Genomic DNA, 64,791 nt, shown 5'->3' with positions numbered 1-64,791 from the left:
AACCGAAAGGGTCTATTTTGGGGAGCTCAAGCGACGCAGCTGTGTGCCATTAATGCAAAGAAATGCTATCAAACCTTAGAAATAAGTTGCTACAAACAGCGCTTTGACATATTCGCCGATCAAACTGTCAGAATGAGTAGTGTCGTCTTCATTGAAGATTCAATATGCTACGCATGTCAATTAAATTGTGGGTTGTATTTTGCCGGTGTGACGTCACGAACCGATCTGCCTGTCGAGTCGTGAAATTTTATTTATAATTTCACTGAAAACTGCCCCCAAATCGTTTCAATAAACTACAACGCTTAACCTGCTCATCCCCGATCTCTCTCTCTCTCCCCCCCCCCCCCCCCTCTGGTCCACAATCACCACTAGTAACAATAGAGAAATTGAGATAGCGTACACGTGACTGAACGTGAACGGATACGTCATCACATTCTGCGCACTCATATCATGCTTTGAACATGTCACGGGTTCTCATATGTCGCTTTGTCAGCTTTGTAAACTTCGTTTTCGTGAAACGGCCACTCTTTTCACGTACATTCGGCATCTTTTCTGCTATGCTGATAAGATTCATCGTCCTTTGTCTTACCACCATGGCTTTGTGCCGTTGTTCAGACACAAATTGAAATTTCAGTATTTCAAGTTTTTACGCACTGTGCAATATACTCTATTAACCAGACATCACTGAAAAATTCTTTTGACAATGCGACTGTGGGAGTCGGCACGTCTTAATATTGACTTACTTCTAGTCTATGGGCATATAAATATCAAAACTGAGTAAATTGAAGGAATAAACTTCGGCAGATTGTCGCGTTAGTGATAGGCTGTGATACGTTGATCGTGGGGTGAACGCGATAACCCACATACTCTCATGCACATTGGTTGGCAGAGCCGAGCGACGGGGCCAGTCTAGTCTCAATCCGAATCTGTGAACAACGTATAGGCGTACGAAACGCGTAAAACCACTCGGCGTTGCGTTCTCGCTACGCTTAACCTCTCTGTGGGTTTGGACAGAACCATGGTGACGATAAGTGTTACACACTGATTCAGATCTGTCTCTCACGTTCAGCATCTTGGCTTTGTAAAGACCCGACATCGCCTTCTCATAATCAGTACATCTACTGTTACCAAGATAAAGGTAACCAAGAAAATTGCGGCGCAGATGCCACTTTTGTGGACGGAGGTCGTACGACGATTAGGATCGACCTTCTCAGAGATCCACAAAAAGGATTGGCCTAGGGTCATCAAGTTGCATCTTTGAAACCGGTCACGGATGCTCATTTCTGCATTGAGAAAACGCTTGGAGGAGTAATTAGTTTCCGATGCGCTTTACTTCCGTTTCGGAATTCGAAATTGCTGAAATCTCATGAATTGCGAAAAATTATATCCCTTGAAGGTTTTTTCACAAAATTGTAGCTGCGCAGCAGGGCGATGCGTCTAACAATCGGTAAGAAAAAAGCTTGTTTTTTCGCGTTTACTTCATCGGGGCACGGTGTGTGGAGCCTCAAGCGCAACGTTAAAACCAAAACTGAAGAAGCAAAGTTAAGGGAAAAAACCCGCAGAACAAAATGACAACAACAACAACAACAACATCTGATTCAACAAAACGACAACAAAACAACGACACCAAAAAACAAAATCAACCAAATCGCGATTACGTGGGGGCGCTTTCAATTGTGTCACGTACAGGTTGAGTAGTGTGTGAGATAGTCATGTTTCTAGTTATCAATCAAGAAATCACGAGGAGGCTGATAATGATAGAGTCATCATTCAATGATACAACGGGTATACTAGTACGTAAATCGTGCATGTACACACTCACTCACACTTCAAGAAAAGTTCCAGAAAGCCTGATGTTCAATTTTGATTTAGTTAGGGTGAAATTCAAACTTTGAAACTCGTGCCCTAAGTCACCTAGCATTCAAGTTCACTTTTCCCGATCCATTTCTGAAAGCATAGAGGAGGCACGTTCAGAATAAAAAAAACCGCATACCTTTGCATACACAAGAACAGATATGTTTATCGGTTGTGCCTTGACAGCTCTGTTCTGTTCACAATATTTTCTTTCAACTTCCCGACTGCCCCTGTGGTTACAAATCTCAAATATTTATCTCCATGTAGCCTCGCTCATCTTCAGGTGTTACACCTATAGGGCTTTGGTTAAACCATAGACCCGGCAACAAGCCGCAAATAAGATATCACGGATGAGTCATGACGTCTGGAACGCCACATCTCAGTGCCTATCGGCCACGCACGTCCCTGGCTCTGTAGTATTTAGCACGTTCAGCTTTTCTTTCTCGATCTCCATGCAATTTGCATCGAATCTGATCGAGAGAATGGAGTTCGTGAATTAGACTTGACGTTGGCATGATATTTGCTTGGACATCCAAACATTACTGAAGCTAGATCATTTTAACATAAAGTGTCTTCACGCAACTCTCCCATCAATTGCACCAGCGGTATTGGGACAAAACATGATCAGGACTAAGCACATTCCTTTGTATTGAAAAACAAAATTTGAACATATGTTGAGATATGAGCCAAATCACGTGACAAGGTGGGGGTTTTCCAAAGACAAAATCAAATATTGAAAATAATTGCCTATCTTAAGACGTAAAAACAAAATCATTTAAAGTAAAATGGATAGTAAAGTTAAATAGACCACAAGCTTGTGTGATGACCGTTGACTGGTACAAAATTGTTCAATTTTTACCTTTTTATTCAAAAAACCCCCCAAACCCCTTCATTTTTCACATTTCATTTTCACGTATGAAATATTATCAAGGAATCTCAAATGATATTTTTTGAGGGTCAGGCATTTGTTAAGATGACAAGTTTTATGACTAGCGGCTGGAATATTGGGGTTCATAAATATTTTTATAAAAATATGAATTTTTGGCGACAAAAATATCAGTTTTTTGGTCACCTGTCCCTAGATCTACACATTGTTTTGTACTTAATTTGTTATAATTTAATGAAATCAACAAGTTGGCCAAGACAAATTTCAATTAACTCTGACGATGTACATTAAAAAGCTATCGATTACTTGTAAGGGATTCTCAAGCGGATTCCACTGTATATCATTAGAATAGAGTGTTATGTCTACAGGTATATTTTCCTGGATACGGAATACTTTCCACTTTCTTTTACTTTTTTAGAGTTATGTCGATTCAAATATTACCAGAACTCACCGCTCTCAATCGAACTCTCAGGATTATCACAGAGCCCTCGATAATTGGTGGTGATCTGACCGTTATAGGCCATTACCGAACGTGGAAAGGCATGCGCCAATTTCAATTATTCAGAATTGCTTATTGGTCGATTCTTGGCGGGATACTATAGTACATAGTATGAGGTATTCTCACAATACTTGTATGGCTGTCCTTATAAAACACAATAAAAAACGAACAAAAAAATACTTAAAACCCAAACCCAAATGAACAAAACACAGCAATCCTGACAGGAAACCGAAATAAAAGAGCGGATAATTTTCCAGAAAATAGTAAGGCCAGAGTACATGGAATCAAATTCTTGGCTTCGTGACCACTAAAATTTTGAACGGTAAGCGCGCGGGTAAGTTGTTCAAGAAAACACCCACAAGCAAGTTTCATATTTGCTTGATTATTTCCATGTAATATTAATATACGATCAAGAATCAAAGAAGAAGTCTCCTTTTCATCTCAAAATTTTACACGACAATATGACATTCTGCGGACATGCAATCGGTTTACTACTACTGAATAAAGCGAAGTAGTAAACCCGGTAGTCAAAAGGACCACGGTACAGACAAACCCACGTGTGCAGACGCGCATAGAAATACGTGTACACGTGTGGATTTGTTTGTACTGTCATTAGGTGATGCGCCTTGGAATTTAGTGAAAGACTTTTGCTTTATCTTTCTCCAAACAATCTTTCAGTCATTCTCTTTCAAAATCAAGAGTAAAAGTCAGGGGTCACCGCGCAAATTTTGGTACTAGGGACACAAATTGCCCAAGATTTACCGATATTTGAAAACCAAAATGGCCACCATCCCTGTGTCAACTGTAAGGAGAAAAATAAAATTTTCTATTTTCGAAACACTAAGACTCTGGAAGTTTTTTTTTACACAAAGAGCTTTAAAATGAACCCCCACAAGTAGTAGATCAGAAAGAATTGTAAAATGTTGAGAGTCAAATATCTGTCCCCGGGGCGCATTCTACCTTTAGGGCGTAAGCTTACTGAATCTGCAGAACAAACTTTACATCTAGTCCTTATTATTCCGGAGTAGAACCACAAAATGATTTTTCAAAATGAAATGTTTAAAAGAAACAAAATAAAAAAAAACAACAACTGCAACAACAACGTACGCGCATGTTGACAAAACAAAGAAGATAATTAACCTACTTATATTAAATCGATCACATACATCACAATGCAGACTATTTTCTTTTGTTTTGTAAAGGCTCCATCGTTTTTGTAATATTTCAGTAACACATATTTACGGAGAGAAAGCTCGGTGTAGTACTTTGATTTCATACTTTTGAATCGAAAAGATGAAGTTGTCCTCGCCATGTGCCCTACAGCTCAGCAGAAGTCAACTGTTCAATATTCACTTTCACTTTACCCCTTTTTCTTTATCGCGTAGCAACACACTTCGGAGTGTACAGTATAGCATAAGCAAGAACAAAACTGAACATATTATAAAACATTGTCAATGTCGCCAATATTATCAGTACTTGCGGGAGAAATTTTCGGAAAGGCCACAAACTACTTCATTTTGTTCAAACCCATGACAAACCATGAAATAGTCACCCTTCCTAGTAGTATGCCGTGGAGTACAGTCCCTCCCTGTGCACGGACATATCAATTAAATTTCCCGCGGTTGTGGAAAAGCGGGCAATTATTGTTTTTGGCATGACGTAATTTTCAGCCGGCCAATGGCTGCATGGTTGACCAGGTGTTCGGTAATGCATCTTGTGTAATTCATTAATGGGGGTTGGCAGTTTTGTCGTTAGTCTTGTACGAGTGCCACTCACTCAGTGCAACTCCATTTTTGTGTGAGCGTTATTTGTCCAATTCACTTAAGCATTTGTTTTGTATTCAATTTAATTTCTTTAAATTTTTGTTTCAAAATCGCGATCTATTGGCAATCGGGTTCAGGTTTCCGGAGTTTTTTTCCTATTTTTCAGTGAAGGTTTACGTTTTTATCTCTGGTTTTTCCTGGGCGGATATGTGCATTTAGATTATTTCAAGCTTTCTGTCTTCGAGTTTATGCTTTCAAGTTTTTTTTCGCCCTTTTCAGTGGTCAGGAGTGTTTTTCGAACTCTAGTTGAATTTTCTCTCTGTATTTGTTTCCAACAGTCTTTGGCTGTTGCTGTCTCCTCGACTCCTTATAAACTTTCGGTCCTGTGCAGCTAGTGTACGGTCTCCGCAATCCCATATATTGCGTCATATGATTTTCAGTAGCCGTCAAATGGGCTCTGTAGATTATTTGACAGCCTAGGGGGTACTTTGTTGATTCCATGCACTTCCGGTTTGTTCGGCAAAAGCCGTGGATAAACTTTTGCGAGATGATGAGGCCGTCTACGAAGCTGATTTAGTTCTTGTCTTGCATATTGCAGAAGATATTGTTTTTGGTTCACATTTGAGTTTTCCAGCGGCTAGTTTAAGTTTTCACCAGCGAAAAATCCTTCGGCAGTCTCCGCACGTTGCACAACAAGATGGCGGCGGACAGTAGGGTAAGCATGTCTCGTGTTCAGCTACAGTATTATGGTCAATTGCTGTTTTCTCGGGAAATAAATGAACCAATTGATATGGCATCTGATTTACTCCTGCAGATTCTCGAAGTCCTGAAAGAATTTTCGGCGAAAGTGACGACTTCAAGCACCAATGAAAGACGAAGATTACTCGCGGAGCTGGTTCCATGTGTTAGCAAAGCTGGTAAGTCTGCTTGATGATCATGGACCTTAAAAAGATGCCTTGATGTGTACATCTCTTGAACTGGAAATTATGTTCATCTGACTTGACAAACCGTTTCCACCAGCACACCAAAATAACACGTAAACTCACACTTTTACTTTTAAAACTTGCGCGCTTTACCTCAATCTAATCCGAAAGCATAGTTGTCCCGGTCTTCAGGAATCAGAGCACCGATCAGAGCATGGACTCCATACGTGGCTCAAGAAGCCGATCGGATTGCTTCAGTATGTGAGAAACACTTGTCACTACGCCCTGAGGAAAGTCCTCCCGTACACCCTAAAGCGGAAATACCTGTTCACACATTAATATGCTGGCATGGTGGTAGAAGTTAGTCTCGCTTCTACCCAAATCCCCACCCCCAAACGAGGCAAGACTTCCTTTGCCCCCTTTAATGACATCACTGTAAAACCTTGACTTTCCTCAGAGGAAGCACACAAACTTCCTTGGACGGGTTAAGATTAGGGTTAATAGGGTTTGTCGTAGGTTAGCATTTATTAAATATATCCTACACAAAAAGGGAGAAGGTTGATTGGGCCCTTAGTCCTTCCCTCCGAGATATATGTAACTCTGCATGCTAAACTGCGGATGCTCCTAGCAGTACAGGAGCACTGGCAACGCCCAGTGGATTCTGAAGAAAGCTGAGCTGTCTGTACATATCTGTAATATCAGTGCAAATGTAGAAATTTAGGAATTTGTGTGACAAACTTGCCAGTCTTAGACTTGACTGAGATTGTCTTGTTCACATTTAGGGTTCTCACCAATGGCCACAGTTTTTTTAGCTGTCTATGTGTCTGTTCATAATCATGCAAAAGAACACATTTTCACAACTAAAGAATATATAAAATATGCATTGTTATAAATGTTAATTGACCACCCCTGTATTTTTCTAAGCTGTGGAGAACATATCTTTTCATAACTGGACAATGTTGGTCCATATGGTCCATATCCAAGAAAGGATAGCAAGCTGTTATGGTGAGAGTACATGTAAATAGTGATGGCTGATTGATCTTCATGGACACCAATGAAACACCTTTTTATTTTGCAGACTTGCCTGAGAAAGCTATCAAGGGTCTCTGTAAAGTATTGACATACACCATTCCGAGATACCATGATGGCTCCTCGAGGTGTGAAGTGGAGAAAGTCTTACAAGTGATGACAAATGTCCACGGGAGTGTGGCTGTGAAGGCCATCCTGACGGTTTTGGCTGATCAAGCCATGGCTCAGAGAAATGCCAGTCCAACGTAAGTGAAGTCAAGTGTGTCTCCATCGTTAGCAGGATACTTGAAACTCTCGCACTTCACAACATTTGACAATATGCCACCCAAGTGAGAAGATTTCTTTCACACTATCAGGTGTGAGGTGTCATATTCAATCAGCTACATGTAGATAGGCAAAAAGACTTGAATTTCAATTTGTTTACAAATTGAACTCCCCCCACCATTTCCCAGACGTATGACAATATGCCATCTATGTGACAAAATTTTTTAACTCTCTCAATTGTTATTTTACATTGGTTTCATTTATTTCTCTTTGTCAGTGAAATTTTCAATTTACTCTACATGTAACCACTTACCTATTGTAGAAGTGGTCAATTCATATTCAGTTGGTAGATTTTTGTAGTGATGGGTCACCCTGCAAAGTGTGGTACTAGAGAAACAAATTACCTAACACGTACTAATATTTGAAATTATAAATGACTGCCATCCTTGTGTTAACTACAAAATTTCTGAATGTTGAAAAACCTGAATGTAAAATTTTTTCGTATTCCAAGAACTTAAAAATAAGCCCCTAAAAGTGGTAGCCTAGAAAAGCATTGAAAAATATGAGAGTTTGTCCCAAAGGTACATTCTACCTGAAATGAGATACACTGTCTCTTAATTAGATATTACCCAGCACTTTTCAGACTGTGCTTGAATTCCATCATTCCCGGTTGGCTGATTGAGCGGAAGTCCCTGTATTGGGAACAGTGGTGAAAGGCGGGAACAGTATGGAAAAATGAATGACAAATTAAAGGTGGACATCCAGGCTGGTGTTGTTTGTCTTTGCCCGTTTTTCTGTGTTTCTTTGGATATGTCACCATGCGTCTTTGGATATGTCACCGTGCGTCTTTGGATATGTCACCATGCGTCTTTGTGTGAATAATGACCCATGCATCATCTCAATTTCCCTCACAGGCCAGGAACAGCCAGTTCAGCAATGGTGGCTCTGAGTTGGACGACCATACTGTCCAGCTATTGCTTCACAGCGAAAGAAGATGTTGATGAAAACGTAGTTAAAAAATTAGTGAGTTTTATTTTCAATTTTGCTGTCAAACACTAGAATCTTGTTATATATGGCAGAAAAAATGTCATGGTCTTTGTACCATGCAGTTTGTAGGGATTACATCCTCTATTCTCCCCGATGTTGCGATGTGTTTCTCCAGTTGGTAGGAATGACTCTAATCAAACGTCTTCCAAATTATGACGACATTTTTGTCATATAATTTTCAGGATGTTACATTTCTCATAGTGACAAACTAAGCTCTATTGTCTGCCAAAACATTTCCATGATGGCTGTCTTAATTGCCCATTTACTTGATTTCAGAGCCGTGAGAGGAACCAATTTGTCAAAGCATTGATGACATTCAAAAATTAAACTCAGTAGGCAAATTCTGATCATTCTTGATTGAACAAGAGTGAAATTAGATAATGATTATTTTGTTTGAAATATCATGTTTGCAGGATGGCAATGTCAGCCACCAGGTCCTGTCATTTGCATTGTGATTGCACCATGTCTTGTAATGATTCCAACATATAGGGTGGAGCCCTTATTGCATGAATACACATGTACAGCAACAAACCCTCAACACAATGGGAACCAGCTTTTGAAATGGTTCTGTCATCACAGCTTCAGTACATAGGGCTGTGTGAACATACTTGTTAAAACCGAAAACATCTGACCCCCACCCCCAGGTCCCATAATTTGCCTCTTTTCTATGCATATGGTCCCATTTCATGTTCAAAATATATACATTTTGCAATATTACTCGCTGACACTTTATTATATATTAGTTTCTTCTCAAAATTTGGAGCAGGGGAAAGTATTACATTGCAGGGATCAAGGAAAAACTTTTTTGTGTTGCATATACATCACAAGTGTGAGTCAGATTTTTCCTTACATCATTTATCTGTATTACGCATGCAGGTTGAAATTCAAAGTCTTCTTGCATATGGTGCCCTCAGTTGCGCTAGGAAGTCAATCACCGATTCATCTTACAGAAAACTGAAGAAAATTTGGAGAGAGGTAGGTTTAAGATGGGCAGTCTGGGACGCATAGATTGTCGAGAATCCAGCCATATGTGCCAGATTCTCTGAACCCAAACTGTTCTTTTTTATTCTCTCTTTGATTTTGAGCAGAAGTGTTATGTTTTCCACACATTTGTTGCCATGGTGACAAACAAAGGTGTAGATCCCACAAGAAATCATTCAATAGAGTAAATGGAGAGTGATTGGCTGTAAATTTACAAAGACTTCTTTGGTGAGATTCAGTATTCCCCATAATGGGGCAATATAAGTGATTATGACTCCATGCATCATGATGCCATCACTATATGCAGCAAATTAATTATTTTTGCTCGAATTTCAACTTCAACTACTGTACTCGATTTAATAATTGAACTGCTCCATTATTAGATCAATTGACCATCGATGGTTTCCTGATATGCATTTGAATTTTGTTTTCACATCCACTGATTAAATAGTCGTATAGTATTCCTGTCTTGGTACATACTGCTTGTAATAGCAAGTGAGAGGACAGTACATGTAACTTTGTAAAGGAATACAGTCCCCAATAATTTATATTGTACTATAAATGTATTTACATGTGTAATAGCAGATCACATTTTGGATTCACAGACTCATATACCCTTGGTAGAATTATTAAACATCTACAAGTTTTTTCCATGAATATTTTGGACGATATCTTGTCTATCATGTACTACCTTTAGCAGAAATCTACTGTATATATATGTTTCACATTTCAAGGTGTGCCAAATTACTCAGAAAATTTATGTGTTTTCTCAGAGATATGACACCTAGAAACTACGAGAAACTATTAAAAAATTTGTTTTGCAAAACCTGCCATGACCTTCTACCTCACCAAAAGTGACCTGTGACCTTTGCTACATGTACAGTGACATTTTTTTTATTTTGCTACAATTAGAATCCAGAATCTGTGGAGAAATACATCACAACATTGGGAAGCATTGACAACTCTTTCTACCAGATGTGTTTGATTGGTCAGCTTGTCAGGTACTCTGCTGGGGTCAAGGCCATCGAGAGAATCAACAAACACAAGAAAGTCCTTCTTGACATCTATCTGAAAAACGTCATCGGCAGTAAAGTCAAACCTTCGGAAGAAGCTCTGGTGAGTCCCTAACAGGGGCTTTTTACATTCCTATTTATTATACCTCACGTTCTGTTGGACCACATATCCTTTAACAATTGCTCAGAAAGGTGTCAAATTTCTACTGCAGTGTTAGGCTCACTCACATCGCTTCCTTTTGGTAGATCGCTCTGTGATTTACTGATGTGCCGTTGTGGCCTTGGTGAAGGAAGCCAGACATTGCATATCAAATCTTCACCATAATATGTAATATATTATTAAGTCATAGAGAAAGTACTTGAGGTGGTGGTGCGTCAGGTTGGCATAGATGGCTCACTGACACCATTTTGTGTAGAGTATCCGTTGATCTGAGTTAATGTAGCATAAAGCTTACTCATTCATTGTTGACTTTGCCCAGTTTTCATGATTTACTGCTTTTACACTGCATGGTTTTTGAAGTAAAACATTCTTGCATTGTCTGCATCTAACAGGAACACAGCAAGCATTTTCTGAGGCACATCACTCACGGTGAATTCAAAGACTCAATTCTGCCTGCCGTACAGAAAGCCATGCTGAGAAATCCAGAAAATGTTCTCAGAGGTATGACAGACATGAAAAAGCAACTCATGCATTTACTTTCTTTGCTCCTTTCGTTTTATTAATGTGTTGATTTTGACATAAAGGCTTTTCCTTTCATAGACTATCCTTGTTTAGCTACTGCATGCAGATCTACCGTTGTTTTTTGTTTTTGAAATTTTTTATCTGTTGTGTGCTCTGTGAACTCTTGTGACTTCATATTTCTCATGGTACACAGTGCTGTTATTAATGTCACCCTGTCAACAAACAATAGATAACTGTAAATTGTTCAAGGAAGGTCTTATGTGATAGTTACTCACTGTACTGATGTTGTTCAAGTTTGTGATTAAAAAAAACCAAAATGAAAATCTGAGACAAATATTAACAATTTTACTAGATTGTACAGTGATTTGTTCATACAACTGACCATTGTGCAGTTTGTTATGATACAAGGTGTGCATGTAATCATACCAGTCTTGAAGATTGAATTTTCTCTTCACCCTGTTTTCAGCACTTGGTGAGTTGCTGGCTGGAGTATCCCTTGATCTGAGTCAATACACCAAAGAACTCGGAAAATTACTGGGAAGTAAGTCCTTTCATAATGATCTCTGCTAATTTTTGTGAGATCCTGCCTCTTAAAGGGAGCGGGTCGTCCTTGTCTGTGGCTGCATGTATGGGACCAATAAGTGGGTCTGTTGCTACGCACAACATATCCCAGCATCCGTTGTGCATATCAAGAATTTTTAATTTGCGGCTGTACTGAAACTGGTAACCGTGGCCCAAGCAGCTTCATATAGACAGTGGGATGCAATCAAAGTTTATTTGGCAAAGTCTCCGATGATTGGAAAGCTAAAAAATTGGCTAATTATGAACATGCATCAAAAACTGAATTTGCTTTCAGCAGAAGAGATGACCCCTTTAAAACAATTTTAGGCAACAACATGCACCTATGTACAGATACAACTGCAACCTGGGTCCTGGCATCTGCCCATTTTGACTGATGACTTAAGTTCAGCATGTTGCGTTTATGTTTATTAAAATTGGTTAGGTCTACTTTCAATCACACAGTGTCTATGTATGTGTGTCCAAAGTTTACAAATTGAGAAACGGAAGTTGCCTGTTGGTATTATCAAATCAGTTATATCATTCAAAGTGATTTTTACCCCACAGTCTGGCACAAAAACTACTAAAAGGAAACAATGACACAACAAAGCATTTACGGTTGAATGCACCTTAGGGACAGATATTTCAAACTCTCAAACTTCTGCAATACGTTTTTGTTCTACCACTTGTTGAGGCTCATTTTGAAGCTCATTGCGGAAGTAAACTTTTCACTGGCTTAGTTTTGTGAAAGTGGAAAATTTAATTTTTCCCTGTAGTGTTAACACAGAGATGGCGGCCATTTTAAATTGAAGTGTCTGCAAAACATTGGGTAATTTGTTTCTAGAGAACCAAAAATTTCACTGTTACCCTAGATTTTAAATTATGTTCTTTATTTGAAAGGGAATGGTTCAAGTTGACCTACGGAAATTTTAAGCAAATGTTTAGGTCTTTCATTTCATGGAGCATAGAATCATAAAGGAAGATGCTTTACAGTTTGCAGTGTGAGAACAAAGGATTGCGATTCATCTTTTAGGTCTTCTCAACTCTGTTGTTCCAGTGTGTCCCGGCATTTTCTGTGGACTGATTTGACCTGTAACATAATTTAGGAATACAGTTCACTGAGTCGAAATGATAAGATGCTCTGCATTTGTCAAATGTCTTTCCATCTGTTTATTCCATACCTTTTCTTCTTTTCTCCTTGCAGCACACTTGATTTCCAAGGAGGATCTGAGCAGAGAGGAGGCAGCCAAGGCATGTGAGAACCTGGCCAGACAGTGTAGTGACCCAGGGGCTCTGGAGGACCTGGCTCAACACTTTTTCAGTGTCCTCAATGGTAACAGCAGTGCATCTTTCATTTCAGTTCCACAATATATAAATATTTTTTACCACTCCTGATGAGAGATGCAGTGATTGCATCGATATGTACACTAAGACAAACCATAGAAAGGAGAGTAACCGGATTAAATAGAGTTAAATACAGTGTTTCTTTGTAAATGAAATTTCAAAGTTAAAGTGTGGAAAGGTGTACCCCTCCTAAAAAAACAACAACAAACAAACAAACAAAAAAACTCCAATAAAATGACAGAACAAAAATGAAATCCAAACAAACAAACAAACAAACAAAAAAACTCCAATAAAATGACAGAACAAAAATGAAATCCTTAAAAAATTAGGAAATGATGATACTTATCAAAATAGAAATCATGTTGGCTGAATGATAGATTCAGTGTTATGAAATATTTTAGTCTTTAGTGAGGTTTAAAAAGGAGACCCAGAACTTTGATAATATTTTAAATTTTCAAAGATAATTAAAAGATTGTCTTTGAGCATTTAAAATTTTCTTCATCTTCTCCCATAGATATGTTGAAATTCAAATTATTAATCTGGCAGATACAACAAAGTCTACAGTATGTGTTATTATTGTTAACAAACTGATTTCAGGTTTCGATGAAAATTTATTTATCAATAAAAAAATTGGACATAACTCATATACAGGCTATGTTGACAAAGTGAACACTTGGTAAGTGATTTTGGAATAGATTTTTTTTCACAAACACAACAAAAATACTGGAAAATGCATCAAAAGTTAAAGTAAATGAGTGTTGTTCAATATACTAGTGTAAACAGGAGCACAGCTGAAGAAATTGCTGTCAATGTACAGTAGACAGTGCCCTCATACTTAGTGTGTTCAAAAACAAGCATTTCACAACCACAGTTGGAATTCATTCTGTGTTTGCCAAACAGTCACCCCCTCCCCCCACAACTAACACTTTTCAATGTTCCACAGGCTCTGAAGGCAAACTGACAGTGGTAACCCAAAGAACTGGCGTTCTCTCCGGCATTGGAAATCTAACCTACAACACTGTGAGTGGCACTAGTGTGCAGGGCTTGGCAGCCACTGTCTGTGAAAAATTCATACCATACCTGCAACAGGAAGGTAAGGGATACTGTCAAAAGATGGATATTGGATAGAGAAAACAGTGTGTTTTGAATTTAAAGTTTTTGATCAGCAAAAAAGTGTGAAAATGATTTCATTTTTAGCAGTTTCAAAATTTCCAGAAGTAAATCCTTGATGAATGTTAAGGTAGAATGCGCCTCAGGGACAGATTTTCAGACTCAAAATTTTCACAGTTCTTTTCTGATCTACAAATTGTTGAGGGTCATTTTATAGCTCCTGGAGTAAGAAAAAGTTTTTACTGTTTTATTTGTTTTGAAAATCAAAAATTTTAGTTTCCCTTATAGAGTTAACACAAAAATGGCAGCCATTTTGAATTTCAAATATTTGTAGATGTTCGATAATTTGTTTTTGTAGTACCAAACCTTGCACTGTGACCCCTGATTTTTATTCTTGCTTCGGTGAGAGAATGGTTGAAAGTTTCACTGAGGAAAGTTTAAGTAAAAGTTTAAGTCTTTCACTTTCGAGGCATGAACTTTCTTATGATGTTCGCATTTGTCAATTGTGTAAGCATTTTCTGATTGACTACTCAGTTAAGAAAGCTGCATAACAACTAATTGTGGTGTTACTATGACTTTAAGGGGGAGACTTTGAAATACTGTGACAGAAGTATTCCACTTCAGAAACAATTATGTCAAAAGAGATATCTCAGATTAAGTGCAGCCAATTTTATAAGTTCGAAATTCCACCCATATTTTCTTGTAATTCTGTATAGTGAATGTCGATATTCAGTTTTAGGGCCTCAGCCAATGTTTTTGATAATTTTTGTGTTGTGAATGTAGGTATTCAGTTTTGGGGCCCAGTTAGGTGACCAATCACCAAATTCCATATTATCCAAGGAAATTGTAATCATTTGACGTGATGAACTGACACATCTTGTCTTCCATATCGGCAGTTCATGAAGGCACTCTGGTTCATGCACTGTCCATGCTTTCCCTATGGTGTGCCAAGTTTTCCACACAAGTGCCGGCCAAGTTGGTGGAATGGTTCAAGAAGGGCATCACTCTGAAGACTTCTACCTCAGCTGTCAGGAATGGATATCTACAGTGCATGCTAGCTGCATTCCATGGTAAGTGAATGTACACTTGACGAAGTGCCACATTTCAAGATTCCATTGTGTGTTCAGGTTTAGCCTGACACAGGACAAATGGAATAGATACTCGCAAACTCCATATTCGAGAAGGAGAGTGTGACTTTGTCTCTTGCCATGGCCAAAATAATCAATGACAGTATCTCACTCATTTGAGAAAGTTTGAACACCACAAGCAAAAAATTTTATGAGTAATAATGGGCAAGGCTACACATTTAGCAAATTGTTGATCAGTATGCCCACTTAAAGTACCACGTATGCAATTGCTGAGTTCAATGTGGTATTCATTCTTTCATTGGTACACTGTGAGAGAGGCACAGAGTCCACCATGTATTGGCCAGACAATTGTCACAGTTTGTGATGATATTGCTAGACCTGTAATACTTATAAATCAGGATCTAAAAGCTTAATAAAATTCCTCTGTTCATTTATGTTCTGTCCCATTTTTACATCTCTGTTCTGTCAATTCAAATTAAAATAGTTGCAATCATTTACCAGTGAACAATATACTTGATATCACTGTACCTTGGTGTGCATGTTTTATGTCATACCATTTTGGGTTTCAATTTTAGTTTAGTAAGAATCATTTTGTTGTAGAATCTTTTTAACTTCCATGGAAACTTACCTTGCAGGTGATACCCTGATGCAGGGAATGGAGGTCCTACCAATTTTACTGAAAACTGTGGAAAAGGCCAATGCACAAGCAACTCAGGCCAGCCTTGTCAGTGAAGGGCTCACTGCTGCTTGCTTGCTTGTCAAAATGTCATTGGCCGATATTCAGGCTGGTGAGTGAGTCATTCACCAATCAGATTTAAGCTTTGTTAAAATGTGCACAATTTTTATAACTGGATAGATCAATGGATATTACTGGTTGAGGGTTTTGATACAGTCACTCATATTGGTTGATGAACACATAATCAAACACTGGACTTTCTTGGAACAGCTAAGAATGAATTTTCCTTTTCAGCATTATGTTAAGCTGTAGTTTAAACCTTACTTTTTACCACAAGAGGATGAACATAGATCTGGTTGGCACAAGTGTTTAGTTGCAGCGTTTATTATGCAAGAAAGACTCCAAATTATTTAAATAAAGTTATATTTTCATGACATTGATTTGATTCTATCCCCTATCTATTTTCTTTCATTCCATGTTCAAATGTGAATAAAAAATCATGTTCCATGTAGGAACAGTGCTTGAAAAGGTAAATACGACTTAATTTGTCATCGCTAATGTTGTTAGCTTTTTGTTCCTTCAGAATCCAAGCTTGGACAATTTTGGACCATAATTTTGAATCCCAATAAGCAAATTTTTGTATCAGAGAAGTTCCTTGCATCCTCCTCTGTTGATGGTAAGTAAAAATGTGGTTTTCTCATCTAAACTTATTCCTAGAAAAGTGGTTTGACTCCTAAATTTTGACCAATGATACTGTAAACCTCCCAGACCAACAGATCTTTTTTTTTTAACAACATGGCTGTTATTTGTACCGATGATCTGCCGATTTTGTTCTGGAAAGTTTCATTACAGGGTTTTAACCCTTTCACCCCCAGTTCCCTGTGTACAGGTCCAACTTTACCATAGAAAACAATGGATTTGGGACAAACCATGGTGGTGAAAGGGTTAAATTAAAATAGAATTTGCATCAAGGCAAGTTTTTCGACAGTCAACGATTTTTTCATTACCTTCTGGTCAGCTGCTTGTATTGACTCATCTTCAAGCCTGTCAAGTAAATAAAGTTATCACCATCCTGTTGTTGTGAAAATCAAAAATGTAATTTTCCCCCGTACACCGGGTATAGTGATCATATTGGATTCCAGATATTTGGAAATTTTAAGAAACTATTTTGCTAATGGTAAATTTGCATGATAACTCCTGACATTTATTCTTGATTGCTGAAGTTTCCTCAAGGGAAGATTTAGCAGAAATTTCAAAAATGCTTAGTTTCGAGGCATACATTACCATAATTGTTATAATGTGGTCTCAGTCTTGCAGAGTGTGTTGCTTCTAATTGAGAGACTCCTGATGGACCATTCACAGAGACTGTCAGATGATGTAATCAGGTAAGGTGTCTGCTTTTTTACCCAACCCGCATTACATTACTCCCATGTTCATACAAACAAGAAAAAGGAGGGCTATGATGGGAGTAATAATCTGTTAGAGAGACCCATGCATGACGAAATGCAATATGCCAAGATGTCTGAGAAGATGTGTTTGAGTCAGTGGTGCATTAGATTGTCATAGAGGTCCTACTGCAAGTACAACTGGAACATCTGTCTGACTTAAGTTTTGGACGTCCATGCTTTGACCTGTTTGGTCAAACACTCGGACAAGGAAATAGTGTAAACTGTATGAAAAGTGCATGATCAAACCATAGTATTCTTACTCCCAGTTTAATGGTTCGTTTGTTGAAATCCTCCCCGCAGACAGTATCAGCGCGCCCTTGTGATGCTCCTTGTTCAGCCGACATGGAATCTACGTCACAGCGCCCATCAGTGTTGCAGTAAGCTACTCAAACAACCAGGTGCAATAGAGCTTGCACACGGGTTGCTGAAGGAATTCAGAACATTACTGGCCACCCAGAAGGTGAGTTTGTTTTTTCTGAGTGGCATTCCCAGGCTGTGAATTCCAGGGAAATCTAGCATTCACATATTTTCTCAGTTAGCAGTGTCTGGCAGATATCAGCCCAGAAAAATATTTAACTTCAAGAAATTTAGAAGACTACAGCCATATGCGTTACGGATAAGCAAATCCACTAGCTTTAGGTGTAAAGCCACCAAATGTTTTGCTTGAATCATTAAAATACTCTCAGAACCACTGGTCTCAAATTGACACATTGGCCTTAGGACCACCAAATATTTAGTGAATTTGGTCACCACCGGGCATGTATGGCAGTATGGTGTATTGGGATCAATCACAATGCATGGGGCCAGGGGAACTACTGGTATGCCCACCTATCTACCACAAGAACTTTAGAACGGCTGCATTTGGTGTGCAGAATTGATTTAAGATGGCATTTTATTCAGTAGTAGGGGTAGCATTTTAGTCCACAGAATATACGTGGAAGCTAAGAGACATAAAATGGCGTTGATTGTGATTTAACGATTTTTACTAAATATAGCTGCACATGTATGACATCGGACAACGCTGCCTAAAATTCAGACAAATTTTGTCGTTGCAAGCACGGCTGTTGTTGCAGCTTGTAGTCTGAGCCACAAAGTCATACGAACAAGTGTGACTTTTAGTAGCCATTGTAACACTAGCACATTTTATTTTCATCATTTATGCATATTAATGAGAGAAAAAATGACGTCATTTGTGATCAGCGCTATCGTGAAAAATTGGAAACTCTGAAAGCACATCGAAGTTGTTACATGTAAGTTGTGAAATCTATGCAATTCATTCCAAGGTTGACCACCAATGTATAGAAAGGGATGCATCCAGCTCGTCTGTGAACCAAAGATATGAACCATTTTGTAATTGTCTGCACCTTCGCACCTTCAAATCTAACCACAATGACCTTTTTCATACAAAGGTCATCGACTGGGAGACCGTCTCCCAGGAGACGGATGAAGGCGGTTCGGAGACATCAAAGATGATCTATCCAAAGATACTGACCACAGCTCTGCAGACTATAGTGCTGGGCACAGAACTTGCAAATAATCCTCAAGAAGGTTACAAGATGGCCATGGAAATCCTACTGGATGTCCATCACCCATGCCTAGGTCAGTAGTATGTCTGCAAGATGGGGAATAAAATGACTTGTTAGCGTGTGTTTATTCTGTACCGTATAGTACCATATGAATTGGCAAGATTTTTTAGAATCGTGCATCCTCCATTGAGTGAGAAATTTCTGGCTGTAGGACTGTTCAAAGAAGGGTATAGAAGAAAAAGTTGTCTGTCATTCCAAAGGATCTGCCAAATATGAAAGATTATCAATATTGACATGAAGTCATAGATAATGAATCATTGTTTGTTCGATTTTGAATTTTTGTTTTCGTACAATTCTTTTCTGATCTACCACTTGAAAGACTGTTACCATCATTGATTTTCAAATATGTTAAATTTTATTTGTCCCCATAGATGTAACACGGGTGGCAACCATTTCGAATGTCAAATATTGGAAAATGTTGGCAATTCGCTTCTCTAAGACCAAACTTTGCAGGGTGACTGTTGATTTTTGTTCTTGATTTTGTAAGATAATGGTTGAAAGTTTCATTGAGGAAAGTTTGAGCAAACGTTTTAAGTCTTTTCACTTTCTCAGCTCCTTTTACATGTACCGGTAACTTGTGCCAATATCTTGTGTTCTGTTTCAGTTTGTGCCAATGCTAATCTATGGACGGACTTGTTAATGAAGCTGAAGATCGACCCACTTCTCTTCATCCAAGAAAATGTCGATGAGATAATGACTCTATTAACCAAAGAGCAAGCAATTACAGAGGTACTGTTATCTTCCTAAATATTTACCTTATGGTGTGAAAGTCTGGACTGGAGTCTTAGTATGGTTGCATGCATTTTATGAGAAAGTTTTAACTGAGGAAAATGGATGAGGTGTGGTACCAAGAAGAAATTTACTGGCCATATTCTGGAAAGAGCTTACATTAGTTTTCAGCAGGCCTTGAGGGTCACCCCAAACAGTCTGTTTCCCTTGGCCTACATCCATGTGAAACATGTTATAGAAAAATGTATGCTGTTACCCCATGGCCAGTCAATTTATGTATATTATGAACTGTTGGAAGATGGAAAGAGTTGCTTAAATTCACTGCTGTTGAACTCATAACTCCATTCCAGGTCATTATAAACATACCTGCTATGATGTCTAACTGAAAAGTGATAAAAATGGCAACCTTGAAACAAAAATTCTCATTTACCACAAAGAAGCCATTCTAAGAGTAAATTCACCCAACAGTTCTTGCATTTTTGTCCTCCAACACACAGCCAACTCTAAACGCCACGAAGACTGTAGTGTTCATTTCACCAAAGGAAATCCTACCTCGTGTCATCGCTCACACCACCAGTTGTCTGGACAAACCAGGAACCTATGCCATACAGAGAGAAGAATATGCCATCATGCTAACTCCAGAGGGAGTGGTGTATGACAAATCGGTCATAGAAAGGTGAGTTTTGTAAGCCCTCTCAGCCTTTATCGTTGGTAGAGCCCTGCATCTGTTTGCTTACCTGTTGGACAATTATTTTGGATTTAGGGGTAATAGGCTATGGCTGATAAATTCAACAGAGATATGTCCTTTTGAAATCATAAGATATTTCAGGCAGCATGGGACAAAAAGTCTCAATTTTATTCAAGTTGCACAGATGCCAAGCACTATATCCTTGACGTATCCAAATGCTGGCAGTGTTGTCAGACAGACTTGCACCAAATATCTCTTGTATGAGCACTTGCTTGAAGTGCTTTACATCAAGTTGTCTGCCATGAGAAATGATTCCTGACTGAATATGACCATACGTTTTTGTTTCACAGTGCTGGCAAGGCTGAGGCTGTCAATACAGGATCCATGAGACGTGAAAACAAAGCGTACTCCTTCAAGGATCAGCTTATGGAGATAGAACTCAGAAAGGTAATTCCTTATACTATGAATGAAAGCAAATCTTGGACTAATGTGCAGCATCTCCGAAGCTGTTATCCAATTTGTTGGCTGAATCTTACCTGGTCCATTGAAATTGAATAATACAAATAGACTCCCTAAGTTGCTGTGAATAGTGACAATCGACCAATCAGATATAACCTTTCGAACACGCTGTACATTAACAGGAAATCTTTGTTCTAGCCTTTATGACAATCAGAGAAGCAAATAAAACTAGCACATGGTGTATGTATGCCAGGCCCTCATCGCCAAAAATTAAAAAAAACCCATCATTTCATGCCATGATAGCCACTTTCATATCCTTACAGTAAAGTTAGCTAGCAGTAAACTAATTACATTGTTGTACAGGAACTTGAAGCAAAGAAAGCTGCCAAAGCCGGAAAGCAGGCGCCAAAACTTACCAAGAAACAGCAGGAAGCGATGCAGGCACAGCTGGAAAAGGAATCTATCATCAGGAAAAAGTTCCAAGATGTAAGTATGCCTCGTGAAGAGGAGGTTTGGGCAAGGATCAGATTTCATTGCTTTTTCAGAAGCATCATAATTCAAGCATTTGTACATTATGAGGTTATTACGAAAATACCGCAAAGGATGCACGAGGACATTGGCGTAGCGTATCGCCCGACGCGAAGCGGAGGACGATGCGCGGCGCCAATGTCCGAGTGCATCCTTTGCGGTATTTTCGTAATAACCTTATTATTATACATCTTACATTCCTGATAGGGGCATCAAAATGTCGGAGTAGTGACCGTTTTTGTGCAATAACAATTTTTCTTCCGATTTTATCGCGCCAGTGTGGAACGCTACCTTGGACGCGCTTCTGCAAGTTTTGGAGTGTTTGCACTACACACATACGTACGTACGTACAGAGCGCGCACGAGACTTGTTCTGGCACTCGTCCAAGGGGTCCGTTGAAACCGTTCTACAGTGAACGCCCAGATACAGCCGCAGGGAATGGGGTGCCTTGAAACTGTACGTGTTACGGAACGGGTGCGAGTTCTGTACGGCTTTTTTAGCGCACGCTAAATTCTATTGTTCTCGATGGTAGATGTATAATAATATGTTGTATGTCCAAACTCTCTCCAGTGATTCATTAATTTACGGTCTCATGGTATGCATCATTTTGAAATGCAAATAAATGTACATCTCAACATAAAATAATAATGATTTCATCTCCTTTACAGCTCAATGTAGACTTATCCAACACAACTAAAATGTTAGAGTCCTGTATCCATGGCAACATGAAGGCTATGAGGGAGCACATTCCCAGGGTGCTGAGGAGTCTGCTACCCTTAACGTCATCGTTGTTAGCAGCCCCCCATGTCACCAGAGTGTTCCTATGCTTGAAGAAGTGTGCATTTGAATCAGAATTGGAGGATCTTGGTAAGTTTGGCTATGTATCTGAAATGTGACTGGTGGCTGCTTTTGTGAAACAGTCATACAGAGACAGGTTGCCCATGCTTATAAACTAGAAGACGGAATTACTTTTGTTACCTTTCTGGTAATGGATAAACATTGGGTTCTAGAATATCATGGCTCTGTAGGTTTTGCGACACTGAATGCATTGTAGTGATATTGTTGTAGGAATATTTCTTTGCAAGTCATTAGATCCATAGTAATCAGACACCATGTCTTCATCTGCGTACTCACATAAATAAGCTCTTTTTCAGTGCCTGTATTTTCTTGATGTTTGGATGCATAGATTGATTGATGTGTTGTACATTGGCTTGAGTGGTGGGATTTGGGCAGGAAAGGTAGGAATGGTGGGCCAGTGAGTATGTGTATTTGTGTTTGTGCATTTTTTGTTTGTGTTTGTGTATATGTGTGTGTATGTGTATGTACTGTATGTGAGTACCGTACATGTATATATATGCTGGTTGGCATCCACATATGCTCATGTTCTTTGACTCAGTATATGTGCAATCTCTATACATGGCGATACTAACTTTCTAGTCCATTTTCTATGTATAAATCAGTGAAAGGATAGAGGTGAGTGTCGCATGACACATCCTTTATGTAACATTTCAAAACTACCAGTGTGAAAAATAGAAATGGAGTTGGTATCTTCTGGGTGTGATCCAAAATTTTATGCCACTGTATTATTTGCCATTTGTGTATGATGCATTCTGTTGGCAAGGTACAGTGAGGCCGAATGAGGGATGAGTTTGGAGATGAGTATGTGGACACATGTCTGTTTTTTTTGGATGGGTATATGTACCTATGTATTTATGTATGACTTAGTGTGTGTGTGTTAATATGAATTTTTTCATCCTTGCAATGTTCTGTCCCAGGTACTGTTGTGGCATATACAACGCTACGGCTGCTTGACCCTCAGTGTGACATTGACCCCGAGTGGTGTCAAGAGGAACTGATCACCCAGGCAACCAGAGTCGTCAACCTGCTGCACAGCAGCACTGTCCCCGCCAAGAAGAAGACCCAGAGCTACGGCCTGGTGGAGAAGAAGGTGCACCCACTCCCCGCGGCCAGCTTTGCGTACTGCTTCCCTTTCCTGAAGTGCATCCTACAGAGCGGGGGGAAAGTTATCCAGGGCGACGACGATGTGATGGAGAGAGCTGTGGAAATCATCATGGAGCACGCCAAGCTTAGATCTCAGGGTGAATCGGGGGGCAATGAGATAGATGAGGTAAGGTGATTTTTGACAAACTGTTTGGTGAGATGACTTGCTTTATGAAGCTACACAATCCGTATAGTAAGATGATTGAAAAAATTTACCCCGTGTATTTTCTGTACTGCCATTCCTCACACGCTTTGATGATAGGGCCCAGACACAAGATTTTGTGAAGTTTCAAACATTTTATTCACTCTGTATGCCAAGATTTATTAGGTGGTTTTGCTACTAACTTTTTTTACGGGCGTCATTTATTTCTTCCCTATACAGTACAATAGAATAGCCTTTACGGATTGGTGAAGACAGATTGCATTTCAGGATTGACAACAAGAAATTAATACAGCTATTTTGGGGGATTTTCATAATCTTGTCCAATCTTTGATGTCGCTTTTCTGTTTCTTCCCATCTCAGTCTGGTCCTGATCTGCTTCCGAGAAGAGACATGTTACAGTTACTGGCCAACCTGATAGGGACTGGCACACCCACAGTTCAGCACATGAGTGCCAAGGCACTGGTTGATGTCTGTCAGTGTGCCAGTGGAGCTGCGGGCTGTACCCTCGCTGGGCAGGAAGAAATCGATGTGCTGACTGAGACATTGCTGTCTCCCTGTAGTTCAGTTAGACAGGCGTCGCTCCAGGTGAGTAGCAATTTTGTAACCTTTTTTTGCCACCTTGGTTTGGCCATAATCACATTGTGTCCAGGGTCAGTGTGGACTTTGCACAGGGGAAATGACAGAAAAGAGTTCAGCCAGGATTGAGGGAGAGAGAGTTGAGCTGGATTAGAATGTTACTACAGACAACCCTACTTGCATGAGATGTGTACTTGTATCAACAATTGGTGGCTAATGTAGGTTTCAGTGCATCAGTTGCTTAAAGGTCTGGTGAAATGCCCATGTTGCAAATCACAGAAATGCAGTTGGTGGTCTATAAAACAGTTACATTCATTTCGTTTTTCGTTAAGCGCGCGTGATTATGAAATATTGCAAAAGAAAAATGCAATGTGGGCGTGTTCCCCGAGCCTCTCCAGTCGACTTTTTTCGGCTTTCCGAAGTTTGCCCGACGTCGTATCTCATAACGGGAAGTAAAGTATTTCACACCTCCGTAAGCTCCCCACGGGGTAACTTCTAGGGTTTCCGCTTACATGATCAGGACAGTGTCCTCCTTCACTATGGGAAGACATTGTTCTTTTGGTGGCTGTGACAGCGGCAAGAACGTGAACGGCTCAACTGTAAACTTTTTCAAATTCCCGTCAAGTGTTGAGTGTTTGAACCATAATGTGCTTGTCTCTTCTGGTTCGTACGATCGGCCACGGTCCCTTGGCTGAGCCTGCCTCGCTACTCCCTACACAGAAGGTTGGGACCGCGATGCAAATCAACTGCATGAACACCAACACTGAAATGCACTTATCTACAACACGGAACGTTGGGACCGCAATGCAAATCGACAGTAACTTAAAACGTAAATGGGACCGTGATTAAAATGCACTAAAACTACAACACCAAAGGTTGGGACCGCGATGCAAATCAGCTGCATGAACAGCAACACTGAATGTTGAGACTACCATTAAAACGAACAACAACACGGAACGTAGAGATCGCGATACAAATCATGGAGGTAGAGTCCTCCATGATACAAATCGACAGTAACACGGAACGCGTCGTTGGGACGGCAATTAAATGAAGAACAACAGCGGATACCGGACCACGAGGACCGCGATGCAAATCGACCGCAACATGGAATGTTTAATACCGTGATTAAAATGCACAACACTTCTAACATCTAGACCGCAATGTAAATCAACTGCAACACCGAACCTTGTGCCTCGATTAAATGCGTATGTCTGCTATGTATAGCAAAAGTTTCAATTCTCGCGAGCGAGCGTTCCTATGCCCGCTGTACACTAGACAAAATGACGTCAAATTTATCGAAAGGGCTCGATTGCGTGTCTGTAAGTTTCAATTCTCGTGAGAGCCATTTATGCAGGCTGTACACTAGACTAAATGACGTCAAATCTCTCGCGAGACTTGGCTCGATTGCAAATACGTACGATGGAAAGAACGCAATAATACGGAAGTAGACAATTTTTGCGAATCGCCGAGAGAGAAGCGCAGATCAAACAAAAGACTAAAAACCTACGTTTTTTCTTTATTTTACCATATTTTTAAACAAAATCAGATTCGCCGCTGTGACAAATTAGGACGAATTTTTTTTCGCCACTTCGGATTTCGATTCGAATTGACAAACGTGGCAAATGGGCAGCGCGAACAGTGTTTTGTTAGCGGATACCGGGCAGAGATAAGGCGGCGTTGGACCGCTATTCGATGTAAATGAACACACCTGTGACGTCACAGATGGCCAACCATTATCCCCGCTATGGGCGTGACCTGAGTGTCGCAAAATGACCCCATGAAAGCCGCGCATAGAAATATAAAAAAAATTAACACTTGCGCGTACTTTTAGGTTGCAATTCTGTTGCGAGTGTAATAGTATTGACCCCCTGGAAGATATTCAGTCACACGAACGGGACCATTTCACCAGACCTTTAATAATCATATGTACCGAGGGACTGGCAGGGTTGCAGCAGATTTTGTTCAACTACAAGCCATAACATTCAATCAAAAATGAAAGATTTTTCCACTTGTTATCTTGGCCACATTTGAAAATCTGACAAAAATTATAGACTGTAATTGGATTAGAGTAGGTAGCTTGTGCCTCGAAAGAGAAAGACTTAAACTTTTGTCCAGACATTCTTCAAGGAAACTTCAAATCATTCCCGTTCAAAATCAAGAATGAAGTTAGGGGTCACCGTGCAAAATTGTGCATGTAGAGAAACAAATTACACAATATTTACCAGCATTTGAAATTCAAAATGGGCGCTGTTTTGAGTCTAGAGGGAAAAATAAAAATGTTTTATTGTCACAAAAATAAGCTAGTGAAAACCTTTATTTACTCCATCAGCTTCAAAATGAGCCCCCACAAGTGTTTGACTAAAAAAAGATTTTTTTTAAGAGGTACATGTAGATTGTATAAATATGAAGTCTCCCATCCAATTATGATGTTTTCAAGGCAAGTGTGTAGATTGTTACAAACTGAATCAGTTATTTCACTTTCTGACATCCTCAAAAATTTCACTTTTTCTTTACTGTAGGGTTTGTTGGCCTTGCTTCTTGTATTACCAACTCCTGATGAAAATTATGAAAATTCCATGAACCTAATGCAGCGAATCTGGGTTGCCAAGTATGATGTGGAAGAAGATAACATCAAACTAGCTGATAAGTAAGTTTTGAAAACCCTGTCAACAGATCGTGTAACACCTTGACAATAACAACCCCCAAAAAATTTAAAAAAAAGGAAAATTGGTTTATGTTGCTGCTTTTCAACACCAGTGTACAAAAATCTATTTTTGCACAGAGTGGAATATTTTGTGGAATTTCTACTGAACAGCTGGTTTTGAAAGGATGTTATTGAGAAAGTCTGTCAATATCATGTATTTTACTTCTGTTCCAATTGTAAGACACTCTAGTGATTTCCGATGAAAATGTCATCATAATCTATGATTGGATTTCTCCTGGGAGTAACCCTTAAAATTTGTATGGGAGTTCAAATTGATTGTCATTGATATTGGCTGCAGTTGTTATGTGAAATGCAGTCCAATTCAGGGCTTGTTACTTAAAAGCTATTAATCTTGAATCGAGTACTTCTACTGGTAATCTTCAGCCCACTGTCTTGCATCTCGGTCTGAAATTTCTTCAATATCGGTGGAATAATAATTTAAAGGCCTGAACTTTTTGGTGATCATAAAATTTGGAAAGTCCGCCGCAGTTTTGTCATGCATAAAGTATTTTCTGATTTCAATTCACAACCCTGGACCATACCTGTGTATTTTCCCATTTCAACTTACAGACTTTGGGACCAGTATGGCCTTGACTTGGACAGAGAGCTGTGCAAACGTTTGATCCAGGATGTCATACACAATGAGGAAGTGGTCCGTGAAGCGGCGTCTGCAGCGCTAGCCAGCACCGTGGAGAAATTTTCAGATCAGGGACCTGAAGTGCTGGAGGAGTTATTCAGCATCTATGAGAAGAAACTAGTGGTACGTGGTGTGACAGTCAACTCAGATCTCTTATTTCTCAGTTTATTCAGTGAGTTGCCAGGTCCTATGCTTGAACAGGCCCTAGTTAGGGTCAGAGGACAGTGAGTCAGGTTGTTTGGGGATGTATATACATGTATTGTGTATAGCTGTAGTGTACTCTGTGACCTAATTTTGCTCAGTGGCCTCTCAGATCAAACGAAATAGTGAAATAGCAACATTAGCCTGCCTGCCACAGGAGAGTATATGGAGTTTTTCTTACCTGTTTACGTGAAACATAATCTCCATGATACAGATACCTGATCTTATGGTTTCTGTCATCTGTTACTGTAAATCTCGCTGTATGACAAAGTGCTATACCATGGTACCAACTGAAATTGTAATGAATTTATATGTTATAACAGGCAAGGCAATCACTATGACCACGACGACATGTGAAACATTAAAAAAAATTGTTCAGTCAAATTATCTTAATTAACAATTTAAACAATAAACTACAATACCCATAAGGTCTCTCACAGTTTTCATGAGATGAACAATTATTACATCTTGGAATTACTTTCAGAAATGAACTTTTAATGTAATTTCACACTTAGGTCACACCTCCAGTATTGGATACCTTAGGCAGAGTGATATCCGAGTCTCCCCCAGATGAGTTCTATGCAAGATGCGGTATTGCCCTTGCGATCAAGAAGATGTCGCCGCACCTTGGGCAGGACCAAATCAAGCCGCTCTTCAACTTCTTCGTCCCCAAGGCACTGGGAGACAGGAGCGAAGAGGTGCGGCGGAAGATGCTGGATGCGTCCCTTGCCGCCATCAATGAGCACGGGAAAGTAAGTTTGCCATCATTTCAAATGGTGGTTGCCCCCCACTGGGATTTGTTATGTATGTTTCAACGGAACATGAGTGAATCCAGAAAAATGTCATGTGCGATTTCAAGTTATTATTTGGTTGAATTGTATGGCCTACGATGAGGCGTGATGAGCTCAGCACAGTTTAAATGATCTTGTGTATGGATTCTCATAACAAACATCAATCTCTCATTGAAGCTGGTTTTTTTCCCACCATAGGCTAATGTCAGTAATCTCCTCACGGTGTTTGAAGACTGCCTGGACAAGGTTCCCGACTCGCATAGCTATGACGCAGTCAGACAGAGTGTGGTCATTCTGATGGGATCTCTTGCAAGGCATCTGGATAAGGATGACCCCAAGGTCAGACCTATTGTTGGTAAATTGATCACAGCTCTGTCAACGCCGTCACAACAGGTAGGTTGTTCAGATTTTTGAGTTCAGAGAACCTCACCAGCCACAACAAAGACAAAAGAGAAACGATGATACACTTCACGCAATATTGACATATTTTTTAGATCATATTTGTTTTATATATAAATACCAAAAAGAGCTTATATTTTAGAAGAAAGTGTGAAATGTCCATTAATTTATTAAATCATCTTGCCTAAGGGCATGAGAGGCAATTGAAGCTCAAAATTTAAGTACATACTTAATATATTAAAAGCTAGCAACAGTAAAATTTAGTAGTATACTGTCACTACAAGGTCACCTGTGGTAAATGTGCAAGACTTTTCCTGTAAAGTGGGTATGAGATTTGACAATATGTGGAAGAGAATTTTTTTCTGTATAAACCAGAGATAAAAAGAAAGGGAGGAAGTGTTGTGCAGTGTGGCCTCTTGAGGGCGTACATCTTATATATTTGAACACTGTGAATGCTTGGAAAGTAAACAGGTACTTGCTGTATAAACACGATAGTTAATCCAGTGATAATGTAGAATTTTTTTCATTTGGCATTCATGACGCTCTGAGTGAATAATAGTCACTGCCACTTTTCACAGGTGTAAAAATTACCCGAGTAGTCAGCTTTTTGGTCGGGAAAGAAGTGTGCTCGACCAGAGTTCCCATCTTCAAGAAAATAATCTTTGTTCAACAACATTTCGGCAGTACACAGACCGCATTCCTCAGGGTTACTCTGATGGAAATAAAAAATAAAAGAAAACACAGCAAAAATGTTCTACAAAAGTAATATCGATGTAGGGAAAATACAGGGAAAACTATTAAGAGTAAATTACTGGCCAAGAACTGAAAAAAACTTGTAAGAAGACAAAGTGAATTTGTGTTCGAATAACTTAAAAAGAATAAAGATAATACAGGATAATAAATAGACGAGATTAAATTGCAAGTACAAGAGTAAAGTCTACATAGCAAACTTAGAGAGAGTTAAAAACTGACCATGGTGAGATGGTGTTGCATTGAGAACTGATATAGTAGTGTGAAAGGGATAGAGACTGACCCCCTAGTATTGAATAAAGTGTGAAAAGCTATGGAGCCCCCTAGGTGTGATAAAAAGGGAAAGAAAGTACCGACATGTGAGACAAGTCGGGAGTTAACCTTTGCTTTTCAGCTTTTTTGCTAAAATCAACATTGATGTTGTTTCTCAGGTACAAGAGGCTGTTGCCAACTGTCTGCCACCCCTTGTACCAGCAATCAAGGACAACGCCCCGGGACTCGTGGAACAACTCCTGAAGTTACTGTTGGATTCTGAAATCTACGGTGAGAGGAAGGGTGCAGCGTATGGCCTGGCCGGCTTGGTGAAAGGTCTCGGAATCCTGTCCCTAAAACAGCTGGACATTATGCCAAAACTGACCACAGCTATTCAGGATAAGAAGAATTTCAGACACAGAGAAGGTGAGGAATGCCAAACTGTATTACTTAGGGGGGAGGGGGGGTTGCTATGGTAAAGAAAAAGGTATGAGATGTGTATGTTCAAAATGTTATATAAGGGGCTCTATGTGTGCAATGTCAAGGCTGACACTACTTTGTAGGATAAATTCAATGCAAGAAAATCACCAAATGGTAAGGTTGTGCCGTTGTCCTTCCTCACTTCACTGTGATTCAACTGGAGAACTACATCCATAAAACGCAACACATTATAAGTATGTATGGGATTGGGTCAAAGACAATAGGTTGTCAGATTTTTTTTCATGCCATACTTGCCACCAGAAACAAAATGTTTGCCAGAAATGTGACAGCATATTATGCTTTCGGAGAAGAGCGAACATAGTCTACCTCATGTGGTTGTAAACTTGCCATTCCTGGTTGCCCTGTGTATGAGTGTAGAAACAACTCTGTGAGATCTGGGATGAAGTTGGAATTGTAATACAGTTGAACATCATTCCGTTATTTGGCTTTTTTGAGCTTTAAAAAAATGTAAAATTATTTTTATGGCTTGAAAGTGAAGTCTAGCCTCCATCACTTCCATAACAACTGTATGACTGTCTTTCTCTCTGCTTGTTTACAGGTGCACTCTTTGCCTTTGAGATGTTATGCATTATGCTGGGCAGGCTGTTTGAACCTTATGTAGTACATGTGTTACCACATCTCCTCCTGTGCTTTGGAGACAGCAACCAGTATGTGCGAGAGGTAGGTCACAAGCAATCTATTGCTCTGTGCACTCCCAAAGAGCTGGAGACAAACGTACAGTGATGGATATAGTAGGAAATGACATCACTGTAGATGGTCATGTTCTTCCAGGCCCAATGCTGGCCTGTTAAAACTCTTAAATCTAACAGATAATGTGGTAAAGTCAATCGTAGAGTGTTTATGAACATATCCTGTGTGATTTTGTTACAGGAACCAATCAAAGCATGTTACAGGGAAATGATACAGTGAAACATGCGGATTTCTTGTGTAATATTTTACAAATCTCAACAATGTTCTTCATTCTCTAAGAAGGGATTTTTCTTTCTGTTAACCAGGCAACTGATGACACAGCTAAGGCAGTGATGAGTAAACTGAGTGGTCACGGAGTCAAACTGGTGCTTCCCTCACTTTTACAAGCCCTGGAAGAAGAATCATGGAGAACCAAAGCAGGTAAACTTTGACCTTTGACATATATTTCTCATTTCAGATCAATGGAACCAGTCTCCATGATGTACAAGCGTTCCTGTCCATAGTTTCATCTCCAGCAGTTTTCAGTTTTGAGTATTATTTTTTATTTGGAATCTCTTCTAATCAAAAAGCTGTACTGTTTCAGATCACTTGAAATAATGTGGAATTCTCAGAAATTTCCATTGATTTGCCTATTACATGGATTATTCTCTTTCCTGTTTCATTCATACTTTCTTTCTCATCCGTGATTCTGACAGGTTCTGTTGAGTTACTTGGAGCCATGGCGTTCTGTGCGCCAAAGCAGTTGTCGTCCTGTCTACCGACCATTGTACCAAAACTGACCGAGGTGTTGACAGACTCCCATGTCAAAGTTCAGAAAGCTGGACAGCAGGCCTTGAAACAGATTGGATCAGTAATCAAGAACCCAGAAATTCAAGGTCAGTAGTTTGGGCACAGATAACTGCGAGACAGGGAGACAGACCTTTGGACAGGGAGACAGTCATAAAGACATGCGACGATAGACAAACAGAAGGCCAAGGGACAAAATATGGGGTAGAAATACTCTGTAAAATAGAAGGAAAAAACTTCATAGAATGATGGAAAAACATTCTACGATGAAGACATTCATAAACAAACTAGGGAAAGTCAGTTGTGTGTAGAATACTTTATGAAAGAGAGGAATGAAACATGACTTGAATGAGTTTGGACCACCAGAAGAAAAAGGGCCCAATCTTCCACAGGGTAGTAATCTGCCTTATGTTAGGGTGCCTTTTCAAAGTAATTGTATAGTAACATACCCCCTAGGTTGATAGGGAATAACTAATACTCTTCAGTCTTGGGAATGTCTAGTGTGGGAAAGAGAAATTGCAAACCTGGATAAATTCACTGAAATGAATACAAGAAGTACTCACATAAACAGTCGTGTAAAGTTTAGATATAGGGTGATTTTGAGAAAACTGGTTTGTAACTGTATCTAATGCATTATGATCTTTTTGGAATAGGAAAGATTAGACTCAAGACTGCGTGAAAAATAACATATTTCTTCAGGATATTTTGAAATGAATGAGATTTTTTCCTTCCATTTCAGCCATCGTACCAGTTTTATTGGATGCCATCAGTGATCCGGCCAGGAAGACCGCTAAATGCCTGCAGGTGCTTCTGAACACTAAGTTTGTGCATTTCATAGATGCACCCTCATTGGCATTGATCATGCCAGTTGTACACAGAGCATTTCAAGACAGGTCTACTGAAACCAAAAAGATGGCAGCACAGATCATTGGTAACATGTACTCACTGACAGATCCCAAGGTATTAACTTTTATCATGGCTATTCTTGGCTCTTTGTGGTCACAGTAATTATTGTTATAGTTTTAAAGGGCCAGTGGCTGCAACTTTGATGATTTCTTTCACAATTTTTGTTCAAAATGTCGACTGTGGTTTCTTGTTATGCTCCCCAAAGCATGTTGAGATACACAGTATTCAGCTTGTCAACTCAGCCTCTACATGTATAGACAGCATTGTTACTGTTGACAAGTGAATTCTGGTCCAGACTAGAATTCAAATGTGCACAATAACAGGACATATTACAAGTATGTACGGTGTGTTTGGCAAGCTAATAGGAAGTAGAACAAGAACTTGCAATTGACACAAAAATAGTGAAAAATCACCAACAGTTACAGCCACTGGTCCCTTATCCTCTACAACCATTTTACAAAGTATTGTCTTACTATCATGTATAAAAGACTTGTGCCAAAATGGAGTCTAGAGAGATAAAACTCTAGCAGCTTTGACTTGAGCTGGATGTTGAGAAAGTTGTCACCCCCAAAAACTTTACAATGCTTGTGATAGTATATCAACCCTTTCACCCCCGTTCCCCTCTCTAGAGGTCCAACTTTACCACAGAAAACAATGGGATTGGGTCAAACCACTGTAGTGAAAGGGTTAAGTTACTGGTGCACCTGAAAAACACTGAGCCCAATCCTTCTGATGGCAGTAGTTTGTCTGTCATTACAAAATACAACGCATAGGAAAATATCATTTGCAGTGTGGCTGAGCATGATTCCATTAGACTTCAGCCAAGTCACAAAATGTTTCTGTCTTGAATTTTGAAGAGGGTGATCTTCCATGTTGGAAGAACATGATGGTTTGTGAACGAGAGTTAACTTGTATTTTGAAAGAAGATGATTCAAATAATTGCAATGTATAAGTCAAAATACTTAGCTGAATAAGATAACTGCTTTGACTGCCATTTGTTTCTGTAACACATCACTCATTATGTTGAGAATGGCATTGAAGACTTACCATCACACGTTGTATTTGTTCATCTCAACAGGATCTGAGTCCGTACTTACCAAGTGTCCTGCCTGGACTCAAAGCCTGTCTGCTGGATCCTGTTCCTGAGGTAAGACATATTACTGGTCATCACACACTCTGTGACAACTCTTATTTTTTCGGTATCGACATAGGTGTTGTTGCAGAGGGTATGACATTTCTTGGTGAAAGAAGGTGTGCAAGAATGTTGATATGGCCAAAGTTGAACATTCCACATCCAGTGTGCCTTTAATTCATGGAATCAAACTGGTGCACTACACATAACATGCATACTCATACACTCAATCAAAGACCCTTATGATTTCACATGCTTTGTAGGACGATGTACTGTCTTGACACATTGTAGTACAAAGTTTGTACGGTGTTAGATGTCATGTAAAACGATTCACACAGCTGTCCTAGCCTCATTCCCATGCACTCAAACAACAAGGTTACGTGCAAGACTTGTACTCCTTGTATCTGTACAAACATTTCACATACGTAGTTCACTGTATGCAAGGCCAACTGTAAGCATATTGACATAGTCAGAAATTCAGATCCATCAGGAACTCTATACATTTTACATATTCTGAAGCCTAGTCTTTCAAAACCAGTCAAGTAGTTTGCTACTTTTCATGAGTGTACACATTCTGAACTCTGTACGGCACATGATTATGGGTATACAGTTGTATGGAGAGTCAATCAGGCATAATCTGCGTTTGTGTTAAAAAAATTAACCATTTCAGTTCTGATGCTGTATATTTATCTAATCCATAAGGTGAGAAATGTGTCGTCACCTGCCTTGGGTGCAATCATCAAAGGTATGGGGGAGAGTGGATTTGATGATCTGCTGCCGTGGTTGATGGAGAAACTGACATCAGAACACAGTTCAGTGGATAGGTCAGGAGCTGCTCAAGGTAAGAGAGAGTGCAGCTGGAGAATACAGGGACCGGTACTTTCTGTGATTATAATCTGCTTTCCATATAGGCATGAAAACAAGCACACTAAGCACTTAAGTGATATTGAAACTGTGACATAGCATAACTTCACCTATTTATTTCTCATGCTTCGTTTTGCTTGGAGAGGAAGCCATGGGACACTTGGTAGTGATGTCAAACAAAATAATGCAACATCACTACAAAACCAGAGAAACTCTCTTCCTTATTACACAACATACATATATATATAAAAACAATTATCCTTAGAATTATAGTCAAGGTAAAATATTGTAGGATCTGCTACTGGATGATAAAATGCCGCAATAGCAAATACACGGGCAGCATTTCGGATACAATTGCAAAAACTTAATTGACCCAGAAAAATGGTGAATTCACACAGCTTCAATAGATGCGTGGAAGCATATTCTTGCCTTATTGTAACCATAAGTCCTATTACATGCATACCCATATTACAAAACTTACTGTCAGCGATGAATAATACAAGTGTGGACAATCACTTGCATCCGATTCTCTGCCTAGGATTGAGTGAGGTGGTAGCTGGGCTTGGCATAGAGAAACTGCGGAAGTTGATGCCGGATATCATCGATACAGCTGGTAGGAGCGACATACAACCCCATACCGAGATGGTTACATCATGATGTTTATCTATTTACCGACCACATTCGGCGATGCCTTCACACCGTACATTGGAGAAATCATTCCACCAATATTACAGGTATTGAAATTTTGATGATGTTTATCTTTGAAATGCAGCCTTGTGCTGCGAAAAGTGACCATCATTGAAATAAGCATGAATATTAAACTTGACAGTAAATTCTGCTAAGCATAAAGTTTTGACTGGAGAACTCTGCTGTATGTTATACACAGACATGTAGCCTGGTGTGTATTGATGCTTTTCCTGCCATGCTTATCTTTCACTGTCATGTACAGTTGAAAACAGTAAAGCAGAACAGATTGAACCATTTGAAAAACTTCTAAGTATACATTACTATCGATTTGTCTTGCTTAGGCATACACAAACATAGTGATCTTTGCTCACTTTAAGATAGTATATACCTCAAAATTGAATGACAACCTTTTGGCAAAGTTTTGCTCAAACTTTCCACAAGGAAACTTTCAACCATTCTGTCTCCAAATCAAGAATAAAACTCTACAAATGTTGGTACCATAGAAACAAACTGCCTTTAATTTAGCAATATTTACCATTCAAAATGGCCGCCATCCCTGAGTTAAATCTATTGCGAAAAATGAAATTTTGATTTCACAAAAATGCTAAGACATTGAAAACTTTATTCACTGCATGAGCTTCAAAGTTAGCCCACACAAGTGGTAGATCAGAAGAGAACTACAAAAATTTGAGTCACAGTGGTGTGTGCCATCTTCTGGGTGCCCTTGATGTTTTTGATTTTGAGTGACTTCACCGGAAAACGGGCTCATTATGATTACTTCTGTCTGACGGAGGAAGGATATGCTTAACCCATCATCTAACAACTTCTCCTTGTTATCTTATAAAACAAGTATTTGTCAGATTGAAAAGTTATTTCCATAATTGATAGATGTCCTGATGTTTTGTTTTAAGGCTTTGGCAGATGAAAATGAGTACGTTCGTGATACTGCCCTCAAGGCCGGCCAGCGTATCATCAGCCTATATGCCCAGACGGCCATAACGGTGTTCCTGCCGGAACTTGAGAAGGGTCTCTTTGATGACAACTGGAGAATTCGCTTCAGTTCGGTACAGTTGCTCGGCGATTTGCTGTTTCACATCTCTGGTGTGACGGGCAAGATGACCACAGTGGGCGCCGAGGATGACAACTTTGGTACAGAAAAGTCCACAAAGGTAAGCGGGCCAAGAATCAGTTGCCTGGGATCCAACTTTGTACGAAGCCTACTGTCTGTCAGTGCTTCATTCAAGAGATTTTGAGCCTGATTTTAGTCTCAATGGTATAAAATATTATTAATGTGACAGAAAAAAAAATGTGCCTCTAAGTGAAATAATATGCAAGGTTTACAAACCTAGCTGATGGTCATTGCGGGTTTTTGATACTAAATTATATATATATATATATATATATATATATATATATATATATATATATATATATATATATATATATATATATATATATATATATATATATATATATATATATATATATATATATATATATAATATATATATATATATATATATATATATATATAATATATATATATATATATCTATAAATATAATATATCATATATATATATATATATATATATAATATATATATATATATATATATATATATATATATATATATATATATATATATATATATATAATATATATATATATATATATAATATATATATATATATATATATATATATATATATATATATATATATATATATATATATATATATATATATATATATATATATATTATATATATATATATATATTATATATATATATATATATATATATATATATATATATATATATATATATATATATATATATATATATATATATATATATATATATATATATATATATATAATATATATATATATATATATATATATATATATATATATATATATATATATATATATATATATATATATATATATATATATATATATATATATATATATATATATATATATATATATATATATTATATATATATATATATATAATATATATATATATTATATATATATATATATATATATATATATTCAAACCTAAAGCAATATATGTGTTTCCCATTATTTTCATTTCTGCGGGTTTTTGATACTAAATTTAAATTATATATATACATATATATATATATATATATATATATATATATATATATATATATATATATATATATATATATATATATATATATATATATATATATATATATATATATATATATATATATATATATATATATATATATATATATATATATATATATATATATATATATATAATATCAAACCTAAAGCAAATATATGTGTTTTCCCCATTATTTTCATTTCTCACATGTGCATTTTCAAAGATAATTTATGACATACATGAACACTCTGATACTCACACAACATCAATAATTACTGTTTTGAATTCCAACAGGCCATTGTTGAAATCCTAGGAAAGGACAGACGTAACCGTGTTCTAGCAGGTCTGTACATGGGCAGGTCAGACACGGCTCTGGCAGTTCGCCAAGCAGCGTTACATGTCTGGAAAGTGGTTGTGGTGAACACGCCAAAGACACTGCGAGAGATCCTATCCACTCTCTTCCACTTGCTTCTTGGATGTCTGGCCAGTACTAGCTATGACAAACGTCAGGTGGGTGGGTTTACGGAAGTTGATTGGACTCATGTATAATGAATGTTCACATTAATTTCAGTGCGATTGTGTCAAAATTTAGCCATAAATACCATATTTCATTGCAAGAATGGCTTTTTATATATCCTGACAAGAAGATATGCTATTGCAATGAATCAATGAATGATACACATGTAAAATTTGAAATTTGTGAAATACCACAAAACCTATCGTTAGTTTGCTTTCGTTATTGTGTTTTCAACTGACTCAGATTGCAAAGGGATGGTGTTTCTGCTCGTCTATTATGACAAAAAGTAATCAGTTGGTATAGAATATGCTTGGTAATTTATTTGCACATAACAGTATGACCCTGTTGAACAGTGTCACCCATTTACAAGATATTGATAGGACAATTTTTACATCAAGTTTGTTATTTATGATACAGTGATTTCAATAACGCATCAACAAGCCCAATTCTAGTTTTGTGGTTGTTGGTTTGAGTCGTAAACAGACATCTCCACTGTGTACCCTGTAGGTTGCAGCACGGACGCTTGGTGACTTGGTACGCAAACTCGGCGACAGGGTACTGCCCGACATCATCCCGATCCTAGGACAGAGCTTGGACTCTGATGATGCTGATCAGAGACAGGGAGTGTGTGTTGGTCTCAGTGAAATCATGAGTTCTACCAGCAAGGAGCAAGTACTGCAGTACGTGGACAATCTCATTACGACTGTGAGACGGGCACTAGTGGATCCACTGGCCGAAGTTCGGCAGGCTGCAGCTCGGACATTTGACAACCTCCACGGCACTATAGGTATGGAGTAACAGGTTTAAACCTTTCATCACCGACATTTTGGTTCAACTCTCGTTTTCTCCGATAAAGTCATGCGAGGATATAGGGTGGGAGTGTGGAAAATTTAATGGACATAGGTTTTTTCAAGTTGAGTTGTGTCACCTGTACACAGATATTCTTGTCGTAACAAAGTAGGAGTCAATACTTGAAGAGCGTTTTGACAGTCTGTGTAACTTTTTAGCTATTCTTTCTTACATTTCAAATTGCATCTATTTGACAGTGTGTCCAATAGATGTTTTGGTGTTGGAATAGTAGCTGTATCTCTCCTTTTTAGCTTTTCAGGAATAATCAGTGCAAAAATTTCCCCGAGATAATGTAAAATGATTGTAAAAATTCTTGATCAATTATTCAGTCTCTACTGCTATTCGTTCTCCTCATTTGTAAAATGCCTTTGTCAAAAAGACAAATTAATATTTTTCACCTTTACAAGCTGCTTGCCCTTCGCCCACATCACCCCATAACTTTTCATACAAGCCCAACAGTACCCAAGAGTGTAATAGGATCATACCAAACTGTTATGCACAAAGGGTTGGAAAAACTCACGAAAATCAAGTTTTTCAGTGTTAACTTTTTGCTGTCCCACTTTAAGTTTTGTGAGTTCAGGTTCAAGGTGCCCTATGTCCTTACTTCACCTTCCTTGCCCAAGAATTGAGTTTTGGAGCCAGCAGAGATGCTGCGTCAAAGCTGTATGCAGCGGAAATACCTACACGTACATGTTACATGTAGATCCCTTGTCACCAGTATCTGTTTCTGCATGGAGACGACTCATTAGTGTCTGATTGTTGCCTGACAGAAACTCTGCCCAAAATAATGAAAATAAAAATAAATTATTATCTTAACCATGTATCATGTACAGGTCAACCAGCTTTAGATGAAATCTTACCAGCTCTTCTGAAAGAGTTGAACGATCCAGACCTTGGCGAGTATGCACTGGATGGTCTCAGGGAGGTCATGGCAGTGAAAAGTAGAGTCGTGTTGCCGTATCTAGTTCCCAAGGTAAGTCCAGCTTACAGAAATCCCAGGCAGATTGACATGTACAGTAGGGGAAGGTTTCCATGGTAAACACTGTCTTGGTTGCATGGAAAAGCAATGTTGAAGGTTTGTGGTTTGAAGTTTCAGTGCCTTTGCCATCAAATTTTTCATTTAGCAATTTTGTTATACTTGTAGGCTTTACATCTCCCATGTACACAATCGAACTTTTATTAGTGAATAAGGACATAGATGTTTCACAGTTGATGTTTGTAAGTTCTGTTTGCAAATAGTCAAAAGCAAGTAGAAGTCGGAAAAAGGTTCTCTGAAAATATTTGCGTACAAAAAAAAAATCGAGTGCACAAGGATGACCGGTACATTTTGCACCATCCTAACTCTGTCTTGACAAAAGATACACCATTTGTAATAAAATGCTAAGTATGGATAATAAGATGGACTCGGAATATTAAATCAATAAGTAATGGATGTGTAAGTGGTAGCCACACGAGACAGAGAGTTTCTTATGAGATACTGATGTGATTTCTCCGTGTCGATTTGTCATTTGTTCAGTTGATTGCAAGGCCTGTAAACATCAAGGCCCTGGCTATCTTGTCAGAAGTTGCTGGCGAAGCTCTGGTCAGGCACCTTAACAAAATCTTGCCGGCTTTGCTCGGTGCCTTGGAAGAGACTGCCGGCACTGATGAAGAAGAAGAGGTAAGGAAGTCTCTGTATTTCAAGGTCGTTTTCATTTTCTTAACAAAAGCCCTTTTTTGCCATTACTGTGGCTGAACGTTACCTACTCAGGCTGGGAAAGACGTCTGCAAGTAGGTTGCAGGCAGGTTGGTTGTGCAGTTTGATATGACGTCAAGAGAGCAAAGAAAGATTCATTGTCATAAAGATGCAGGGACAGAACCTGGAGTAATGTTATAACGTTTGTGCAAAGACATATTTTTATGAATCAAAATGCAACTCTCATGGGCCTCGAAAGTGAAAGACTTAAACATTTGCCCAAACTTTCCTCCATGAAACTTTCAACCATCCTTTTACCAAATCAAGAATATAAAGCACAAAGTTTGGTACTGGGGTAAAAAAATTACCGAACATTTACCGATATTTGAAATCCAAATGGCCGCTATACCTGAGTTAACTCTAACTAAGATGGTGCAAATTTGTCTTACTCCAAGAGCTTAAAAATTAGCCTCCACAAGTGGTAGATCAGAAAAGTATTGTAAAAATTTGAGAGTCTGAATATCTGTCCCAGAGACACATTAAGGGTACACTGAAACAGTCTTTTCAAGTAACCTGTGACTATTTTCTCTGAGTAACTGCACTAGTACAGTCTCAATGGTAAATGAATCAGTGATTCTGAAGTCTTTGACTACAAGACATGCCATGAACAAGTAAATTTGCCCCATGATCTGTTTCACTTGTCCAGAGGAGCAGTGAGTACAAGTAATTGATGAAGAATGCATAATGGGTAAGCAAACTAGACTCCAGGGCCAGGGGGACCATAAAAACTGAATGGACTTGCTCAGCCCTGACTTTTGCACAGTCATTCATTGCTAAGTTTCTGTGAAGAAAATATGAACCATACCTTCACTCTTGATCACGTTTGACTTCCAGAACTTGAAACACTGTCAAACTCTGGTAATCTCGGTCACCAATGACCAAGGCGTCCGCACCGTCATGGATGAACTGTTGAGCGCCACCAAACATAAATCCCCAGGAATGAGAAAGGCATCGGTCACCATTCTGTATGAACTCTGCGTGCAGTCCAAGGCAGATCTCTCATCATATGTATCGCAGCTGTTCAGCGCCCTCATTCAGCTCTTCACCAACGAGGACCCCAAGATCCTTGAGATCAGCTGGAATACCCTCAACACCATGGTCAAGGTAAAGTTCGTCTTTTGCTCTCAGTTCCTGCGCTTGCCAAGCCACCAGGGAGATACTGCATTTACTTAGTCTGTGACTTCATGTTTCGTTTTCATCATTCATTATACCAGCGTGGTCATGAATGTATCTGTACAAGATTTTCCCAACACCAAGACCTGCTACTCTTGAAGCGACTAGGCACCTCCCACACAAACTTCTGCATCTCACACAAACTTCGAACTTCAAATTCATTGTTTAGAGTATGAATGGTACCCTTGTTCGGCGATGTAATTTGCATAGTTGACCTTTGATCCTTCTGTCTTTTTCTCTTCCACAGAGACTGGATCCCGCCGAGCAGCTTCAACACATTGGTTCAGTCCGTCAAGCAATCCGATATGTCAAGGATGACATTAAGGGTACCACATTGCCTGGTTTCTGTCTTCTTCCCAAGAAGGTATTTGTCTTTTGTTTCTGTTTCTAGGTGTGATTTCAATAAAACAGCAGGTTTTAGGCCTGGTGGGTCCCTCACTTAGTAATCAGTGACTTTTTATTTCTAAATTTCATAATCGGGCAAAAAAAGAATCACTTGGTAGATGATGAAAAGTCACATCAATGTCCACTTGCCGCAGAAATTGCCATTTATGATTGCATATGAATATTGGACTTGCTGTATTCAAATGAAAACATTTCAAAGTCATCTTTTAAAATGATTGGCAAAATCTTGTTGATGGGTACATGGTTGCCAGGGAAAGGGCGGAGTTCACAACCTTCATGAACAGAAAGGGAAAACATTAAAGGCAGTTGGGTAGTCCTGTCTGCGGCTACGCCACTTTCTTGTCGATAAACATCGCCACTTCACAGAATGTCAAGCAAATGTCTACATACGCGATGGATAGGCAGTAACGTGTGCTTGTCGGAACGCAGTGCACAGGTCATGCAGGCTGCAGTTGACCTCGCTAGGGGTTTTTTTGGTACGTCATTGTTGGCATGTGTTCGGCTAGCTTTCGAAGTGACTGGGTACAGTCACGCAGTTGTATTTGCATGACAAGTCTACGTCAACTTTGCGGAGATTGCACGCAGAACGTAAATGTTCGGGCGATAAACAGCCAAGTATCAAGAAATTCTTCAGTGGTTTCTCTGATAAACAGGCCGAACTAACTCTTGGTGAAAACTCTGCTGATGAACCTGCCAGTAAGCCTGCCAGCACTTTAGCTGTGTTATCGAAACAACTGAATGCGAACCGTGTTCAAGTGAAACTGTTGAAACAACCGAAAGTTTTGCTACTAGTGATGTCAATTCATCAGGTCGTGAATCAAACAACAATGTACAGTACATGTTATCTCAGAGCGACGGTGAGAAAGAAATCCTAGGTGTGTTTAGCAATGTATTCGATGGCAACGGTGAGCGAAAAATCAGACTTCATAATTTCTATTTGTGCAGCAAAAGCTGCTGTTCTTCGATTCCGACGTACAACAAATATGGGAACAATTCTACAAGTAAATTTAAAGTTTCTCACGCGTGGCTATTGAACAGAAAATTGGGCTTTGACGAAGTTACCGGTTTATGATGGCCAGTGTACATCAAAAAAACGAGACTATACAAATTATAAATGTTAAATGTAATCACCTGACTGTCCTTACCTTGTTACATCATACATGATGTAAAAATATGCAAGATTTGACCAAACAATTCATAAAATGGGTCCAGGAGAGCCATTGTGGAGACTTCAAATTCAAAAAAAGTCTGCACCGTAGGAGGGGGACACCCCCCTCCCACACCTACCCCCTGCAACTGCTTGGCGGTCGCATTGAGGACATTTCTGGCTGTGAACCATAATTTTCCTGCTGTGACAAAAATTTTCTACATCCCTGCGTAGATTTTAACAACTAAATAATTTTTAACTTGCAAGTTATATATGACAGCGGCAAGCGTGTACACAACAAACTGGTATCAACTCTATCACCAAGGATTGAAATCATAACATTTTCAAAGACAGTATGGCTTAATAACAGGAATTATAAACATACATGTATCTCTGAAGATTGGAGGATACTGCTATTGGGGGAAAGGGGGGTGTTCATAAACACATAGGAAAAAAAAGGACATGTGACTACAGTGAAGAAAATTGTGAAAAGATGACAAAAGTATAAAACTGTTACAAATACGTAAACTTTCTCATTTTTAGGGAATCACACCAATCCTGCCAATTTTCAGAGAAGGAATTCTGAACGGTACGCCAGAGCAGCGAGAGCAGGCAGCCAAGGTATTAGGGGAGGTCATCAAACTAACCAGTGCCGAGGCATTGAAACCATCTGTTGTCAACATCACTGGCCCTCTCATCCGTATCCTAGGTGATCGCTTCAGCTGGAACGTCAAAGTTGCAGTCTTAGATACTCTTGGGTTGCTGCTTGCTAAGGTTTGTATCAGGCTCCTGGTTTTATGGACATCATTATCCTGTCAAGTTCATATGCCCCTATCAGGTCAAGTTCATATGCCCCTATCAGGTCAAGTTCATATGCCCCTATCAGGTCAAGTTGGTATAGCATTCCAATGAATATGGCACAATTTGGATAACGGTGCAAATTTTGGTACTAGAAGTACAAATTCCCGTAAATTTACCGATTTTTGAAATTCCAAATGGCTACTATCCCTGTGTTAACTTTATGGGAAAAATGTAATTTGTCAGTGATTTTTCACAAAAGTTAGATGGTGAAAATTTTATTTACCCAGTGAGCTTCAAAATGAGCTTCCACGAGTGGTAGTCTTAAAAATGTATTGGAAAAGTTTGAGTGTCCGAATATCCGTCCCTGATATGAGTTCTACCTTAGGTGTATGGTCTGTAAGTTGATTGGGGCATGCAGTTGACTTGAGTATCATAAGTTGTCCGTGGTAGATTGCTAGTGTTGATAGACTTCTTCCTGTTTACATTCATGGATATACGTACAAATGCTTTTTGTCTATTTCACATGTTCATAGTGATTTACAGCTCTCTGTGGGCTCGTCACTCTAGTCTATTTCAAATTTTCACACCAAGAAATTTCTTATTTCTGCAGGTTGGTGTCATGCTGAAGCCGTTCCTGCCTCAACTGCAGACCACTTTCCTGAAGGCGCTCAACGATCCAAACAGAGCGGTGCGTCTGAAAGCGGCATCTGCTCTCCAGAAACTCATCGTCATCCACACCAGAGTAGATCCATTGTTCACAGAGTTACACTCAAGTGTGAAGAATGCAGAAGATGACAGCATCAGGTAAGTGTGTTTTGATGGCAGATTGAAGTGATGAATGTGCATGTTCAATACATGGTAACGTACAAAATGTAGCTTAAGGTCAAATATAGCTTAATTTTGGTCATTTATGTCTTGTTTATGCATACATGTAGGTGACATGAGAACCCATGGTGAGAAAAAGGTAATATTTTTTGCTGAGATCAGTAAACAAGAGGAAAGAAAGTTGATACAGCTTGTAAAGGGATTCTTCTAATTTGCGTGTGTCCATATATGATAAAAGAGATATCTTCCAATTTGCATATGGCTATATATGGTGAAAGATATGTTTAAATTTGGTAAAAAGGCTGGTCCATCAAGTTTTAGTACCATACAGGTTTTATATCTGCATTTTCTACAAATTCCCTGCAAGTTGTGATAGTATGCATTGTCACAAATAGGTCAAGTCATGACTGGTGCTATTGTCAGGTTTGAATATTGTATAATTACTCCTGCTGCAAATTTAACACCAGTTCTTCCATCACCTTATATTATGTGTCATTATTTTTCTGCGTTGTCTTTGTAGAGAGACCACATTACATGCTCTGAGAGGAGTGATCAGTGGAGCTGGACAGAAAATGGGAGAAGCCATCAGAAAGACTATAACTACTACAATGATTGGAATGCTTGGCATAACAGAGGTAAATTCACCTTGTACAGATGTGTCTCATTCTCTGTGGCTGTTTCATTTACTTTCATGTTTGTGTCAGGAACTCGCTGACTGTCAGGATATTTTTAAAAACAATTGAATACATCATATTTTTATTTTAACAACATAATGGTGCAATACAACTGTCAACATACATACCTTGTATGAGATTTCCAAATAATCAGGATCAAAGTTTACTCTTATGTGTGGCAACACAGCAAGATTCTATCGTGTATGTGTGTGTGTAGGTGAAATGTTATGTACTGTATGTTAAACAGAATGATCTTGTTTCGTCTCATGAATGTTGGTGACATGTACTTTGAGGTATTATGTAAGCTCTCCTCCCAATTACTCTGTTAAAAAAAACTTTGCGTGTTGATCCTTGTACAATCAAGTGAAATAAACATTTCAGCATATAGGAGTTGAGTTGCTGCCATTCAGTGCATTTAAAGGGGCAGTTCTCAATCCCTGGTTCTCACATTAGTGCTTTTTCACATTGACTGTTTATGTGATTTTAGTCCTTTGTTCTCCTTTGAAAGTTGTACACAGTCAGACAATTTGTTTAGAGATAAAGCTGATAAAAATCTGCCCTTTTAAGCACAGTGAGTAAATAAAACCAAATGTTTGTAACAAGTTTTCAAATCGCTAACATAACGTAACTCCGGTGAATGTGGTAGAAATCAAGCAGATTTTACCCAAAACCATTCATCATGCAAGAATATGTGAAGCAGAATGTCAACTGGTTTGTTCCATTCATTATCCACAGGATGTGAGTCGTCTGTGTGCAGCTGGCTGTGTCGGTGCTCTGTGTGCATGCTTGCCAGACTCAGAGCTTGTATCCCTCCTAGATGATCATTTACTTGGTGAGTATTGGAATTCAAGTTGTCAATTTGAGAATATGGATCACTGATTAAGGTTTATTTGCTCTCATTGCCAAACGTCTTTAGCTCTCTAAGACTATAGAAAAAGCAGTATTCTATATCATGTTTTGTCCACAGCCAATTACATTGTACCTTCTTCACGTATTGTGCATCCAGTTTTCAATTTGATGCCTTCCTTCTGTTTATTGTAGTAGTTTCTTACCTGAATGACCACATCAGACCACTAAATGACCATATCAGACCACTAAATGACCATATCAGGCCTCTGAATGACCATGTTAGGCCAAGTAAGATAAATCAGACAGGTATAGCCGTTCCCTACATCAATTTTCATTCATTCTTCAGCAGCAAAATCCTTGCAAACCCAACAGCCAATGCAACAGTGACATTTCCAAAGCACCTCGACAACTTACATTCATTTTAATTGCCTTCTAACCACATATATGAAAATCTTGATCCTGTGACAGTGTCAGACCCAAGTCAAGACTGGACGTTGAGACACGGGCGAAGTGTAGCTTTAGCAATCGCTCTCAAGGAAGCTCCAGACAGGATTTTGGCTGAGAGGCAAGATGCTATCATTAGCTGTGCCATGTCGAATGCTACAACAGACAGGGTATGTTGCATACAATCTCAGAAATGAAAAACTGGTTTCCCATTTCATGTGAGCCTTTTGTTTGAATAACAGTCACCACATATTGCTTTTGGAATGGTAGCAATTGGTGTTAAATATTGCGTCAAACATAAAAATTTTCTTGTGTACACATAAACAACTTCATTTCATATTTTTTGCCCTGTAATTCAGATTCCCATTTGCGTGAGTGGAATACAGTCGCTTGGGTTCCTGATGAAATACTATGTGACCAATCAGCAATCTCTTCAACAGAACAGACAGAATTTGATCTCCACGCTAGTTAAGGTAACTTGGGTCAGCTTTCTTCCACTCATGACACCAGAGGGCGCCTTTGATTCTGGCTCTCTGTCTCATGGAAGAGAGACTTTATACCTTGAAATTTTTCATATGGTGATTGTTATCTACTGGAATCTGCGGTTTTGTCCAAAACATGAGTCTTACAACTGAGACCCTCTTCATCTTTCTGTTGTCTGAAATATCTCTACTGATGATATATACACTCTTGACTGACATACATCTCGTGTAGCTCATGCAGATAGCGTGAATTTTGGTGTGAGTCATTGTCACAGTTGATTTGAATATACAGTGATATGACACAGCTAACAGCAGTGTTTCATTTGTTTGTCTCAATCAGAACTTTATTCTGCTTTTTTATCTCCAGTGACACTGTAAAGAAACAGAATATCATAGTTTTGTCTCACACACTGAATTCAGAGGGGGCAATAAATTGAGATGCTTGGTATGTTCAGAGTCTGATACTTCCCCTGCTGTCCTAATTTCCTTGTCCTTGACATTGCTGACTGGATTTCTCTCCACAGAGTATGAACCATGCGTCCAACGACATCAAGGTCAAGGCCGCTCACATGATCCACTACATCGCCAAAGAGGCCCAAAAACCCTTGGAGATGTCAAACATCAAGCCGTTGGTGGTTGTGCTGGTCAGCAGCGCCAAGGAAAGGAACACCATGGTCCAATCGAGCAGCGAGCAGGCGCTTGTCAGCCTGTTGAGGCTTCGAGAAAATGATGACATTTACAATGTGAGTAATTTGCCACAACAACTTTGCTTTTACTCTTGTGGTATGTAGCTGTTAGACCAAATTTGGCAAAAAATACAGAAGATTCCTTCATTTGAGTTTAAAACAACTACATAAGTCGTTAGATATTTAGTCTTTAAACTCTTTAAAGCTCAAGTGGTGGGGTTTTATTGATTTTGCCTTTCACAGGCTATATATATAATATATATATATATATATATATATATATATATATATATATATATATTATGGGAAATTACAGTGCTCAATGCTAAAAGTGTAATATATAATAATAATAATAATAATAATAAAATGCAATTACTTCAAAGTACATATTGAAGATATCATTTGTACTTGAAATAATGAGTTACTATTTACACACACACACACAAACACACAAACACACATCTCTCAGTGAATGTAATATCACAACATAATATTGAAATCAAAGTCATAAAAGTAATGTGAACAGATGCAGCTGTAATGACAAAATTGAAGGATATCCCCTGCAAGGAAAAAGCATGTTTACAATTGTCATCTTTAGGACTTTAAAATATCATCAAAGTTTATGCTATCTGAGTTCAGTGCAGTAAGTTATATACATTTTTATGAAATCAACTTAACTGAAACTTACTGCAAAGTTACCCCAGAGCAACATGCTTTCTAACTATGTTGTGGGTGATCAGATGAAGATATTTGACAGTTGTTTGACATATCAGCATTTTGCATTATTTAGCATGAAGTGTTTAGTGGAGATTTCTTTGCTTCTTTTCCTCATAAACAGAATGTCCTGAAGGAGTTGGACTCTGTACCAGCTGATAATCTCAGTGAACTCAGCAAGAGACTTCATAAAGTAGCAAATCAACCGGAAATAACCGACGAGGAGATGGATGAGACTTTACTGCATTGAAGTCATTCCAGATGCCCGCACTTGATCCCAACAGTCTAATGCTCTAGCTCGGGTGTGAATATTCAAATTATCCAACTTCACATTTGCATGCTAGCATTTGACAGGTGGCAAGGTTCAAACTTGGGGGAAATTGATGTGGTTTAGCCGTTGTATTCTGTTTTAGGACTTCTTGAACAGATCAAGGCTTAGATCTAACTGCGAGTTGTGGCAGTCAAGTTTAAGTGTGGAGAAAAATGCAGAAAATACATGGATTTTTTGCAGTTTCTGTACATTTCTTTTCACCAATTTATTCAATTACAGTCATGTGCATTTCTGATGTCAGTGAATTCTCAATCTGTCTTCTGTTTGGCCTGTCAGCAATTTCCAAGATTTCATTGTTATCAGCGTACGTTCTGTGATATTTGTGGAACTATGGTAAAAATGTTCACACCGTTATCACCAAGAACTTTCACCATTTAAACAAATTCTGAAAATCAAGATTATGTAATTTTTACATAAACTGAGATATAAAAATACACCAGATGGTAAACGTTAAAACTTGGCTTTGGATTAACTGAGAGAACGTACTTGATGATCTATTGAAAAGACACCATTCACACTTTCATAAATCACCCCTCAGTCACTTCACTTTGAGTATGATTCTAGTCGTCTTGTTTTGAGGGACATTCCATTCCCGGAGAAGAAAACGAGTGTAGGAGAGTTATGCCTCATTTTCCTCACTTGATGTAGGATGTCATGTTGGTCTAATACACAAATACAGTAACAACTTATGTCTGTAAAGTGACTTACAAGTACAGTTGCTATTAAAATAAAGAGTGATATTTTTATTGACTTCAAGATTCGCGTTGGTGTTTTATCATAATTTATCCATTTATCATATGTTTTACCCTATCACCACCATGGTTTGGTCCTAACCAGTGTGGCGAGTGTGGTCCTATGTACTGGTAACTGGGTGGGGTTTGGGTGGGGGCGTTGAAGAGATTTAAGCAAATTGATGCCATGATAAGATTTCTATGATGTTGTAATGCCTCCATAGAGAATTTTAAAGTAAGAAAGGTTTCTTTACATTTTGTGAAGTCTTCACATAAGTTAGTTTGGTTTCCCACATGGAGACAATGCAGCTTCCCTGCACAGGTGTGATACTGATGTACAGCTTCTTTCCTAATTTTTGTCTGCCAGTGTTTGGACACCTAAATGAGCTTTTAAGTGAATCAGTCGCATGGCCTGTCAATACATGGGAACTTTACAGCCCAGTCATAGGTTAGATTTGTTTCCTGGTTTGCACTTCTTCATCATAACCTACTATACAGTCTTACTTATTAATTAGAATGCGTTTTACATCTTTGTTATTTGTCTGCGGTTATCAACACAGCATCTTCCACTGATGCCACTTCTGTAATGAATACTTGGATGCATTACATGGTAAGTGTGTCAATGTGCATGAAGGCAGACGGGACTTCCAATAAACATCTTAGTTTTGGTATGTATCATATTCAGTGTTCGATTGATGAACTGAAAAGTAATTCAGATTGGAGTAAGACCAAATGAAGAATTTGTGTTTCTGATAACCCGACCTACCCTATTTCAACCCCTCCAACCTAAACTTGGTTTTCTCATTTTCAAAAACTCACACATGATTTTGCTGAATTTACTGTTCAAGTAGTTCGTGCCTCAAAAGTGAAAGACGTAAACTTTTGCTCAAACTTTCCTTGATGAATTTTTCAATCGTTCTCTTTCAAAATCAAGAATGAAATTGGGGTCACCCTACAAATTTTGGTACTAGGGAAGCAAATCAAGATTTACTGATATAAAAATTCAAAATGGCTGCCATCCCTGTGTAACCACTATGGAGAACAATAAAATTTTTGAATTTCAAAAAATTAAGCTAAAGAAAAGTTTTCTTACACCAAGAGCTTTAAAATGAACCCCTACAAGTGGTATATCAGAAAAGAATTGCAAAAGTTTGAGAGTCCAAATTTGTGTCCCTGAGGCGCATTCTACCTTAAATGATCACACTGAAATAAATAAAAAGTAAAAAAAGTTCCTGACAGACCTAACCTATTTCTTGAGAGCTTGTTGGCAGGAAATACGCAATTTTCCTTATACCGTACGCCACATACATTCTTTCAACCCCATCCAAGGAGCAGATACTTTAGGAACGATTCATTAGTTTTAAATGAATTTGACAAAGCTTCATGGCCGTTCCGCAGATGTACAACCAAGTGCTTGTCACAGCTTTCAGCCACAATTTACTATCTGATCTAGTGTGCTATTCTATTGGGGTCACTCTGATGTGGATATTGAAGGATTGGAAAAGCATTACTGAATATTTTGCAAACCAGCAAGAGCATTTATGGTTTGATCTGCACATTTGATTTTCAATATTGAACACGACGTTTCCACATGTCAAAGTTAAATGTATAGAGTCATTTCCGTTAAAGCTAGCTTTTTTCACAGTAGTCACAAATGTATTGGCATCAAGCACAACTTGTTGCAGTATAGTAACAACTAATGTAATGTACAAAATACATTGATATTCAAGTTTTCATTAAAGATGCTAAATTTCCTGATTAAAACATCAAATTTGCTTGGATAATATTTAAGCCAACCGCTGGCATGCCTATGGGCACAAAGTCTACACCTGTTCCTGCAGATTTCCTTTGTATTCAGTATCCAGCAAGATGACACCAGTGCTGGCTTATGGTGTATGTATTTTACATCTCCTTAGATGTGGTAGAGCCTGGGACTCCTATCAAGGTTCCCAGTAAGCCAAAGATTACCAGCACTTAAGCTACTAAGACACAGATTTCCAGATGGTAGATTAGTTAAATTGCTTATTGTAGGAAGTTTTATGGTAGATACTGGAAGTGGTATGGAAATATTATGACACTTGCTTTTCTCAAATGCTGAGTTACAGCATTCCTGGGTGTGAAAGCACAACCGGTAACTGAGTAACACTACTAAATTCATCACTTTGGTCAATCATTCAGGTTGATTGCTGTAGCAGGGTAGTATGGTATGCTTTCCCATCCCAGACACCTGGTGATTTTCATTTTCATAAGTAGTTTCACTTCTGTGTTCAATACGTCTATGGTCAATCTCATTAACTAACACCTTGCCTTGGTAAGTCTTCATGTGTACAGATGCGTCCACCAGAGTGGAAAAGACAAGTTCAGGCTTTCACTTACACGGTTACTCTACCTCAAGAGTCACTGTGCTTAAAAGGTAAGGCAAGCTAGGCTTAAAATGAAATTCTGAAAGTAATTTATAGGTCTTCTTGTTGAATAGCTGACCTGCTGCTATATATAACTTGATAGAACTAATCTTTGGATATAAGCTTATAACAATTGAAGGAGCACACATGAGAAGTAGTTTAGACTCCCCATTGTCAGTTAATACTGGTAAACTATAAGTAAAAAAATTAGAATATATATTGTTACTCTCGTTAATTATTATTTTGCTTCTCCCTTTTCCTCAACCAGAAGCAACAGATACCTAGGCCTGTACTTCAGGACTCCTACATGGCTTTTTAGTTCCCACGGACACCGTCCCGGGGGGGACTTATAGGTTTGGTCATGTCCGTGCGTCCGTCTGTGCGTGCGTGTGTCCGTCTGTTCACGCAGATATCTCAGAGACGCCTGGAGCGATTTTGTTCAAACTTGGTACAAGGATAGTACCCTCTCCCATACAGATGCACGTCGATTTGTTTCACAATGCGATCAAATTTTGCCGTGTTAGAGGACTTTTTAGTTTACACCTCCATAGACTCCCATGTATAAGGCAGTTCTCCATAGACTTCCATGTATAAGGCAGTTCTGCATAGACTCCCATGTATAAGGCAGATCTCCATAGACTCCCATGTATAAGGCCACGAAAAATAAAATTTAGTTTCTCATCGTATTCATATTGCAAAAAGGATGCAGTGACACAATTTTTAGTCCCCACGGATGAAATCCAGTGGGCTTATAGATTGGGTCATGTCCGTCTGTTCGTCCATCCGTGAGTCCATCCGTTCACACAGATATCTCAAATATTTTGACTAAATGTCATGTGACCTCGATGACCTTTGACCTCCAATATACATATTTGTCCATAACTCAGTAACCACAAGTGTACCACCCTTCATATATGGTATGATGGGACACCTTATGACGCCACATATTTTACCTCATTAATTATGCATATATCTAATTTTGAGCGAGCCAATAGAGCTAGAGGTCTGATTTTTGGTATATAGGGATAACTTAGCAATACAATTTTTCTGACAGAATGTCACATGACCTCGGTGACCTTTGACCTCAAATATACATATTTGTCCATAACTCAGTAACCACAAGTGCTACACCCTTCATGTATGGTATGATGGGACACCTTATGACGCCACATATTGTATGCCATTAATTATGCATATATCTAATTTTGAGCAAGCCAATAGAGCTAGAGGTCTGATTTTTGGTATATAGGGATAACTTAGCACTACAATTTTTTTGACAAAATGTCACATGACCTCGGTGACCTTTGACCTCAAATATACATATTTGTCCATAACTCAGTAACCACAAGTGCTACACCCTTCATGTATGGTATGATGGGACACCTTATGACGCCACATATTGTACCTCATTAATTATGCACATATCTAATTTTGAGCGAGCCAATAGAGCTAGAGGTCTGATTTTTGGTATATAGGGATGACTTAGCAATACAATTTTTTTGACAAAATGTCACATGACCTCGGTGACCTTTGACCTCAAATATACATATTTGTCCATAACTCAGTAACCACAAATGTTACACCCTTCATGTATGGTATAATGGGACATTGGACACCTTATGACACCACATACTGTACCTCATTAATTATGCACATATCTAATTCTGAGCAAGCCAATAGAATTTCTTGACAAAATGTCATTGACCTTGTTAACCTTTTACCTAAAATATATGTTTATGTCAATAAATAAGTAACCACAAGTGCTATGTCCTTTGTATTTAGTAGGATTGGAGACCTTATGACAACACACGCTTTACCTCATTAATTATGCATATATCTAATTCTGGGCAAGCGAATAGAGCTAGAGGTCTGATTTTTTGGCATATAGGGATTAATTAGCAATATAATTTTTTAGCTCACATTTGGTGTACCAATTCGAGGTTATCGTATAAGCTGAATCAGTCATTTGCATCTGATTTGCATGTCTGTATGTCTGTATATTTGTGGGTATGTGCGGATGTATGTCCGTCACACACAAAGGCTCCCATACCGCCAAAGCTACCATCTCAGTATTTGGTGTACAGGTAGATGCAGGGGTTGAGATGTGAATTTGTTCAAATGAACACATCAGTGTCAAAAATGTGCAAATGAGGTAAGAAAACGTGAAATCCTGCAAATGTGCAGGAGGCATGGCAGTGAGAAACAGGCCAACTCCACTGATCTTGACTCATTTCCTGTCATTGTTTATGAACTGTTAAATATTAACAGACCAGCTGCAACCATAGACAGTAGATGGGGGAAGACTATTTATACTAAACTAAGAGGGGCTTGTTTCTGCTATGCATGTTGCTAAAGTTGACCTCCAGTACCTAAAGTTTCAGACCTTAATTACTTTTGTCATTCTTGTTTTTCTGGTTTAAATATTTCTTGTTGTTTTTCTGGTTGTACCGTGCAGAAATCATTGTCATAACATCAACGTAGAATTTTCTTCCACTGAACAGATAGAAACAACATTTATTGTTGATCATTGGTAACCCATACTGGTATATACCAATTCTGATCAAATTTGAGCGACACCGTATAATTGCGGTATTTTTTTCAAAATGTCACGTGACCTCGATGACCTTTGACCTTGATTATACATATATATGCATAACTCAGTAACCACAAGTTCTATACCCTCCAATTTTGATAGGATATTATACCTTAAGATGTCACATCTTGTACCTCATTTATTATGCGCATATATATTTCTTGGCTGGCCAATACAGCTAGAGGTCTGATCTTTTTTCCCGATTTAGAACCATAACTTAGACATGCCTCATGTGTTTCAAACTGGGAACAACGACATAGACCTATGTGCAGATAGATCTTAACATATACACTCCAGTGATACTTCTTAATGACCACATTTCCCTGCCCCATCAAGACTAATACTCCTATTACAAGTGGGGACTATGTCATTGTCAATGACTTGTCATTTAAGAAATTTGGTGGTCTGATAGAATTTATAATGTTTTTTGACGGGACAATACATCTCTTTGAAGCGGAAAATTTTGCATGAAAGTGAGATCCAGTGGTTGTTGGGGACAGGAATTTGCTTTAGATTTTTGTGAATCGGCTTACAACGGGAACAAGGAAGAGAATTGATAAACATGAAAGGAGGGAAACAGAAAGATACAGTTCAAAAAGGGATATAGTGTCACAGCATAATACATATACAGACAAACATATACTTACAGACTAGAAGATAGTCAAGCATTATTATTATTGCCAACTTTACTATAAAGCTCCTTTTTTAGTCCCCATGGACACCGTCCAGGGGGACTTATAGGTTTGGTCATGTCCGTGCGTCCGTGCGTGCGTCCGTCCGTTCACGCAGATATCTCAGAGACGCCTGGAGCGATTTCGTTCAAACTTGGTACAAGGATTATTACCTATGCCATACATATGCACGTCGATTTATTTTACGATCCGATCCAATATGGCCGTCTGGCGGCCATTTTGTTTCCTATATTTGATGTCGGTGCGTATGTTCACGCAAATTTCTCAGTGATGCTAGGAGCGATTCCATTCAAACTTGGTACATAGATTACTCTATATGTTATACATATGCACATTGATTTTTGTTTTGATCCGGTCTAAAATGGCTGCGTTGCGGCCATTTTGTTTCCTATATTTGACAACTGTGCGTTCGTTCACGTAAATTACTCAGCCATGCACATCGCGATTGCATTGAAAGTTGGTAATTTACGTGAACGAACGCACAGTTGTCAAATATAGGAAACAAAATGGCCGCAACAGCCATTTTTGATCGAATCATTACAAAAATCAGCGTGCATATATCTGTAATAGGGATTAACAAATTTCATGAAACTTGGTACAGATGTTGAGCTCAAATTGCTTTAACAGTGAAAAAGATTTTTATCAGTGTCAAGTTAATCAATTTGTAATTGCATATGTAATGAACTCTACTGATTAGAGTGATATATCCACAAATACTGCGTTAAATTTGATGAAAAATAATCGCAGTCATACCAATCCATAATCCAATGACAGTAGGTCAGAATTCGTAAGACAATAGTTGTAAACATAGACACAAAACAGCACAGAACAGACAGTAAATAGACGGTACACAAACAAAGTCATATTCATGAAAGAAAGATATATGGACCTCTAGCCAGAAGACCAAGAAGTGATGTCAGGTGTTTCGAAAATAGTTAGCGCATCCTGCCCCACATGTGGCACCCGCCATATATCAATCTATAAGTCAGATAGGTAGTGGTCACTAACTAAGGCCCAATGTCACCGATGCCATCAGTGATCATTTGTCGAAGAGAGATATTGTATTTATCTACCAGCTTGCAATACCTGCCAAAAAAGCGCTTGAATGTAGAGACAAGTCTTGCTCTGGTGTAACCTTGATTTAACAGTTTGTAAGAGAGATGGCCATGTCTCTCTACAAAATCACCATATGAACTGCATGCTCTAGCATATCGAATAAGCTGGGAAATGTATACCCCATAAGCTGGTGAGAGTGGAATATTACTTATGAGGTGTGGAAAATTGATGATACTAAAGTTGAAATCATCTCTCTTGTCATATAGCCTAGTAGAAAGGTGACCATTAGGGCCTAGAGTCAAATTCAAGTGAAATGTCCAGATATGAAGCAGAAAAGGCCGTTTCTGTAGTTTCTTAATCTCCAATTCTGGAGGATAAATCATAGCGAGATATTTACTGAATTCAGAGTTATTCATTGAAATGACATCGTCTATGTATCTATATGTTGATTGAAAGTTCGAGCTACAGAGACCTTTTTCTGTTTGATTAGGTTCTGGATAAATTCTGCCTCGTATGAGAACAGAAATAGGCCTACGGTAAGTCTGCAAGCAAGGGAGCACTGTTAGTGCCCATAGGAATTCCTACACACTGTTGGAAACTTAGTACAGATCTCATATTGATCTCATATTGTTGTAAATACAAATCAATGACACTTAGTGATATCGTACATATATATAAATTAATTGGTAGTTTGCATTTACATAATCATTTCGTGTTCTCTATTAATTTAGAGATGTATTTTGGAGCATTGCGCATGCGCAGATTTACATTTGCATAAGCGACCCGTTCAGCACGAAAATGGATTTTTCTCAGGGCATGCGTCCCGCACCGTGCACCGGGGGCAAAGTGAAAAACCCAGGCCTAGTCGGCCCTAGTCGGGCCTACCCGGGCCTCTAGGTTGGCGATCTAAAATTTAGCGCGAATTCAAACACGTTGGAAATTCCCGCAGAGACTGAGTTTCGCAAAGCTAAGCTTACATTGTGCCTCAGCTGGCCATGTCGCGACGCCAGGGGTCGCTGCCAAAATCAAGCATTTTGCGTACCCTCGATTGATGATTACTTTTTTGCCACCGAACACAGAATATAGTTTGTGCAGGTTCGATTTTGCTTTTTGCTATTATTTGTTTTATTGAAATTCGTGCGGCGAAATAGCCACTTGTAATTTGCATCGATCGCAGCCTGCCATGCCTCTGCGAGCGCAGGGTTGATTACCGTAAAAACCCTATCAATTCGACCAGAAAAAAATAATTACGATTTGAAATCGTCGAATAGGAAATTAAAACTGCAGCAATAATTTAGTGGTCGAATTAATTGAAACGACGATAATGAAATTTACGCGAGACATGTTTGCTATGTGGAGACTGCTTCAAAGCATTGACTGTAGGTTACAAAAAAACCTCAAACCTAAAAAGCACGTGGGTGTCACATCAAAATCAAAGTGGCCGCGATTACAGACGGAGCGATCTGTGACACTTTGCCACCGGCCACTCGATGAAGTTGACATCGTGTGACGGATCTTGGAAATATATTGCAACTCCGTGACAGGCAGATTAGATAATCTAAGAGTGTTTAATGCATTAAAATTTAGTAAAAATAATAAAAATTGACATCACCCATCATAAGAAACGTGGTGTTGAAGATAATATTTTTGAGAGAAGTCTCTGATGTCCATTTTCTGTAAGTAAGCTTATGGTCTGACTTCGCAAAGTTGGGAAACCAACATCTGAAGATTTACTTCAACCAATACTTTTGGATTTGTTCTACTCTTATTATAATTTCTGGAAAGTAGATGTACACGATGTCTGTGTAGCGTCTATACTGAAGTCATATCCGAAAGACTATAACCAGTTCGCGACGGCGTAAACCTCTCTCTCTCTCTCTCTCTCTCTCTCTCTCTCTCTCTCTCTCTCTCTCCTGGCATTTCGATGTTTTATTTTGTCGACATTTAAATATCAGTTTGAAGTTTCAGGTCACTGCTCAATGCAATAGTTGATGTCAATTTCCGGTATCGGGCATGGTCTCTGTTGTCACTCTAATCGTTAGTTTTTCCGGTTAGGGGTGGACCATTTGATATCCTGGGGGGGGGGCTTGGAAGATTTGGGGGAAAAAAAAGATGCCAGGTGGAGTTGCTCGAAAAAAAATCTGGCTTTAAGTGGCTGATGGAAAAACAATTATGGACCATTGCGACTCGGAAAAAAAAATCTTGGCAATTGTTCGATGCACACTGCAGCATCAATAAAAATCAAGCAGTAGCTCTGGAGTTTTATAAAGCATAAACCATTTCAAGCTTGAGGAACAATAACTGAATATGAACAATTGTACAGTATACATGACCTTCTGATTAGAGGAAGTATGCTGAAATTGAAATTGCTCACCAGTGTTTTCCAGAAATGCGTAAATCTGAATGTAAGGATTTTGTCAAAATACCACAAGAAGAGAGACAGCCTGCAAACATTTTACTATTATCGTTTGCGTATAGAAAACTCATAATAATCTTTACGGCCCTGATACGGCTTTTGCGGCCCGAGGTCGTACGGCGGAAGGGCCCGAGCGTGCGAGGGCCCGTACGCCGTACGACCAAGGGCCGCAAAAGCCGTATCAGGGCCGTAAAGGTTTTATCATATACCTTATGGAATGATAAATATGTATTTTACATAATATTCAGCATTGTTTAGGAGATAAAAATGCGTGCGATATCAAAATTTATCGCCATTTGTGTCAGTTTTTCATAAATACGATGGCCGCTTCCCGTCGTGGATTGACATACATAATGACGTCATTTGTTTACCTGCAGAATTCTAGAACGCGCAAAGCAACATCCGTACTTTTACGTGACCAACAGAGATCAAGGCTGAAATCGAGGCGTAAGAAGGACAAAGGCGTAATGTCAGTTTCTTGAAATTTATCCTAAACAGGCACGCACCTAGTATACACAGGATTTCACCAGAATTTAGAAATATAAGCTGATGTCACCGGCGCGGCTACACTGTCGCCACGCGCAACTACGATCTGAGCGAGCAGATGTTTTCCTAATCTCGCGCTGGCTTTGTGTACGAATGGAACGTTTGCAGATAGCAACGCGCGTAGTAACCAGAATTGAGTTACTTCAGAAATGCACGCGATTGCCCATATTTGGGCACCGGGCCGGGGCGTGATACGTAAAAAAAATGCACGGATCTGAGGGCGCTTCCTCCCATAGGTTTACACAGGCACGTGAATGTAGGTATATGATAACAATGAAAATGCGTAGAGACTCAATCCAATGTGTAATATTATTACGCATTGGATCGACTCTCTACACATTTTTTCATTGTTATGAGTTTTCTATATACGCTTGTTTTATTCGTAAATGCGAACACTGTTATAGTGAATTATCTTACCAATGTTTTTCTTAACAAAAGCGAATGTGTTTTGATTAGAATTGAATGAGTTTGATGGTTTTGGGGAAACTACTATGTGGTAATGAAGAATGGGAAATGGGCAATGAAATGAGCAGACAGCAGGTGATTTAAGATTAAATGTTACATCTTCACTGCAAATAAAACCATAAGTGTGTCATAAATAATACAAACAAAACAAAATCATGTTTGTTTGTTTTGTTGTATGTGAGCCACGTCTAAGACACACAACAAAAGTACTGTTTCAGTCAGTAAATGTCACCTCAGATGCCACCAGAGAAAACCATTTCCACTCCAAAATTTCATTTTTCGCCTTGCGAGAGGGGGGACACCCCCCTCTTGCGCTCTCCCCCCCCTCGTTCGCTACGCTCCCTTACAGTCCACCCGTCTACTTTCTTAAATTACCCGGCTACTTTCAATGTAAGGACAACACTGACAAGTAAATGCCATAAATGTACATGATTTTACAAATATGTTTTTGTAAAGTGAATCAAAAATGTACATGTATTTGCATAACTTCATTTAGTTTCTTGAATATAGTCTGTGTGCGATAGAACAGCATCTTGTTACTGGGTGTGAAAAACCAAGCAAACAAACATTGCACCGAAATTTGGTAAAAAAAAAATATATCTCGAAGAAGGAAGTGAAAAAAAAAGTTGCCAGCATATGCCCTGTAGAAAAAAAATAATTCATGGTGAAGCACGTGGGAAAAAAATAATGGCTCTCCACCAATCTTCCAAGCCCCCCCAGGATATCAAATGGTCCACCCCTTATATTCGATATCAGACTAAAAACACAACGTGAACAACGCTGATAATATATTGCATCTTTCGTATCGAAAACCGGTAAAGTTCGCAACTGGTGATGTCTGTGACGCTTTTGCTTCCAAATAGACATATTGAAATGCACAGGGAACTTCGTGGTATGGCACTTATATGAATTTTACTGTGGAGAAAGTCCCTGACTTTTAAACTGGCCGTACAACCAACAATAAACATGGCGGAGCAATGATACCGACTTCAGAGACTTTGCGAATTTTTTTCATTGCGAGCGCTGTGAGACCGAGTTGTCGAATTTTTTCCCGCTGGCTATTTTGCTTTGAATTTTCAATTGCCCTCATGTGATAATTACAGCTACATGTAAAATCAAGAAAGGCGTTCTCTGTAAATCAATAAGCCTTTTGAATATGAAAAAATCGGACATCTGAACCTCAACACGCAGTTTGAAAGTTGCTCTCCGAATCAGGACAGGGACATCGGTGAGGTCGGATTTCACGTAGTAGCTATGGAAACCGATGGTTCATTCATTGTAAGAAAGCATGTGATGTACTGCTCCTGCTCGAGCTCCCTTGGCCCGTGGACTTTCACCGTCTCGCCTCTACACCGTCTATTACCTAACCATGCCAACAATCGATCACGTAATATCAGTGTTCAGTCTTCAAATTTGGATATTATCATCAAAAGTCGAACACATCAAAAACAATGGTAGCGGCCACGCATTCAAGGACATTCACGCAAGGAGACACTTAGACTCTCCACAGTCGCTGTGCCTTGTTTTGTGCGCGCCAAAGTTGGGCCTGCATTCGAAGGCTACGCTGTGCAGCTGTGAGCACGCGCTGCCAGACACAGCGACTGTCGGTTCTTGCAAGTATATGAATATTCATAAGGGTTGTGACTTCAAAAGAAACACCTATCTAACGGGGCGGAGAGAATATATACTAGTAGCTAGTAAACCTATATACGTTGTATGGTTTATTTTTCATTTTTAATTTTATTTGGCTATGCTACCTGTCATTTTTGTTTTGATTAACGGATGTGTGGAGTTCTATAAAGTACCCGGATCAGGCAGAAATCCGACCGGTCGCTTGCAAGAACGTCCAGACCCTGGGATTCGCGTCGCGTCTCTGAAGGGCGCGCGCGTGTTCCAACTGACTGACACTGGGAAGAACGCGAATCGCAGGGTCTCTGCCAGACTAGGAGACACTATCAATGAGTGGCGCGCAGAATTGTTTTAATAGTTTTGAGAACTTCTAAAATAAATTGTAATCTGTGTACCTTCGCACATCGAACCGATATTTTATGCCTATCACCGTTGAAGCTTATGTCTTTCATTGTAGAGTTGTTTTTATCCAAAACACATTTCCAGAAGAGTCCAAGAGCAGTCAAATGAAAGGATAATTGCTTCAAACGAATGAAAATGCACAACGAAAGAATGAAAATCAACAGCATAGCGCACATCGTGGACGTGTTTTAAAACAATTGCGCTTGGGACTGGGACTATTCTATTCTATTCTAGTGACGGGGACGGAAAGCACAGAACTATAAAGCTACTGGAAAAACGTTTTTTTTTTCTCGCGATTTTAGCAACTGTAACACCCTTTATTCTCAAAGGTACTCACCTTTCCATAATAGAATTAAGCTAGATTTAGGGGCTTATGCACACAGTGCACAAGGATCATATGTTTTTAAAAGTCCTCTGCTGGGGACGAGCAGGGGTTACACTCTAACGGATACAGTAAAACAATGGTCACGGCCATAGGTTCAAGGACATTCACGGGGTGACACGATGACAAAGTATGGTGCAATTATTTGATCATTATATGGATATTATTTTGACATGATTATGAACTTATTTGGTAATTCGGTTGTTTTGACATTATTCAGCATTGATGTCTTGATTTGGAACTTATTTCATCATTATTATGCCATTATTTGGTGATTTGGTCATTTTTATGTCATTATTTTGTCTTTCTTATGCGATTATTTGGTCATGATTACGACATTGTCTTGATATTCTCTCGATATTATCTTGACATTATTATGTTAATTCGGTTCTTTTGCCATTATTCGGCATTGATGTCTTGATTTAGAACTTATCTTATCATTATTATTCCATTATTTGGTGATTTGGTCATTTTTATGTCATTATTTGGTCTTTCTTATGCAATTATTTGGTCATGATTATGACATTGTCTTGACATTCTCTTGATATTGTCTTGACATTATTATGTTAATTCAGTTCTTTTGCCATTATTCGGCATTGATGTCTTGATTTAGAACTTATCTTATCATTATTATTCCATTATTTGGTGATTTGGTCATTTTTATGTCATTATTTGTCTTTCTTATGCAATTATTTGGTCATGATTACGACATTGTCTTGACATTCTCTTGATATTGTCTTGACATTATTATGTTAATTCGGTTCTTTTGCCATTAGTCGGCATTGATGTCTTGATTTAGAACTTATCTTATCATTATTATTCCATTATTTGGTGATTTGGTCATTTTTATGTCATTATTTGGTCTTTCTTATGCAATTATTTGGTCATGATTACGACATTGTCTTGACATTCTCTTGATATTGTCTTGACATTATTATGTTAATTCGGTTCTTTTGCCATTATTCGGCATTGATGTCTTGATTTAGAACTTATCTTATCATTATTATTCCATTATTTGGTGATTTGGTCATTTTTATGTCATTATTTGGTCTTTCTTATGCGATTATTTGGTCATGATTACGACATTGTCTTGACATTCTCTTGGCTTTCAATTATCTGACCTCCTTTATTCTCTGAACTCATTATTTGACCTGCATTTGAACCCTACCCAGAAATCATTGCACATTCACAATGGCGCAGATGATACGGTCTGTTCCCTCGCATAGAGATTGAAAAACGGGCTTTGCGTAAGTTTTAAAGCGCAGCTCAGCACATCGCGTATCTAGAATAGTTGGGCGTGCTCGAAAACTGAGATCGACCACAATTTTGGATTAAAAATCGATTATTTTCGGCGGCGGAACTGGGCTGTGTTGGGTAGCCTTTGGTGGCCTGTAGTATTAGCTATTCCCTACACCTAGCCGAGCGTACAGGTCTGTGTACCGTGTGTTCTCGGCGTTATATGGTACAGGCCCACGGCACGTTTCGTAGATCGTCGTCGGATGGGAAGTGACTAAGACCGAGGTTCGGTCTTCGGCCTCACAGTGTCAGTCACTTCCCATCCGACGACGATCTACGAAACGTTCCGTGGGCCTGCTATGTTATATGGTGGAGGCCGTATAACACCGGAAACACACAAGACCTGTACGTACGCACGGCTAGGTTACACCCAGCCTGCCACACAGAGATCAGTAAAGGTATCGATACCGTGGACGAAAACGACAATCGCCGCGCTGTCTTAAAAAAATCGCAACACATAGAAGACTAGGGGATTAACAGTTACCATGGATTTTTGAATTCTGGCATATGAGAACAATCAAATATTAGAGAAAAAAGATGGGGGTCACCATACTTGATCTTATGCAGGTGTACGATGAAAAGTCACACTGCACCAAAACGCAATAATACAGATAAATTCACACTAATAAGCTGCCTGTATGTATAGAATAATACACGTGAATTCACATGAATCCACATAAATACAGGCTTGCTGAATACAAACAATGTATTCTTGACTGTATTCATCTGTATATATGCTCTCTTCTGCTAAAATACAGACAATAATCCATGCTAATACAGTAAGTATTATTGGGTTTTCATGCAGTGTCAGTTTTTCTAAAATCACTTAAAATCAATATAGCCTATAAAACCATTCATTTCAAGTTCATGCAGTAAATTAAATTTTCACATCTCATTGTACCAATAACACAAAGTTAAACTCTGAACAGTAAAGACTCTAATTTAAATGGAAAAATGTGTGACTAAATGGAAACTTTTATTTGTTATTAAATTTGCCATTATTAGACCCAAAATTTCTGAGATTAAAACATTAATTTCATGGAATATTTTAACCTTCCAGTATTGTCAATTTTTTTAAACATTTATAAGTGGCATCTAAGTTGTACATGTCTTGTACTTTTGAAAAAAAAAATTCGGTAGGTCACTGTGCTCATTTTTTCACAATTTGGTTAAACGTAGCTAGGGATACACAATTTTCATA

The 64,791-nt window shown here is 38.7% G+C and overlaps 1 protein-coding gene across 1 annotated transcript; it reads left to right on the top strand.

The window, feature by feature from the left end:
- The first annotated feature begins 5,792 nt into the window (after window positions 1-5,792).
- On the top strand, window positions 5,793-49,736 carry LOC139145393 (stalled ribosome sensor GCN1-like). Its single transcript, XM_070716532.1, is given in 50 exon segments — window positions 5,793-5,919; window positions 7,004-7,199; window positions 8,133-8,241; window positions 9,142-9,240; window positions 10,159-10,362; window positions 10,812-10,920; window positions 11,408-11,482; window positions 12,704-12,832; window positions 13,787-13,936; window positions 14,850-15,023; window positions 15,677-15,829; window positions 16,301-16,393; window positions 17,027-17,102; window positions 17,466-17,625; window positions 18,575-18,764; window positions 19,356-19,480; window positions 19,978-20,156; window positions 20,519-20,615; window positions 20,991-21,113; window positions 21,824-22,022; window positions 22,931-23,283; window positions 23,680-23,904; window positions 26,415-26,542; window positions 27,170-27,359; window positions 27,953-28,189; window positions 28,427-28,621; window positions 29,809-30,055; window positions 30,669-30,790; window positions 31,126-31,240; window positions 31,516-31,695; window positions 32,346-32,566; window positions 33,591-33,659; window positions 34,347-34,485; window positions 35,047-35,142; window positions 35,145-35,242; window positions 36,107-36,364; window positions 37,643-37,858; window positions 38,373-38,652; window positions 39,548-39,687; window positions 40,231-40,374; window positions 41,284-41,553; window positions 41,870-41,986; window positions 43,718-43,948; window positions 44,586-44,779; window positions 45,321-45,435; window positions 46,210-46,306; window positions 46,792-46,937; window positions 47,127-47,240; window positions 47,774-47,992; window positions 48,774-49,736. Coding segments are annotated over 50 exon segments (8,049 nt in total). The 3' UTR covers window positions 48,900-49,736.
- Window positions 49,737-64,791: the final 15,055 nt, after the last annotated feature.

The sequence above is a fragment of the Ptychodera flava genome, chromosome 12 (assembly GCF_041260155.1).
Source record: "Ptychodera flava strain L36383 chromosome 12, AS_Pfla_20210202, whole genome shotgun sequence".
Classification (NCBI taxonomy): Eukaryota; Metazoa; Hemichordata; class Enteropneusta; family Ptychoderidae; genus Ptychodera; species Ptychodera flava.
Note: the sequence above shows the minus strand (reverse complement) of the source record. Positions and strands in the feature narration are given on the sequence as shown.